Below are 60,948 nucleotides of genomic sequence, written 5' to 3'. Positions count from 1 at the left end.
AAATGGTCCTTTCTTTCTTCTGCGCCGTACTATCGTTCGTTATCTTTCTTGTTCATTTTAGGGACGTTAGCCAGTCGAGATACAACTCTCCCCTCCTCCTCCACGAGAAAACGCATACGGCTCTTTCATACAGGTACGTCAGGTAAACAGCTTCGCTGTAAAACTGCCAAGTCTGTCTAGCTAGTGAAAACAGCATTTACTAGCATTACAAGCCAATGGCTAGTGCAAAACAAAGAAGAAGGCCTATAATACGTAGTAATGTAGTAAACGCATGCCTTTGCTAGTTATTTGCTAATTTTATGTTTATGAGCCGGTTAGCCTGTTCGACCACCCGAGTGAAGCTCGCGCCCCTTTCGCCACTCACGACGGCATACGAACCAGCTGCGATTGGCTTCCTGCACGTAATTAATATAACGAAGGTGTCATTGCTTGAACAACAGAGCCAAGAACTAGACAACTGGCGTGATCGAGAGTGGCAACCTGAAGAGCACCATGTCGAGCACGGGCTTTATCGTCGATGCGGATCGTTTGGATTCGACGTGTGCTTTTCGCATCAATAGCGTCGAGCAAAACCAAGAACACTACTTTACACAATGCGTAATTGCACTTACTAATAATTTTAACCTGTATATGAGGAGGCGAGGCTGGATCGAAAGCGCCATTGGCCGCAGTGGCCAACGCATGCCCGCGAATTCAGGCAAAATTGCCGCGCGTCTGGTTGCTCGAGGCACTTTGCGTGTGTTCGCGGGCTTCTTTCACGCTCGTAAAAACACTTATGTAGCGCGTACTGAGCAACATAAGGCTGTATCGGGTGTTTTTCATGTTTCTCTACAATTTTCTCGATGACACTTTTAATCTAATTATAATATTGGAGAAGTTGATTAGTTCAGTAAGGCTAATTGTGTAATTAGGCCGGAATGCAAAAAAAAAAGAATAATCAATCTACAAGTGATGACAAACAAGTGCCTTTGTTATGTAGAGCAACGTGGCATTTGCATATCTTTAAATATTGTTGCCTGATAGTTGGGACACCGTGTATATATAGTATTTCTATTACAACGCCCAGTTTATGCGGTTCTATTTGGACTCAAGATATGAAACGTATTTTTGAAAGTTGGCGGAGGGCTGCTGCACCTGCTGCACCGCGGGTCAGCCCGCTATCTCCAGGGTCGGCCCATGCATTGCTGTACACGCGCCGTGATGCGGACGCAAGGCAGCCAAGGTAGCCGATTCTGGGAACGCATGCGGGGGACGCATACGAGCACTGGAGGTGAACATCTTCGCTGTAAAGGTATAAGTGGCTCAGTAGCACGTGCAATATACCATCGCTCTCTTTGGTATAAAATGTGCGATTACATTATTCAAGAGTTTGGTTCAAAGTTGCATGAAGCCTCCGGTATATGCTCTTCGTGAATGACGAGAAGGCGTTCGTTCGTGTAAGGAAGCCCCAGTACAGCTTGTAAGCCAGCAAGTCCATAGACTTGAGTAAATTTGGTTCACAATCTAACAGCGCAAGAAAATCTCCGCCAAGGCGAAGTCCCTCATTGCGCTTGCGTAGCCTGGTCACGTTTTCCTACCATGTTGTGCTAACCAATTCGCCCTCCTAACGACATTGAAGGTGTTTGCGCATGCTAAGGACGATGTCGCGGGACCGAATCCCAGCCGCGGCAGCCGCATCGCGATGGAGGCGAAACGAAAAGACGCCCGTGTCTCGCGCATTGGGGGCACGGTAAAGATCCCCAGGTGGTCAAAATTAATCCGGAGTCTCCCACTACGGCGTACGTCCTAATCAAATCGTGATTTTCACACCTAAAACCCCAAAATTCCGATCAGTTCACCACACCTTTCTGAGAAAACCAACGCGATCTTCCAACGCAATCTTCGTTCATGCATACATTTATTAAGGCGCTGCTATGGGTACACGCATAAATAGGACTGGACTGGACTTGATGGTCAGTGACCGAAGTGGATGACAGTTGTTTTAATCGCCCTCTTCGGAAGGAATAAAAAGCTTCACACTGTCGAGGTCTGCGCCTTCACATGCATCGTCGTCATCTGATAATGAAGAGGAGGCACTGGAAAGTGGACTGGGCAGGGGGGCCCTCGGGAGATGGCTTCGTCCACCCGTGTTTGCCGATGGCCCATCAGAGAGCCTGGGCGGGTGTGGGAGACTGGGATGAAGAGGGCCTCGATGAGATGGCCTGCAAACCATTGGAGGTGCTTCTGCTAGCGAAGCTGCGGGCCACGGTGTGGACAACCACCTAATGTGCGAGTACGGAAAGACAGGAGGCCAGGGAATCCACGGCGTGGATGGCGGTGCCCAGTTCGGCCAGATCACTGTCTGCATGATCGGGCTGCTCGGCGGGAAAATTGTGCCGGTGCTGGGGGTGTAAGTGGAGACTCGGAATGTGGCGGCATGTTCGTCGTACCTAGGAGTCGAGAGCAATGAGAGCAATAATTAGCGAACTGGTAACGATTGTGCTAGCAGAAATATTTTATTAAGGAAAGTTTCTCTCTTCTCCCGCTGCTGCTTTCCTTTACAAAAATACCTATCAACAGTCTATCGTTTCTAACAACTTACTAGTGAATTTCGTTACCTCCTATTTACATGTATACTCTTGTAACACTGCGACGTCACGTTCGTGGACGCCACCTCATACCGCAAGAGCCGAACCTTCGCGGTGGTCGCGGTCCCATCAATGCAGTGGACCGTCAACGGCGCCACGATCCTCACCCGAGACCCCGAGCCTTGGCCGTGCTCGACGGCAAACGGGAAGTGCTCTACAGCGATTCCAGACTGGTCATTAAAGCCTTCGAACATGGCGTCGTCTCCTACCAGGCATTACGCATTCTCCATAGTGGGGACCCGAGCACCGTCAAGCACCACACTCATCTGGTTCCCCGTCCATCTCGGTCGGGATGGACGGAAATCAAGGGTGTGCCAAATCAAGGCGATCCTTCGGAAGTAGCCCAGAAAATTTGCGCGGCCGTTGGGGAACCCATCGCTTCCACCGAAATTGATGTTTGTCACAGAATAGGAACTAAGCATCCCGATGTCAAGAATATAATTGTACGATTTGTTCACCGAGAAAAGCGAAATGCTATTTTCACTAAAGCCAAGAGAGCATGTCTTTTTGCTAACCAAATTGGCTTCCAGTCCACCGATCCTATAGTTGTCAATGAAAACCTAACTCACCTTGGGAAACAACTTCTGGGTGCTGCTATAGCTACGAAGCATGATATTGGATGGAAGTACGTATGGACAAACAATGACAAAGTTCTTGCCAGATAAACAGAATCATCGGAGATGCTGAGAATAGCTGAACACAATGATTTGGACAAAATGTGTCACTAGGTATCAAACTGGCACTTTTAAATGGCTCAGTCTGCTACGAAATGGCTTTATATGACAGTTGCCATTACTAAGATGCGGAGAGATTTAATAATGCGGCCAAACATATTGGAAAGCATTTCAGTGCTTTTCATCTAAAGCATGCGCCGTACTAAAACAATATTTCTGATCTCGGCACGTTCCTTGATTCCTTAACTATAAAATTTGATGTGATATTGCTTTCCGAAACATGGCTCACTCCGAATGACACTCCTTCACAATTAGACTATTACACATATAATGGTGTTACCAGGACTACCAATCGTGGTGGAGGATTAGCCTTGTATGTGAAAGATTGTCTTACTCATGATGTCATCGATGAGCTAACTTTTGTGACCACTAGCCTCGAATATATTACAATCCGATTTCCAAATATTACAGTTACTGCAGTGTATCGGCCACCCGCGAGAAGAAAGTCTGACTTTCTTGATACCTTTGAAAGCCTTATATGTAAGTTAAAGTTATTGCAAGTGCCTTTTTTTCTGATAGGTGACATATATATCAACATAAGCGATGACGCAGCCACTGCGCAGTTTGGAACTATTCTGTCCACCCATTATTGTTTGAACACTATTAGGCTGCCCAGCTGAATCACTGATCATAGCGCCACGCTGCTTGACGTTTGTATCAAAAATGCACCAAAAATAAGGTTGCTTCAGGCCTATTTTCACTTGACCTTAGTGATTACTTACCCGTTTTCGCTATTTTCTTCGCTACACCTAACAAACCTAATTACACCGACAACGCAACGTATCAAGTCATAAACCAGCTCACACTTGAGATATTTCGCTTGGAAGTAGTGCTTAGGAGTTGGTCTCGTTTATGCAGAACAGGATTCTGATCGCACGTATAGCGCTTTCTTTTGCTATCCCAAAACACGTTATGACAGGAAGTTTTCCATGGTATCGCACACATTAAAGAAAAAGAAAATGCCAAAGCCATGGATCAGCACGAGCGTTCACAAAACAATCAAAATAAAAAACAACATGTATCATAAGTTTGTTCGAACAAATGACCTAGGGGCTCTAAAGGATTTCAAAAAGTATCGTAATAAACTAAATGCGAACACACGAAAAGCGAAGAAGATTTATTATTATTGCCTATTAGCCAAGATTTAATGGTCCTCGCAAACTATGGAATGCAGTGAATAATCTGCGACAATTTGTGGAAAACAAAACGCGTTTCAACGTCAAAGCCCTCTCCCAAGACATGAGTGATGATGCAGCTATATCGGCTTTGAATGAATATTTTGCCCACTCTGGTGACTATTTGACGCCTTCAGAACAGAGTACGCGGGAAAGAATCTCCCGTAGAGTGAGACAGCCTAACACAATTAGCTTAGCCCCAGTGACACCTTTTGAGGTATTAAGCTTGATAAATAGACTACGTAACAATGTCGTAACAGCTTCTGATGAATTAAGAGCGGCGCCTATGACTCATGTTACGGGTCTCATCTCAGAGCCCATGGCTCATATCAGTAACTTCGTTTCTGGTCTTTTCCCGTCCGATCTCAAGCTTGCGCGTGTACGCCCTGCGCATAAAGGCGGTGCTCTAAATGACATTTCGAATTACAGACCAATCTGTCTTGCCTGTTCTATCGAAGGTGTTTGAATCTGCCATAAATTGCCGACTAATGAACTTTATTATTAAGTATGATATAATAAACATAACTCAGTACGCATTCCAGGATGGCAAGTCCACTGCATTAGCCCTATTAAACGTAAAAGAAGAAATACTGAACAATGTTGAAGAAAAAAAACACTGTATACAGTTGAATTCTTTCTTGATCTGAGAAAGGCTTTTGATAGTATAAAACGTGATATCCCAGAACAAAAGCTATTCGACTACGTTATACGCGCTCTTGCTCTTAAACTTATTAAAGATTACTTATCTGCCAGAAAACAATATGTTAAAGTTGGAAGCGTAACGTCAGCAGAAACTGAACTTAAGCAAGGTGTTCCACAAGGTTCAATCTTAGGACCTTATTATTTATAGCTTATATAACGATATATGTATTATACCTTACACGAAAAAACTAGTTATGTTTGCAGGTGATACGAATGCTTTTTTTAGTACTGAATCAATGAACATTCTCCAAGTTACTGTAACCAATTACTTAAGGCATTTGGAAGTGTGGCTGCATCAAAACAAACTTGCATTAAACGCAAGCAAAACAAAATGCGTTATTTTGAGGCCTACGAACAAACCATGTATGTATCTGAAATTCTCCTTTCAAGACACCACGTTAGAGTGCATTCGCATGGGAAAATTTCTAGGTGTTTGGTTCGAGAAACACATGTCACGGAATACCCACGTGTCAATGCTTGCTTCTGAATTAGGCAAAACTGTAGGCTGCCTGTACAGGTTATCAAATCTAGTACCATTATGGCTGAAAAAAAAGCTATATATTACGGTGACTTCTACTCTCGCTTGTCTTACTGCGCACTAGTATGGGCAATAACGTCTGCTGAAAACCTAAACAGACTCGAGGTGTTGCACAAAAAGGTTCTTAGAATATTTGAAAACTTTATGGGCAGCCTCGCGAACTACGTACTCCTCAGCTATTCATAAATCAGGATATTATTAGAGCAAGTGATATTTACACGTATAAATTACTACTTTATATATATACAAAGAAAAGCCAGCTTTATCAGCATTGATTTGATAGCTCCCCCAGATGATCTCTCCGAAATCAATCCATACCAGTTACTTTTTCCCGTACAAACCACGGAGAATGCCTTCTTCAATACCAGATACCAGCAATACTGAACAAATTCTTAATTTGTACCAATTTTGAACTGCCGGAATGTAAATTCAAGTAACTTGTTCGAGCTATGCTTTTAAACGTAGAAGAACCACTCGAACACCAACATTTCCTTTTGTTAGCTTGACACATATTACATTTTATGTATAAAATTATGTTTGTTGCCTTTGCACAAGTGTTTAGAACGATTGTGTGACATCTGTATTGTGTGAATTTTTTTTGTACACTATAAGGGTTACGTAGCGTGAATTATACTCTCACGTGGAGGGACGTATGAAGAACGCAGTAACAATACTGTGAAAGACGAAACTAACTTTTATTGGACGAACTTGGGCCAACAAAAACAGGCTACACTTAAAGAATGGCGACAACGGCGAATACAGTCGGCGATCGTCAAAATCTGATCAGCGGGTCAAGCGCGTCGGCTTTTATACATCACTCGTCAAATTTTCCAGAGTAATCACTGGGACCCGTGTGCCTCTCACAAAGTTCTATATTATTCGCGTCGCGCACACGTGCAACCAGATTACACAACGTTCGGTCGCAGACAGCGGATGGAACCATCGATAACATTCCAGAAACTTCCGATACATGCAGGCGCGTCTTGCGCTGTGCGATAACATTTGGTAGGCGGTGAACCATGGTCGCCTGATAAAGATAGGCAAGTACACGTGTCAATATTTCATGCCTACATTTCTTTTACAGTGTTTGAGAGGACTAGTTTTGCTACCTCCCGGCTGCTATTGAATGTGTCTTTGGGCACTGTCAAGATGTCTGTGACATCTTTTCGCCCAAGAATCTCCGACTAGGTGTTGTTGGAAATAAACTTGACTTGAGTTTACATGAAAAGACAGCCTAGTTACATTTTTCTCATGAACTTTCCTAAAAGGTGTGTTTATAAATTGCAGGTACTTTGTTAAAAAGACAATTTTTAATAGAGGGTCTTTAGAAATTAAAGTTACTTAGTATAGAGACAGTTATCACGTCAAGGAAGTTTGAAGTGACATTTTTATAAAGACAGTTTTCCCTACAGTCTCTTTATACATTGAAGCAAGGTTCTTATCGAAGCGATTTTTAGTGAAAAGCAAATAGTCACTATTTGTGCTTTTTTCTAAAGGCACATTGCAATAAAACCTGAGTAGGCATTAGTATAATTCTGCAAACGAGGTTTTGAATGGAACCCCATTCGACATTTGTTTCTCTATGCATGTTTCTAGGAAATACGGAGGTAATGCTGATATCACTTAGAACATAGTTGCTAAATCATTATCAGCTAATGTGGCATGCTGAAGAATTTTACGAATACGCAACTTCTCATACGTCTTCGTGTTGTTTCCAAACACGCTCCATGGATGTTCCACAATGATTTTCTTTGTACACATATAAATGTTGAATATCCAAGTCGGTTGCCAGTTGTTGACGGAGTGTTAATAACGGAGTAGTTTTGCGGTAGTGGAGTACAATGCAGGTCGCGCACTGCAGGCCGTGCTATTGCAAGGTCACCCACTAGATTTGTAACGAGATAATTAGGTGCGCACACTCCGCAATGCAAACCGTCTGCCCTAAGCTGGAACATGGCAGCACAGTAGCATCACGGTTTCTTAACAAGAAAGAAAAGGTCAAAATCCAGTGTGACACGGTGCTAGAAGGTTGTTGCTCAGGCATCCGACAGGCCGCAGAATACAGCTGCTGAGCAGTGAGAGCAAGTGCTGGCCTCACAAAGCGCACAAGTCGTGCACCAAACATTGCTAAACTGGTTGCTAGTGTCAACTTTCTAAGAAAATATTTTGTAACAAAACAACTGTAAGCAACGAACACGGCGCCGTCACCACCAGGCCCTGTATTCTCAGAAACCGAGGTACCTCGAAAACATTAAGGAGACAATCCCGCAAGCGGCGGGCTGCAGGCCTGCAGCCTCGCCGCCACCCTCGGTTCGACCCCCTTCACTGACCGCATCTTCCTCGGCCTCGAGCCCTCTACAACGCACTCTACAACCTCGGCTGTAGAGTGCGTTCCTCCCTCTAAGTACAGTCTCCCAAGAAGGGGATGGGCGCACGGAGGCCCGTCATACCTAGACGTCGAGAGGGAATGTATTGATGTCGCTAAGCCATCTCAAGCTGCAGGGGTGCGAATGGTTCGGCAGTGGTCAAGGCGAAGTTGTGGGACGCCTCTCGTGCGTGCGCAGACATTTGCAAGTGACTCGAAAGAATGATACCATCGACGTCACTTCCTTTGCCACGCCGGCACTGTGCGGTCGTGGTTTGCAGCAGCAATTGAGCTATTTTTGCTTCTGTTTATGCTTATGCTGTGTTGTGGCTGATTCATAGATAGAAGACTTTCCAGGCACACGTGGAAACAGACAACCAGCACCGTGCTTGCAAAGCCCACGCGTTTTCTTCGTCCCGTGATGTGAACCTTTCCGCAACTTCTCTGCCAACTACGAGACTGTAGTGGGAAGTGATAGTGACTTCATATTGGCACGGTCCGTGCTCAAACTGCACATTACACATGTAGCGAAAGGTTGTTTTCGAAGACAGCACTGCGCCGAAGTTCTGTCTCCGAAGTACAGTAAAAGGTGTGCTTTTCCACCATTTCTCACACATATATTATATTTGATTTCAGTTTCCTATGTCACATTTCGGCAGGTTGTTACAAGCGTGAAGTGTAACGACGTGAAATGTTTTAAAAACGACGTTCCTACATACTTGAACTACGTAGCGTCATGCGGTTTGCTTGAAGGGGCTATAAACACGAAACATACCAGCACTAGGTTTTGATAGTGGTCGAGATGACAATTTCCAGTAAATATGTACAATCATGAACTCATAATTTCCTGTTTCCTGCTCAGGTCGTACAGGTTGATATTTTGGGAAATTTTTATTTTATAGTTTAACGTCTGCGAGCTTAAATCAATGTTTTTTTGTCTTACCTTCTTGAAGCCCAGATTCGAGTAACGGATGGGGATGCTCAACTAACTGCTACTTACATCCCTTTTTCTTTCAGAATTAAACGGCTAGAATTTCACCGCAACGAGCTCACAAAAAGAAACATTCATTATAGCTCAGGTGCAACTGCAACTAACGCCCGGAATTCTGGACCAGCTTTGCTTAACTACAGTTTCATTTCTGCTTTTCCCAAGTTTAACTGATTGAATAATGCAATAAATGTCTGCTGCAATTTTCGCAACGTTTGCAGTTTGTCGCCCCTTTATATACGGTGGCTCCTTTCGCACCCAGTGGCTTCAGCTGCACAGCGCATAAGGTGCTTAGATAATTTATCAAAACTCCATCGGATAAACATATAATCAAGGTTTCCTTACGTTAACGAGGCCCAAAACAGTGAAATCGATAGTTGGGGCTTTGAATATTATAAAGTAGTATGTTGTTACACTGGCTCATGTAAAGTTCTAAATTTCCATGTTAGTATGAATTAAAAATTATAAATTAGGAAAAAACTCAGAGGCTTTGCACGCAGTGAGCGGCAGTCCGACGATGAAAAGTACAAATTGCTGTTCGATAAACTTGTTTTCAATAAAAAAATATATGCCATCGATGCTGCAACTCAGCAAGTTATTCCTCTTCTAGGACACGAGGCGGATGCTAGTTCAGACTGACGCAAGAAACATGGTGCAGATAAAAAAACTTTCATTCATCGCGTGTAATTTTCGGAGTTTGCTTGGCAAGCCAGACACCCTCAACGCACTCATTGAATTCTGTGAAGCGGATAGAGTGCTGGGAACTGAAATGTCGTTGCACCCTGATATCGACAATAGCGAACTTTGTTCGTTTCGTAACTTTTCTGTGTTTAGGAAAGACAGGTGCACCTCATGTGGTGGTGGTATTTTAATTGCTGTAAGAACTAATTTCCAAGCCACCTTGCTAGACAGCCCTTCATGTATTGAAATATTGTGGCTTGCATTGCGACTGCGGGATTTTATTACCTGCATCATCGGTGTTTGCTACCGTCCGCCGGATTCACCTGCTGAGTTTCTTAGGGACCTGAATGAATCACTGAGTTTATACATGACAAATAACCGACCTCAGAAACAATTCTTGCCGGCGACTTCAACTACCCAGGTATAAATTGGCGCACGTACACAGCCGAAGGCACTGCAAGGAAAAATGAATGTAAAGAATTCCTTTGTTTGATATCTCAGTTCAGTTTGTCACAGATTGCTTCTGCTCCGACACGTGGCGAGTCGGTCCTAGATCTTGTCTTGACAAGGCAAACTGGAAAAGTGACAGTGCACGTTTTGGAATGTGTCAGTGACCACAATGCTCTTCACTGCGAATACACATTAGAAAAAATGAAGCCGGAAATTACTAGGAAAGCTATTTACAATCACGCACGGGCGAATATTAAAGGATTGATTAGTGAACTGTCATCGTTCACTGAGTAGTTCTTGGAATGAATATCAAGCCGCTGTTCAAATGACAACTGGAATCTACTAAGCGCTGAACTGAGAATATTAAAAGAAAAACACATTCCAAAAATCACGCTCACAACGTCATCACAGAGCGTATGGTTCACTTCCAACGTTAAACGTTTTATCTGGAAGAAAAAGCGCTTTTATACTAAAGTAAAACGTTCGGCATCTGAGGACGATTGGAATAAGTACCGTGCGCAGTCGAGAATATGCCAAGCAGAAATTGAGAGATCCAAAGATAAATTTCTCATTCATGACATATCAACTTTACTTAAAACACTCAAAAGTTTGGAAAATAGTCATTCTTAAGCCTCCTTCATCTAGTCAGATAACAACAGTAAAACACGGTGATTTTATTCAGCCGTCTGAGGTTGCAACCGAATTGAATCTATTTTTTAGTTCCGTGTTTACTAACGAAACACCACTTCCCACAGGTTCGAATGCTGCCATCCTAATGATGACATCCTAATTACGCAGGAAGGCATTGAGCAAGCTATTGATCGTTTGCCGAGTAATTCAGCCCCCGGACCCTATGACATATGTCCCAAATTGCTCAAGTTAATGAAACCAGTGATAGCTCGCATACTCGTCCCACTTTTCAGCAATCTATTGATACAGGAATTGTGCCTGACGCTTGGAAAATCGCACGCATTATATCTACATTTAAATCTGAAGATTCTTCTGTCCTTTCAAATTGCAGGCATATCTTATTAACGAGTATACCTTGCAAAATTCTGGAACACATGTCATCAGCAATAATGAAGTACCTCAGTCAGCAGAACTTTTTTTTTGGGAACCAACACGGATTCTTGCGTGGCCGTTCCTGCGAGTCAGTTATTTGAACTCGTGGCCGACTTGCACGACGCTATACACCATTTAATGAGAATTGATGCCCTATTCATCGACTTTGCAAAAGCGTTCGGCAAAGATGCTCACAATCGTCTTATATTTAAACTTGGAAATCTAAGCATAAACAGCAATGTCTTGAACTGGATTGTTAACTTTTTAACTAACAGACAGCAGTTCGTGTGTGCCAATGAGTTTTGTTCCGCACTAACCCATGTAAAGTCTGGTGTGCCTCAAGGTTCGGTGTCCGGGCTGATCCTCTTCCTTATTTACATTAATGACATAAGCAGCAACCTCACTTCTACAATTAGGCTATTTGCGGACGACTGTTATTTACAGAGCGATTACTGACCATCATGACACTAACTCTTTGCAATCGGATCTCGACAAAATCGCTAAGTGGTGTGAACAATGGCATATGGAAATAAACGTTTCGAAAACGAAACTTGTAACATTTATGACGGCAAGAGTCACTGAACCCACCTTTTATTCTATCGGTAACGTGGCCATTGAAAAAGTTCCTGCAATCAAATACCTAGGTGTCCCCATTTCTTCCGATTCGACATGGCACAAACACATCGAATATATAACCACCAAAGCATCCAAAACCCTCGGTTTCATTAGGCGTAACTTGTACTTTGCAAATCAGGCGACCAAACTCTTAGCATACACAACTTTAGTCAGATCACAACTAGAATATGCCGGTTGCATCTGGAACTTGCATCAGGCTTATCTTGCCGATAAACTGGAATCACTTCAAAATAAGGCTTCTAGGTTTATCACAAGGAAATACGCTCGCTGCTCCAGCATCACAGATATTAAATCATCTCAAAATTTAAGCTCCCTTGAAAAGCGAAGACTTGTCACCCTGCTATGTCACTTTCACAAGCTCTATCACAATCCTTCACCGTTCACAGGATCTCATATCAAACAAGCACATCGTATTTGCCCCCGATAAGACCACTGCCTCAAAGTGCAACCCAAGATAGCTTACACCAAACTTATGCGTCATTCGCCATTGTTCCTTGCTATTTATCATTGGAATAAACTACCTGCAGAAATAGTTTCCGAAAATAATGACGACGCATTTGTGAACAAACTGAAGTGCTTACTCTGTGCTGGTCCTTAATAGATTGTTATCAGAAGTGTATTCTTTTTTACGTTGCCTTGAGCATTGTGGTCCACCTGTGTACGTGTTCTCAAACACTTCTTTTATCCAGATGTGTTTCCTGTTTTCTTGAGCGCATGTTTGTTTATGCTTTTCTGATTTTTCACTGTGTTGTGCAATATGATCACTTTATTGTTTCTTTTAACCCCCTATGTAATGCCCGTAAAGGGCCCTTAGGGTATGTGAATAAAAAACCATGTATTTATTCAAATACTGTGACCGATTGTGGACTATGTTTCTATAATAAGTAAAGGGGGAATTTTGGAAGTTCTTAAATAATTTACGGTCATGTTGAGGCCTAAAGAAGTGTTTGTAGAATGCTGGTAGCATGTTGACAAAGTGTAAAAGCGTGCTTTTATTCAATGCAGGTTGCTAATTGCTGGCACAATGTTACTATGGTGTAGAAAGCACTTGTGAATTGTTGATAGCACACTTACAGAAAACCTGTGAACATGTTTGAATATGAAGAATGTTAATTGCAGGTATTAATAATAATAATAATAATAATAATATATGGGGTTTTACGTGCCAAAACCACTTTCTGATTATGAGGCACGCCGTAGTGGGGGACTCCGGAAATTTTGACCACCTGGGGTTCTTTAACGTGCACCTAAATCTAAGTACACGGGTGTTTTCGCATTTCACCCCCATCGAAATGCGGCCGCCGTGGCCGGGATTCGATCTCGCGACCTCGTGCTCAGCAGCCTAACACCATAGCCACTGAGCAACCACGGCGGGTGTATCAAGAATAGTGTTTCTGGACAGTTAGTAGGTAGTTGACAGGCAGCCTAATAACACGTTTCAAATTATTGATGGACACCAATTGTTTCGAGCCCATTACTATGGAGTTATTAATTAAATTATGGGGTTTTACGTGCCAAAACCACTTTCTGATTATGAGGCACGCCGTAGTGGAAGACTCTGGAAATTTTGACCACCTGGGGTTCTTTAACGTGCACCTAAATCTAAGCACACGGGTGCTTTCGCATTACTAGGGAGTTATTAAAAAGCCTAAAGACCATTGGGAGAATATTAAACCACTTCTGGTAGGTTGTCTCCACAATAGTCTAAAGACGACCCAAAAATGTTGCTAGAAACTTTTGTAAGGCAGATGAAGATCTCGCCCATTATACAACTTGGGTCTCTGTACATATATTTGTAAATAATATACGCCACTAGGCAGGTGACCGAATAGACGAGCAGAACAATAAAGTGAAATCAGCTGCAGGAAAGCGAACTCGGCATCAATAGCAGCTGTGTGAACTAATAAATGAAGGTGCCAGGAATTGACCTAAGCGTGCAATAAACGAGCAGTGTTAAAGCAAAGCGAAGCACAGAAGGGAAGACAATTCATTAAACATTGAAGAAAGCTTCGATTATAGGAGAAATACACCGTGAGGTGTCCGGCTCGCGCGGGAAAATTGCAATAAAGCTGGTTGTTGTGTTATATTAGGCAATGCCGTGATTTAGCGTGCGTTGCCGCTGTATGAAGAACGTTTGCTCCTCCACAGCGCGCTCCCTGCAACAGGACGCATGCGCAGTCGGTGGAATAAGGTTCAAGTGCTCGCAGCAGTGGTTCGACAGTTGGGATAGCTTTAGTACGGGCAATAGAGCGTCGCAATATCCCTGGTAGCCAATGGAATGGAATGGAATGGAAAACTTTATTGTCTTTTAAGGTTTTAGCGGGTCGAGGCCGAAGTCTTCATTCTTGAAGCTTGGGTCCTCTTCAGCCATGGATGGGCCCCTAGTCCAGGGCTCCACTTAGCCGGGCCGCCTCGCACGCGTGCGCTATTAGAGCTCTTTGAGCCTCTAGCTCGCGGCTGGTGAGCCAGCTGTCCCATTGCTCCGCACTTGGTGTTTTGGTAGCCAAAGAAAAGTTCATGAACATATGCATAGTTGGCTTTATCTTTTCAAACTACATCATAAAAAAATGACGCAATGGCATGTAGAAAAAGAAGGTTCTGTTCTTGTTTTCTTTTAGTGGTGTCATTTTTTGTATGATATTGCTAAATTTGAACCGCTAACAGGTGGCTCTTTCGCTGTGGTGATGTTGGCTACGGACTGACGCGTTTTTCCAGGGCTGCGTGGTGGCGACGGAAACTCAAGTTTTCTGGGCATGCTTTGAGCTTGCTTCAGTTTTTGATTTGCTTATCTTTTGCGCCTTTAAATAACATTGCGTAGTTTTCTTTTTTTCGCTCTCTTTTTCGTGTGCGCGTTTGTTTCGTGTATATTTGGTTTTGCAGGATAGTCAGAGCGTCCTTTCGCCCCACGTGCTTCAACACGTGCGACCGTGTGGGCCGTCAAATCTTTACAGCCTTTTAAGATAGTAGTTTGGAAGTGGCAAGAGTAATAGCCATTAATGGTTTTACTGTGTGTGCATTGGTATCAGGGATATTGCTTTGGTCGGAAAGTGAGAGTGTGGCCGCGTGGCTGTACGCGCGCGAACACGTGTCATACCTCAAGTCTGTGCGGCATTGATGGCTTTTAAAACGTTGGTGAGAATTACTTTGCGGCATTTTAAGGATTTAGATCCTGTGCGTATCGGGCTTTGCTAGAAGGCACGTGCTCTGCATTATTATACTATTGTAGTATTCGAGTATTTGCATTAGAAAGAGGCATTCAATACATGACAAGAAAGCCGGGAAAGCATGTAGTGTGCGGAGGGTCCCTCAAGGCAGATGAGGGGACGGTTGAGAATGGAGAGGGAATCGAGTCAATTGGCACACACTGATGTCAATGCTAGGCTAAAAAGAAATGGAGCATTTCCAGCATGTGCTTGTGAAACACGTCGAATAGCTCAAAAATGAGCTAAATACGGAGAGTGATGAATGGAAGGCGGTGGAAAAAAAGGCTTCAAGCAGCCGAGGAAAAGCTGAACAAGGCCGCCATGAATGATCGTCACAAGAATGGTGGTGACAGTGCAATGAAGTCCGCCGACGTCACAGGAGAGGGAGGGTCAGCAAAGCGCGTGGAATGTGCGCCACATGGGGAGGGGATTGCTTGAAAGAGCTGCACCTACCTTGAGACCGGTACAAAGAAAAAGCAGGAACGCAAGGGTCAATGCCCCTTGCCAAGTCCAAATCACACAGAAAAGGATGACAAATGGAAGAAGGGAGGGGCCTCGGCCGCAGCAGAGAGTGAAAGGGTCATTATCACCGGCAACTCAAACCTGGCTAGGTGTTCAGCGGCAATTGTGGAGAGGACGACCGGTGACAAAATAGTGGAGGTAGGCAGATTTCTAGGACGGACATTGGGGGCGGTCATGGAGCGAGCAAAAGCAAAGCTTGCGGAAAATGTTCACAGACTCAAACTTGTTTAAGTAGCAGGTGGGTTAAATAACACCCTAAACAGGAAAGCGACAGGAGTAGCCCAGCGCTTGGCAAAGGAGGCAGACGAATTGCGCGAGCTATCCCCTCAGGTGCAGATCGTGGTGTGCACAGTACCGGAGGTGCCTGTACGTGAAAGCAACGTACAAAGAGCCGTAGTGGCACAATGAGCCTAGAGAAAGGTTTCGAGGTTGTCGAAGTAAACAGGAAAGGGAAACAGGGAAGTGAGAAGGTGTGGTGGTTTTGAACGAGGCGGGAAACACTTCAATTACAGGCTTGTACGAGAAGTAGGCTGGCAACTTGCGGGTCGCACGATTCCTTTGTTTAGGAGGCCGTGGAGCTCAGGACGCCATTCTAGGTAGTAATGAAGAAGGTCCCCTAGAGGAACCTCAGAACAGCATCGCGTTCAATAACAGAAAAAGGAGGAAAACAAGAACGAGAGGTCCCCATGCAATGGGCTAGATAAACATGCAGGGTGGCAAAAAAAAAAAAAAGGAAAAGTGGGCACAGGTGCACAGATGCCTAAGTGCCGATTTTAAGGGTTTTGTAAATGATGCCATAGTTATCTTATTAGGTGACATGAATGCCCATATAAAGGCTCTAGATGGCTATAGCGACAACAACGGGAAGTCAGTGCTAGATCGTTGGGCAGAACATAACCTTGTTATCGTGAATACAGGGCCTAAGTGTGACTGGCAGACAACCTGGGAAGTGGGAAAACGGCAATAGACCATTGATTTCTCTGTCTGGTGACAGAAGGAATTGATGATAAGTTCTGAAAAATGGTTATTGACGAGGAAGGGCATAGCAGGATAGGGATTGACCATAAACGCATCACTTTGAAAATGGGAAAGAGAGCAGGGAGCGCGAAATAGCCATTCGAAATTTGAAAACTGAAGAAATAACAATTATAGTCACAAGAGCTGATGAAATTGGCAAATGGTCATGCCAAGAGTGGCAATATAGTGAGCTTCTAAGTGTAATAACGACAAAAAACATGTTCGTCGGAAAGGAAAAAAAAAAAACGAAAAGCGGGTGGAACAGGGAGATACGAGAAGCAATCGCTGAACGATAGAAAGTATCCTGACAGCACAGGCAGGCAAAGAAGGCGTAGTTGTCGGAGGATGAAGTAGCATCTAAATGGGAAATATACCGGGAGAAAAAGTCTATGGTTCAACTACTGGTGCAAGCAAAGGTGAAAGTGAAAGCTGGTTGTCAGGAATAGGTGAGAAAAAGAAGGCCGCACGCAGAATATTTTGGAACCACACAAAAGTATTAGGCAGGAAGTCTGGAACAATACAACCACATATCCTAGACGAAGATGGAAACAAACTGGAAAGTAACCCGGCATTAAATTACATCCAAAAAATAACAGCCGAATCTTTGCAAGGCAATGACTAGGTTGTATTTGAAGAAAAAAGAGCATGAAAGAGAACCAGATGGGAAAGGAGCTGGTGCTGACAAATTTAAACTGGAAGAAAGGCGAAGAGAAAATTCCGAAGCGCACAGCCACAGGGCTAGACGAGGTTCCCGTTAGGTTGAATAATGAACTAGGTGTAAACAGAAGGGAAACTGTCTTGAAAGCAATAGATAAAAGTCTAAAAGATAGACGAATAGCAGATAGTTGGCGACAAAGTAGAATGAATTTAATTTATGAAGGTAAGGGGGAGAAAGAATTCACTCGTATAGACCGTTGACCATTGCATGGGTAATATGCAGGTTAGCAATGCAGGTACTTGATTAAATGTGCAAACATGGGCAGAGAGTAATGGAATTTCGCGAGAACTTCAGGATGGCTTTAAAATAGGTAGGCATATTGACGATACCGTATTTGTCCTTACTCAGTGTATTGAAATATCAAAAGCAGAAACGAGACAGTAATATGTGGCCTTTTTAGACTATAAAGGACGGTAGGACAACGTAGACCGCAACATTTTGTGAGGTATTCTGCAAAGGCAAAGCTTAGGAGACGGTCGTCGAGAGCTTTTGAGTGATATTTACCTGGAAAATACCATTTGCGTTGAACGGGAAGGAATTAGGAGCGAGGAGAAAGTTGATATCAAGAAGGAACTGAGGCAGGGGTGCCCTTTATCCCTACTGCTGTTTATGATCTACATGGTGAGGGTAGAGAGGGCGCTAGAAGGAAGTAATATCGGGTGTAATCTCTCATACAAACAGGTGGGTACAGTGGTAGAGCAGGAGCTTCCACGTTCGCTTTATGCCGACGACATTCTGTTGCTAGTTAACAAGGAAAGTGATAGGCAACGTCTGGCTAATATCTGGATAGGAAGGCGAAAAGGTAGGTCTGAAATATAGCGTTAAAAAGTCAGGTGTTATGGTATGCAGTGAAAATAGCGAACATACAGTGACAATACAGAGTCAGGAAATACCTCGGGTAAAAGAATATAAATACTTTGGTATATGGATACAAGAGTGCAACAGATATATGAAAACAGGAAAAACAATACCAGTAAAGGGGAAGACAAATCCAGCCAATTATGAAACACAGAGCTCTATGAGGATACAAACGGTACGAGGTGCTCCGGGGTATGTGGAAAGGTGTTGTGGTTCCAGGACTTACATTTGGAAATGCATGCGGTTTTTTCGTTTGAAATCAGGGCTATAATCAGGACTCGATGGCAACCAAAGGTCAGTGGGACACCTCGCATTGGGCGCTCACGGGAAGACTACAAATGAAGCTGTGCAGGGTGATATGGGCTGGGCAATTTTTAAAGTGAGGGAAGCTCACAGTAAAACTAATTATGCAGTACGACGGATGAATATGGAAGAAAGTATATGGGCTGGGAGAGTGTTCAGGTATTTCTACAGGAATAACATTGATTCACAGTGGAGGAATAGATCTCGGAAGCTGAGCACTAAGTATGCGGCCTTAATAGGGAGTAACATGGCAAAAAAGAACGTCACGCTGCAAAGGAGAGGCTGAGATAATCTCATGGGTGGCGGAAATGGAAAACAAACCTGCTGTGAGTGACTATACTTAAGAGGGAAAAATGAAATCAGGAAACAAACAATTTATGAGAACTCAAAGGGAAGCTCACTACTTTTCGAAGAGAAATCAGGGTGCCTTAGAATACGCACTTGTAAAGCGAGATATAAAACGGAAGAAGAAGCACGTGCTTGCCACGGTAAACCTAGGGAAACGATGGAGAATGTTTTATTAGAATGTGAAGATGTCTTCCCAGTGGTCGATTTTGGCACCACTGACCTCCTTGAAGCCCTTGGGTTCAACGAGAGAAGGGAAAAGTAAGCATGTCCGCAGTAGAGATTAGTGAGAGGCCATTGGAAGATTAGTGGAACAAAAGTAGGGAAACTACCAACGACGGAGGCGTAGAAAAACAAAGTTCACAATAAAGGTTTAGAAACTTTGGTTATTGAAATTGATCGTGGAAATTTTCCCTTTCTTTTTCTTTCTTTACATAGGTAGTACATTGGAAAATAAAATAACAGCTTGATGGTGCAACTCACCACCCGGTTCCAAAGGGGACGCTCATAACATCCATCCATCCATCCTTCCGCTGCCATTCTGCTCATGCCGCTCGCTGCAGAAGTGCACCGCTTTGCTGTCTACTGCGCGCGACAGAATTAGGTTTCAGTACCGGCCAGCGTGGCGGCAACGTGGGGAACAGAGAAGGCCACAAAGCGTATTGCCCGGCAGTGCGGTGCGCCAACGCGGGAAGAGAGCATAGCCGCTTTGTTCCGCTTCGCACAGAACGAAAAATAAACACGCTTTTTACAGCGAAGCTGTACGCATCTACCCCGCCATAGTTTCTTTCGTGTCGTAGAGAGGAAACCCAATGCCGCGGAGTAAAGCGAAAAGATTACATCTGCTTTGAAATGACGTATGCAGTATTCCCTACAGTGGTCGCTCGGTATAGTGAAAATAAGCATAAAAAATAAGTATCAAAACCGTATGATGTGTGATAAGGCGTATGGAAACAATGCAAAGCATGTAACCTGCGCTTCCTCGTAAAGATAAGGGTACCGTAAGCCGCTCCGATTGGGAACGTACCAGTAGCAGAAGTGACGTCACCACACTTGCAGGACCCAGCAGCTGCTGCCAGAAAAAACAAGTGCGAGCCCACCGAGAGGACTAACCCCCGTATTCACAAACTCACCACGACTCGACCCTCCACTCGAAATGCTCCTTGAGGGCGGTTTTTCGTTTCACAAATCACCCTCCACTCGAAACGCGCCTTGAGTGAAGGGACGCTCGAGCGTTTTACTCGAGAATGTCAAGGTAGCCTCGCAGCTACTTTGAATCGCTCCTTGAGTGAAGTTATTGCGTAAATATGGCGGCCTTGTTATCTGTCGCTCGCCTCTTCAGCTTTTTCGGATGGACGCCAGCTGCCCCCGTACCTTTTCTTCAGTTAACGATGCTCCGCATTTGCAAAGGCTTCGTTTTTGGGACCGGTGCAATCCTCTGGAGCGCTTCGGCAACGGAATTATTCCACTGCGGCGCCAAGACAGATCGGCCGTCCTGTCAAGAAGACTGCGAACTAGTGCAGCGACTGTCGTATTACTTCTTGCATGAGCCAGTTGTTGACTGGCATACAGGTATTGCTCGCGCGAGTTCTCCGAAACTGCTATTGGCGCGAGATCATTTACGTGTTTCTCGCGGCTGATCGTACACAGCCGCAGCAGTTCAAGCACGGCGCGATACATAACTGCGGTGGACTTCAAACCTATGAAAAGAAAACAACGACGAAGATTCCTGCGATTAGTGCGTGTATTGCCTGTGTGCGTGTATTGCATGTGCAAGCACCGGCAGTCACCCGCATTCGCGTGGTTTGCACTTGGGTAGATCATCACTGACTGCGCTGATCCAAGGACGGCGAAGCACACCGCAGCAAGGCGATCATCTCTATAAACGAGCAGGTGCGTTCACTTTTTTACAATTTTCTTTAATTCCATGCAGCTAGTTGCGCTAGGGAGAACAAAATGTACTGCAATTTAGCGTGAACCGTGTGCAGTTGGTGGAATTTAAAATCGTAACTGTTAATTACGTGAGCCTTGCTTCAAAATATTCAGTTTAATTAGCTTATCATGCCTATGAACATCCGAGCCCAATGAGGAAGTGACTAATGAAACGGCATTCCCAAATATACATGCACGTATACACATGTGAATGGAATGTTTCATTTGAGTAAAAAACACAATAACAAAACAAGAGTATACTTCTTGCACATCACATTATTTCTTATTGGCATAAAAAAAGCTGTAGCAGTGCAGTGATAGCTCCTAGTACAGACATTGCTAGACATTGCGCATGTATTTTCTGAATAGCGCTCCTCTCAGTCAAGTTAATTTTTACAAGTATCTCGGCCTTTACATCACTCACGATCTATCATGGCACAAGCATGTTGAATTTATAACTTCTAACGCTAATCGCACGCTAGGCTACCTACGCAGAAACTTTTACGCCGTTCCTGCATCTTTAAAACTGACGCTTTACAAAACACTCGTTCGATCAAAATTAGAGTATGCCTCGGCCATCTGGGATCCCCCTCAAATATCACTAACCCTCTCCCTCGAAGCCATTCAGAACCGCGCGTGCCGCTTTATTCTATCTAATTACTCTCGTCATGCTAGCGTAACACTCATGAAGCAAACCCTTAATATACCGGAACTTTCAGTACGTCGTGCGTACAGTCGCCTCTGCCTTTTCCACAAGATTTACCACAACCCGGTATTAAAAGCAAAACTTCTTACTCGTCCTTCCTACTTTTCATCCCGCAGCGATCACCTTCATAAAGTTTTCGTGCCATCTTGTCGCACGAACGCGTACTTTCACTCTTTTTTACCTCGCACCTGCAATGACTGGAACCACCTCCCCGCATCGGTCGCTACTATTGTAGACTCATCGGGGTTCAAGACTGCTGTTTTCCATGCCATCTAACAAATGTTTTATTCATTCATCTGCATTCTTTTTTCTATGTATATGTACCACTCCTTTCTGTAGCGCCTACGGGCCTTGAAAGTATTTAAAATAAATAAATAAATAAATAAAGCAAGTAGTAGCAGATGTATCTCGCATATCCTTGTTGTGAACATTCCAGCTCTCTAGACGGTTCATTATGTAAGTGTTAGACCGCTGTATGTCGGTCTGGCTGCGCAAGCACCAAACCAGCTGAAAAATGTTTCTTTGCAAATATAAATAAAAAAAGTATGAGTTTATGCAAGTAAAAAAAAATCGCGCCCTAGAACATAAAGGTCTTGAACGAATTTATTCAGTACGAAAAGTAAACGAAAGAAAACGAAAACGGTACCTAAGCTTCTTTTCATGCGCCTTAGCATCGTTGTATATTTATCACCAACCCCTTGTCCTATGCAGGAACCAGGCTGCCAACACAAGCACGCAGAGCAACTGCCTTTCCAAGTGTGCTGTGTGTGATGCGCTTGCATTTTTGTGCAAGTGAAGAGCTCCAGTTAATGTGTCCTGCTGCCCTACAATAGTTGTCACAATATTCTGGCTAAGATGTATATCCTACCGCATCTGACATCCTATCAGCTAAAACATCACTAAAAGCAGTTTGACTGCATGCATTCGTCTTCATAGACACGGTGTAGCTGAAGTGGTAGTATTTTTTATCCAGGTTCTTTTTCTTCAGCCGTATTTATTAAAATAGCATGTACCCATTAATTTCTGGTCAATCCAAGTGCCATTATTTTTTTCTAAAACAACTTAACATTATGCTCGTCTTTTTGCACTTTGGTAGTATGCAAATACAGCGTGAACTCTGATCTTGCAAACAGAAGCAGTAGTATTGCTTACAAATATATTCTAGACTAACATTCCACCTGTATTCTAGACAGTAGCCTGTCGGGTGTAGGCACCCGACCGCGTGTAATCGTAAACCCTTGCAGAGTATGTGCTGTTTCTGCTCTGGTTCTAGGTTCAGCTTAGGATGAATGATGAGGGTCGCAACAATGAATTTCTTCCATTGGATAGGGATGACAGCTGGTTTCCATGGGGCTTGCAGAACTTCTCCAATTGACCGAGGAACAAAACGCAGGGTAGCAGCGTGTCTTGTAGGATTCCAAATTAGGCCAAATGATGATGCAGAATATCAATGATGATCCTGAAAAATACAGTATAGAGTGCATCACTACCGTTACTTCAGGCAAGCCGCGATTAACCATAAAATTATGGAATATTTCTTAATGTACACTTGCTCATGCTACGAAACTGCTGCAGTAAAAAAAAGCTCACATCGTAATCGCAACGCATCATGGTAAACTGATGACTTCGCACATCATAATCATGAATATATGGTCTCCAAAACAAGTTTATATGACAGTTGAACAGGAAAAAAGTATGCATTTCATTTCATTATGATATGGCTATTTCATGTTTGTGGTTCGAAATAACAGTGTCCATTTCGCCATTTTGTCAATGCAGGGAAACGTAACATCAATATTATTACAAAGTTGATGAAAATAAGCAGAGACTAATTACCAGGTAGGTTAGTCAAGTACTTCTTGAGCACGTAGGTTCTTTCAGGGAAGCGGGCTGGTGCAATTCCAACAGGGCAGGCACCATACCTATCGATGCTTTCAGAACTGCCACAAGCCTTGCTGTGCAGCACAGGCATTGGTTTTTTTCATCAACTGGTCCTTCCAAAGCCCACATCCTGCATAGGAACGCCAAAAATATTATGTACACTGGGCGTTCACGCGCCAAGTAAAATCTGTGTACCTAAGCAACGGGAATGAAAAGACATAGCACAACTAAAAAAATGTGGCCACAGCGTGAACTTAAAGTGCAGCTTATAGAACATGCATCAGATTCTACCACACAGCCCAGTGAAAAAGGTAAGGAGAAAAAAAAAACTAATACTGGTGATTAACTACTCACAAGTGAATTTTCAGAAGATTAAAACATTTCGTAGCGTGTATGTCAAGTGAGGAAGCACTGAAAATGCAGGCACCAGTGCTGATTCATTGACTACGTGTCTGACAATTTGAACAAACCGACTAACCATCATGGTTTCTAAAATAAAGCACAGGACTCAAAAACGCTTTTCTTCAGCCTGCTGGTGCTACGCACACAACCATATGCATTCTGCCACACCCATACTATAATGGCTTCTCCTCAATACTGAAAGCTTTCATACGCGATACTGGAATGATCGTTGAACATACGCGCCGATAGGTACATTCTGCATTTTTGTTAAAAAAAGCGGAACCAATAACAGACTTTCGTGCCGAATCTTCCACAAGCTCCGATTTAAAAAAAAAATGTTTTGCGCAAGCTTATGCTGCCTCAAAGAAGCTTCAGGTGCTAATGCTCGTAACATGAACAGTCATGCTTGAGCACATTGGAAACGTTTTATCGACAGCACCGCAGCAACCTCGCGAAAACCTCATCAACTTAATGTGCTTCTATGCAAAAATGGTTCACTCACCCGTATTTTCTGTCTTGTTGTTTTCAGCAAACTTTCAGCATCAATCGGTCTTGAATCTTGAAAGTAAACAAAGCTTCCCATCGGCCGTTCCATCTGTGGCCTCCTTCGAATTCAATCCGGCTCGGTCACCATACACACAAGGACAAAATCACCCATAATAACCGCGATTAACAACTGCAACGTGAACCACCAATGAAGCACTAGGAAACTAAGAGCAGCGGACAAATGCCGGCACAAATTTTCTTGGTTTTCAGCCATGCACCATGCTCTCAGCTGTTGGGGTGCGATTGCTGCCAGACCTCAAACACAGCTCCCGCTTGATCTATCAGCCGAATGTTCACAGTGGCAGCGGTACCGAGCTAAAGTTGTGCATTGCGCCATGTAGTTATTTGATTATGTAGACAAATTAACGGAAACACAAATTTCTCCTAAATATTTGTAATTTTGTTAAGCACATTTAGGAATAGTCTCGATATCAGACGCTTTTCTCGGTCGGTGCACTTCACTCGAGTCAAGGGCGCATTTTCAAGGCGTTCCTTCTCGGAGGAAAGGTGGAGTACTGTTCATGAAACGCAACGGCGCCTTGAGTGAAGGAAGCCCCGTCGCCTCGACTTGGCCGAGTCGAGGAGAAGCTTCAAGTGAAGGCGTATTTAAGAATACGGGGGTAAGAGTTCCGTCAAGCAGGGAACACTGCCGAACGACTCAAGTACCAGAAAAACATGTTTAAAAATTTAACCGAGCGAATGCGAAATGGTTCGGCGCATTTCATTTGCCTCTAGTCTACGCTTCGGAGGTCTATGGAGTAGCGGCGCAAGGAAAGTCGCAGGCCGTGTAACGTTTTTGGCTAACAATTAGGCAAGTACATGTCACGTGGTAGTGACGTGTAAAGAACACCGTAGCAATACTGTGGAAAACGAAACTAACTTTTATTGGGCGAACCTGTGCCCACAAAAACATTCTACAGCGTACATAAAGAAGGGCTGTCCCCGTTCTTTATGTACGGGGACAGCCGCTGTCCCCGTACTTAAAGAACGGGGACAGCGGCTGTCACTGTCGGCGAACGTCAAACTCTGATCAGCGGGTCAAGCGCGTCGGCTTTTATACACCAGTGGTCGAATGTTCCGGAGTAATCGCGGGGACCCGCGTGTCTTCCACAAAGTTCTAGACCATTCGCGCCGCGCATACATGCAATCAGATTACACAAGGTTCGGTGACAGACAGCGGATGGGACCATCGATTTTTGCCAGCTCTCCCTTTTTCACCTTGTATCCTGTGGTGAAAATAAAAATCTTGATGATGATAATGATAACATTCCAGAAACTTCCTATCATGCAGGCGCGTCCGGCACAGTGCGATAACATTTGTTAGGTGGTGAAACGTAGTCACCCGATAAACAAGTACACGCGTCAATCTGATGTCAACATGTAAAAATTTTCAGCCACGTCGCCATGAATAATATTTCCAGGTGTTTACAGCTTCGCTGTCCAACCAGCTTCACAGCATGGATTGGTTTCGTAAACATTTTGTGCAGTTGTGAAGCCAGTCGCCGCTATAACCTTATTAAAACAGCTATGGGACGAAAGAAATGGTCTTCCGTACGTGGTAGTGTGTAATTTTGTATTGTGTAAAGACACTGAAGCTGCCTAGTTACAGTCGCTCCTGAATGCGGCTGACCAATTGACGAATATTCTGGGCTGTTACATCTCGTCCACTGCTCTTTATTTTCTTGAGGAACAGAGAACGAAGAATGTGTCTTTGCGGAGGAAGTTGGAATGCGTGTTGCACAGGCGAGTTGGTTTGGTTGGAGAGCATTGCGCTGGCCTGTTCGCACCGAGACGATTCAACCCGCCGGGCGCTTCGTGAGGTGCGGAAACCGACTGAGCGCATTGCCCAAGCGCGAAAAGCAGAGCAAGCGCTGTCAATTCTTCGCGTTGTCTGCCATGGCGCCATGTGACGTTACGAAACGAAATATTTCTGTGCACCAAGAAATTGCCTGCTTCTCTGATCTATCAGATGTTAATCTGCGATATTCGTAGTTGTCAACTAAGCAGATTTCGCTGAGAACGAGCGAATTTACCATCGAAGAATGTAACGCGGCCGTGCTCTCCGCGCAGTGCTCTGCAAAGACGCAGGCCTCAGCGCTATAGCGTTTCGCTTCGAGCAATTGGCACTGGGTTTTTTTTTGACACTACACATCACGAATTCTGTGCAGTAAGAAATGCTCGCGCACAGCTTTCCAGCTGGTTTTCCCTATCAGGCATTCTGCAACATTCGGAAGATAAGAATGGAAGGTTGAACAAACTCATCCATCAGTGTCACAGAGTAGGAAAGTGAATGACACTTAGTGGATCAATTTATCTACAAGAAAGTGATCAGAAAGATGGTAATTCAGCAGTTTAAAACAACTGAATTACCGAACCTGTGACTTCAACATAATACCAGTTCACTTTAGAGCTGGCCTTGTTAAACATTTGTGCCATACTTTATAGGGGCATTACTCAAGTTCGCGCGTGCGCACCTGACCCTTCTCTAGATCGCACAGCACCGGCAGAGCGGCAGTCGCTCGCTAGCACTTTCGCAGCAGCCCTAACAGTCAGAGCTTTGACCCCTAACTCACGGTTCGTAGCGAGTTGCGAGACACGGTGGGCCAGGGGGACACCGCCGCACGCCGTCCCCCTGCTGTGCTCGGCCATCGTGAGCGACTGACCGCCCCACGGCCCGAGCGCGGATCCACTCTGGGTGAGCTGAACTCTTGTCAGCCTCTTTTGTGGTTTCCAACATTCTGCGGTTTCTGTCGCCTGAGACGTGCGGAACGCTCCGCCGCTGTGGTTTTGTATTTGTATTTGTGGTTGCTGTTGGTGCTTGTTAGCACTTGTATCTTAAGGTGAATAAACACCTTAAGTCGAGACTCACCCTGTCCCCTTGGCCTGAACCCGCCGTGGTCGCAACTCACTGCGAACCGCAGGTTTGGGGTCACAGCTCTGACTGTTCGGGCTAATGCGAAAGTGCTAGCGAGCGACGGCCGCTCCGCCGGCGCTGTGCGATCCATAGAAGGGTCAGGTGCGCACGCGCGAACTTAAGTAATACTCCCATAACCTTTCGCATTAACCCCGCAACAAATATAATCAGGCCAATTCGATGGAATGAAGTCACTGCTTTGCGAAACAGTGCTGACATTTTTTGCGAGCAATAGTGTTGTGCGCGAGCGTATAACTTATTACCTGATTTTTTCGAGACTAGAGCCCCAGTGAAGATGACTCCAACACCCCTGAATCACCGTCTCGTCTGTCAGGTTGTAAGAAATGCGCTGTGTTCATACTTTCCACCGGCCTTGCTTATCGATAATCTATTTTCGTTAGTCTTCACAAATACCTGCGGCGAGAAAACTTTTGCGCTAGTAGAATGGTCCAACGCAAAGCAATAGGACAGAACTTTCGCTAATGAGAAATTGTAAAGAGGTTTATCATGTACTTGTACGCCTATACAATGTTCAATTGCTATTGTATGCGCGAGATGCTAAGCACGGGTATTTGGTTTTGTGCGTTCATTCTCTGCCTTCGCAAGATTGCCAATAAAAATATGAAATAATGCACATTTATATGCCTCTTATCATGACATGTTGTCATGGCAGTAAAACAGTTCGCACGGCGACACGCTCGATACTTTATTTAGTTATTGATTGAGAAAATTGGCCTAGCAGGCACCAGGGGAAATTGCTGCTCGTAGCGCAATTTTCAATTACCTATGGAGTATAATGGGGCAGGTTCCCTAACCGCTGCCAAGTAGGCTTCGCCTGTTCTTAGTGTCCACACATACTGCCGAATATATTTCAAACCTACGCAGTGTGTTGGAAACTTCGCGTGACTTCAAATTGCATCCTAACTACCACTGCGCATCTGAGCATCGTGAGACGTTGCAGAGGGTCGACAAGAAACGACGGAGGGACACTGATCCGCTCCTCATATGGTGACAACGGCGTCACATGCGCAGAGATCACCGTGATGGCTAACGTCTGTTATTTCATGCGTGTCAGCAAGGCAGTGATTTCGGTTGCTGATACTGTGGCCTCAGCGCGAGATGCGAAGATGCGCGAGACACTAAGCGAAGGCCGACTATAATAAAATGTGTTGCCACAACGGTGAGAATTACAATCGAATTAGGTAGCTTGGGCTCGGCCATGTTCCTAAGCCGTGTCGGTAAACAAGCCGGCAAACAGCTGCAGCCTGGCTACTTCGTGCGCATGCACAGTCCTATGAGGTGGTAGGGGGGGGGGGGGGAGGAGTGGGCGGTGACGCCATGCTAAAGACCCCGGCGTCACGCAACGCTTTTCCAGAGGAAGTCGCGTCACACACGATACATGGCGCTACTCGCCGTTGCCTTGGCGATCGGGCAAATCAGCCGCCTGTCGAATTGGGTGCAGTTTACGAAGTGCCGGCTCGTCCACTGTTGACGCACGAGCGCGTGTCCACGCTTTGCAGAGCGACGGGGCTACAAGCACGGCCGTGCATGGACGCCCAGGAGCATGCACGGTTTAATGCCGTCCGCTATACATGGGTGTGCGAGATCTACGTTTCGGTGAAGAAGGGACATTCCTGTCTGCGAGGTCGTGTGTGCAAAGGCCGACGTCGCATGTAAGCGACCTGCGAATTGCTCACCCTGTTCCGAATGAACTGCTTCAGAACCGCAAACTGTTCTCTCTCGAAGGGCAAGGATGTTGCTTTCTTTCATTGCTGGCTACAACGAGAAGCTGTTTTTACAAGACGTAAGTATCTACTGGTAGTGGCGAATTTCAGGGGGCTCGGGTTGGTGAAACCACTCGCCTTTAACGCACGGTACGGAAGGGCAAGGTTTGTTTCCCCGCGACGGCGATATGCTACTGAAAGCGAAGTCCACGGAAATCTCATGGACGGTACCGCAGGTTAGACGCGCCCGAACAGTGTAGCAGCCGGCACGAAGCCATGCGTCACTGCGCTTGCGTAGATTTGGTTCGATACGCGGCAGCATCCTGCAAGTACCATGGCCTAAACATAAATCGCGTGCTAAATGCCATAACAAGCTCGATCCAGATAGGTCTCGAAGCTTCGGGGGAAAAGCGGTTCAAAATAAATTGTCACCGACATCAGCAAGGGTGGTTATGCGAGCAGCTATTGAAGCGCGACTATGTTTGGAGGGTACACACATCACGAATCAACAAAAAAAAACGTTTTTAATTAAAGCGAGACACATTTAGATTCATTCAACGAAAACAAAATTCCTTGACAATTTTATATATATCCGCGACGAGTAAAGAAAAGACAACCCTATTTTATTCTTATCAATAAATTTCTTTTTTGAACATCCACGGTAATGACGCCGCTATGGCGCTATCCCTTGCAATGCAGCTCCTGAACTGTGCAGGAAGGCGCGTTCGTAAACTACACCTGTTACAATTACCCTTCACACGTTTTGCTTGTCGACGTTTGTCTGAACTTGGTGACGCGGGTAGCTTCATTGTTTTTTAACCTGTTCAGTCAAAAGTAGTGATTTACGACCACCAGATAATTGCTTACTTGTTTTCGTGTGATTGCGCTGGTCACACGGGCTTGGCGTCGGACGATAGGGCCAGCACACTACACCTAAATGTTTCGTCGGCCTCCAAAGAAAGCATGTTCAGTGCAGGGGTAATATTTCGACACGCCTTTTCCTGCATCACTTTCCGCGCTGAAAGCTAGAAACGCCCATCAAGTCGAATGGCGGGGCATTTGAATATAGAGTTCTAATGGCAAGCCACCAAAACAAATTTCGCGCCTTCGAAAAGAAAATGACATCACTTTTGGTTTTATCGGATATAGCGTCACGTTATCTTTTCTTCCGCCAGAAGTGCTCCCTCGTCACACAGATGGCGCTAAGCTCCATGAACCGCCATGTTTGGAACGTATGGGCTTTCATGGAAGCAACACTACCAGATATATTTTACCTTGGCCATAAATGCAGAGATGCACGCCCGCATCGCCTTTCACGCCATTCCCTGCCAATGTCAATCGTGCACACAGTGCGTGAAAAGGAAGGGCGAGGAGTGCGGCAGTCGACTTACCAGACCAACGGTTCACTTCCTCGTGACATTTGAATCGTTGTCAAGTGACCGCAGCTGGTCGACGGAAGCTCCGCAGAGTTAAGTTGGTCCGTCGGCTCGGACATCCTGGCAGGTGCACGGTTGTCAGTGGGCGCTGCGGAATGCTGCTACCGATAGAGGTGAGAAAACTAGCGTGTCCGGACTGGCACCAGCAGCGAGAAAGTCGACGTTGACGCAGTCGCTTGCTGCAGATTGAGACCCCGAACTTGGCAACCGAAAAATGCGGTCTGTGACGTGAAGCCTGCGTGAGCAGTTGAATCTTGTGCGCTGCTTCGATGCGTCATTCTTGCAGCGGCAACCGCGACTGACCTGAAATCCTGGCAACCCGCTGCCTTTCTTATCTCCAGACTTGGCAACGGGGGGCGTGCCGAGGAGGTATTCCGCAAAGACGCCTCGAAGCCAAGAGTGCACTTCCGGAAACGGACAACTTAAAGGCTGAGAAAAAAAAGAAAAGGAAACTGCATGGACTGCACATCTTCCTGCGCACTGTAAATCCTGCTCTTGTCAACTGGCATTTTGTATTGTGATTATCGTTGGCAATAGCAAAGACAAAATGACGTATTAGCTTTTGGAAGAATTTCACTTAAAAAAAAGGTAATAAATGTGTGAGCCAGATTGCGCTTGTATTGCATCACGCGGATAATAGTTTTTTTAATGCTTCAACTGATATTACCTGCTTTACTAAATGCCATTTAGTCTGTCCGTTGTGTCTGATGTGACTGCGCATTGGAAAACATAACTATAGCTTATTTTACTCCCTTTTGAATAAATTTGTTATGAACACCTCCTGACGTGTATCTGTGTTTTTTGTTTCTGTCCTTGTGATAGATTATGAGATTGACCCTACAACGCCCAGCCACCCCTCCACATCAACGAAAGCTAAAACAACTTGGCATTTATTTCATGCCTATCGGTACCGAGAAAACACTGAAGTTATACTTGAGCAAAATTATTTAGTCGACTGAAAACTTAATTAGTAATTATTTTCCAATTATCCTTCGTTAAAAACTTCCTCCAGCAGATCCAAATCGCTAGTGTGGGCTGTACTGTCGGTTTACAGTGCTTCAATTACACTTTTCAAGCATCGCATGCAGATACGTTGGGCTTTGCGGGGTTAAGTGAGAAGCAACTATCCCAACGACCTGGAAAGAGTGGTGCATGCGCGGGAGAGTCTGCCTTCGTGTGGAGTCTTGCTCGCCCTTTTCTCAGACCACGACGTCATGTGACTGTCCCAATCCTTGCGTCCCAGTGTCGAACGCCCCTGTCCAAGCCAAATCCACCTCTTAACTGAACTACTCTGTTATAAGGGGCGAAAGAGCACACATGGAATGGTAGGTGGATGTTGTAGAAAGTGACTATTCGCCGCATTCCCACTATGCTCTAGGATTTCTCTCCTTTTAAGACTGCATGAATATACGATGACATGACACTCATCCATCTTCATATAGATGTACAAAGCAAAGCTAACGAACCCACTAAGCTCATGGTGGGTGCTAAATTAAATTTGAGGACAGAATAAAAAAAAGATTTGGGCAGAACACATCTGACGATGACTGTGGATGGTAATGCGTCAGCACTGAATCAACAGAGCGCCACAACATATTGCTATCGTCAAAACAAGTTATGTATGAGGTGTGTACTGCACCACCGAAGCCGCGCAGCCTGCGGGTGCTCTCCGAAATGCATGGCGCGGCGGTTCGTGCAAAAGCGGAGAAACGCGTCACGTGGCAGCCGGGCTCTGCCCTCGCGCTTAGTTCTGGACACGCTGTGCGTTCTGGTGGCGCCGTCGATAAGTCCACGCCTGGCCTCCGAGACGAGAAGCGCGGCGCGCCAGTGGCGGCGAACGCTTGTTCCCTCGCTTGCCACACACTCACTGGCGCAGGCTCAGTGATTGAAGCTGGCAAGAGGTTCATTGACAATCGGTACCTACCGAGCGCATGCCAGATCGATAAAGTAGTTGACGTGAAAGGCTTCTTCGAAAAGCGACACGTACAGTCAACAGCGAAAGATTGCGGGATGCGCGAGCACGTGGCAAAGCGACCCTCCTCCCCTTCTAGCGGTGAACCCCTGGTGCCGAGACCGACGCCTGCACGCACGCGCGTCCCTCCGAGACTGCAAGCGTGCATGTTTCCGCGCTTCCTCTTTGCGCGCCGGCGATATGCGAATGTAGCCGCAAGGTAGCCCTCTTGCGATATGTGCCGTGGCGGCTTCTATGGGCAGAATTTCGTTTATACAACGGAAATCTATTGTCCATTTTCGTCTTGCCGGTCTCCTTTTATAGAGCGCGTCTTCTGCCACGCTCTTCTGCGGGAGAACGCACCGTTCGTAAAAAGAAAGAAACAACGAAGATTGGCCACGAGAAGGTGCAGCTCAGAAAAAAAGAAAAAGACTTGTTGCGTTCGCCACCGGGCCGGCCCCATGCGTCAGCGCTCGTGACTTGACAAAAAGCGGCCGCAGTGGCGCCCACAAGTTCACGCTTCTAAACACGTTTCACACAGTTTTGCCCGTCGAAGACGCCACAGCGCATAACGCAAGAGGGCTACCTCGCGGCTACATTCGGATATCGCCGGCGCGCAAGCAGGAAGCACGGAAACATGCACGCTTGCAGTCTTGGAGGGACGCGCATGCGTGCAGGCGTCGGTCTCGACACCAGGGGTCACCGCTAGAAGGGGAGGAGGGTTGTTCTGCCGCACGCTCGCGCATCCCGCAATCTTTTGCTGTTGACTGTACGTAGTGTATTTGTGGCGCGGCATGCTATTGCCTGGGGTTGGTGTCTTTGAGGAACACTTGTGACGTGGCTTCGATTCCGCTCAGCATCGGAGAAATGTAAGAGTTCTTTTTCGTGACCTAATTTGGCATCAAAGAGGCTATTTAAGACCAGCACAGACCAAGTGGTGCACACCCAGCTCTGCAAGTCAGCGTCAAAGTGTTTCTTCGAACAGCGTTATACCCCTGTTGCACGGGCACTTGCAACGGCCGTTAACGCAAACGGCAGTTGAACGCCGTAATGGCAGTGGGAACGGAACGGTGGGGGCAGCGCTCACACGGCACTTTCCATGCTCAGCCGGTTCATTTTCGTTTCGACCCCGGAGGAAGGAAACTAAGGAGAGGCCCTGACGTCACTCTTTGATAAGCTAAAGTGAAGCCGGAAGTTGGCGTTGCTCATGGCGTTGCTCCGCCTATCGGGCCAGATCTCCTCTCTTGTTTACATTTCTCACGAAACCACGCCGCGCTGCGCGCAACCATGCTGCTCGTACGCGCGCGCTCTGCAGCAATACTAAACTATCGTAAAGCACGTTAGCATGATTCAGCCAAAGAGGGCAAAATTTCCCGCGGATACTCCTTCGTCCGTTGTCGTTGCCGTGGCGCGGTACATTGCGTTCAGCGTTGCATGCACCATTCATTTCACGAACCATAGTTCCTCCTGTCCCACCTGGCGACAGCAACATCTGGTAGAGCACGGTCCAGATAACGCAGCGCAAAAAAAAAAGACCAACGGAAACCTGCCCGCACGGCGCCTTTGCCACGGTACGAAACCTACGGAGCAACAAGTGTGAGCGCACAGAACAATAACAAAGCCGCCATTGTGGCCCGAAAGGCGTGGCCGCTACAGCAAGAAAATAAAAAAAACAGCAAAAAAGAGGAGAACCCACTACGTCACTTCCTCCACACTTTTCTCCTAGCGCGCGAAGGGGGTAGGGCCTCTCCTCAGTTTCCTTCCTCCATGGTTTCACGATTTATCACGTGACTCTAGAACTTTTTACCTCGCCAACTCTAAAAAAATTTTTTTCTTCAATTATTTTCTGTGCTACATGCTGTACAGTGTGTTTGTTTTACTATTTGCAAAAGTTGTTTGCAAAACTAGCGGAGAAGCTCAGTTAGCCGATCCAATCCGATCCATGGCGTTGCAAAATGGCTGCGTTTGTTGTGGTTTCAATGTGGTGAAGCGTCCCATTTCACGTTCCATCGCTTGTACTAACCGCAGCACCACTGTGCATTTCCTTCTTTCTTTCGTACCGCGAGTGACCGTCTGCGCGATTCAGCAGGTGCAGTGTTGAACGTGGTGCGACTTTGCGACGCGCACCCGATAACAGCCGCGGAATGGTGGTTAGCCGGCTGCCTTATGAATGCGACCGTGATCATCCACCCGATTTGCTTCTCCTGGTTGCGCACTACGAGGCCTTATCGTCTGCAAAAAGGGCTGAACTGCTGTGCGCATTCAAAAAGCGTCAATCAAGAAGCGGAAGGCGGCCGAGAGGCGATGTCGCAGCCTCGCTGCACTCGCTGTGGTGATGTCTGCCAGGCAAAGGAGTGTGTGCACGCTTTCCAGACCACCGTCTTGGTATGACACCACCGTGCCGACGTTGTCGGATCAAGATTTCAAGGCCAACTTTCGCGTGAGCTGTTCCACAGTTGCCTACATCGTGAGCTCGTGTCCTTCACTAACACGGGAAGATACAAACATGCGAGCTGGCATACCCCTACACCCGCGTGTCGCTCTCTCGCTGTACAGACTCGCCCCATCGGTAGAGGAAAGGAATGTAGCGCATCTTTTCGGCGTGAGTCGGCCATCCGTGAACCTGACCTTCCGAGAGTTTTGTGACGTTGTCGAAGATGTTCTCGAGCCCCAAGTTGCGCGGTTTCCGTCACTGAACAATGTTAGAGACCACGTGCGACAGTTCGAAGCCTGCACAGGCTTTCCGCAAGGCTTTGGCGCGCTGGACGGTTGCCATATAAAAGTCTCGCCACCCAAAGAAGATCCGCAGGACTATTAGAACTATAAGGGCTGGTATAGCATAATTTTGCTTGCTGTTATAGACTTCAACTACAAGTTCATGTTTATTAATGTAGGGTCTCCAGGGCGCAATCATGATGCAGCAGTGTACAGAGGCTCGATATTACCGGACGTAGTAGGAACTGATCTCTTCACTCTACCAAGCCAAATTATTGACGGGATACCAATAGGAGCGGTCCTCCTCTTTGACCAGGCCTTTCCTTTGCAGCGTCACTTGATGAAGCCTTTCCCTCCCATGAGTGCAAGGAACCCAACAGTGCAAACGTTCAATTACACACTTTCAAAAGCGAGGCGTGTCGTTGAGAATGCCTTTGGGAGATTGAAGGCTAGTTCAGGGTCTTAAAGGGAATTGAGTGCCAAATCGAAAATGTCAACAGCATTGTGCGAGCCTGTTGCATCCTTCACAATGTATGCGAGCACATGCGTGATCAGTGCGACAAACAGTGGAGTGCTGAAGCAGCAGCCGGGGAGCTTCCGCATCCTGTTTGTGTGAGCAACGCAGTGAGCTCGTCAGGTGAAAGTGTCCGACGTGCTTTGGCCAAGCGCATCTTTTCATTGAAGCCATGACTACTTCGAAAAGCTTCGTTTTAGGCATGCAATTGTGAACAATGAACAGAACGTGAAAGACTGGGCAATTTTTTGAGCATTGGTGTACACGGGTCTTCATTCAGGGCTGTCTGGGCAGTCAGGTTGACGCTCCTGCCGGCTTTCAAAGTATTGGCGGATTATGGTGACCATTTCACTGTGTATGTCAATGGCCTCCTCCGGGAGACTGACCGTCTTTTTGGACAGCTTGTACTCCTTTTTAGCCATCTTTTCGGCACGATTTTCCTGCCTTTCTAGCAGCAGCACAACTTTATAGATGATGTCGGCTGTCGCCTTTTGCGCGTGTGACTTTTCTCGGCTGATGCAGCAAGTGTTGAAGCCTGGCTCGTCGATGCCTCGCTGGTCGAGGCCAGGCTGGTCGACGCCTCAACATTTACGGTGTCTGGACTGCTCGGCGCTTCTGATGGCGGTCTTGAGGCAACAATCTCCGCATCCTCTGGCAGCCGCTCCACCGTGTCCAGCTTAAGAAAAGAATGAGAACAGAAGGTTACTGAATGTTGCTTCTAAGTGATTATTACAGCGTTGCATGATGAGTGGAAGCGGTACACATAACGTGCAGAAACACTTCAACATACCAGAATTTTGTGCAATAGTTGCTGTTTTCTCTAAAAGAGCTTTGGTACACCCTAAAGCACATGGCCTACGCTGGTACCCTTTTGTAACATAACCAGCCTTACTTATCTCACCCTATTTTCATAACTCCAAGAAAAGTAAGAAGTATTGTGCCTTCCGGTATGTCGGCAATGTTAACCAATGATTTCGAAGCTACACGTACTGACGCTTATTAAAATTATCTGTGCATTTCAGTACTCTGGCACAACAATGCCTCGTGTTCATGTCATGTGCTTTAGTAACATGAAATTCTCTAAACTTTACTGCCAACTGTCTCCAGCGACAAACCTGACCGGCAAAAAAAAAAAAAACAATTTCGGTGTGTCAGTCCATTTCTAGTGTTTGCATACAACCAAAATAAACAAATGTTGCACCTGAATGCTCTCTTGTACCAGGCTTCTGTCATTCATAGGCAGGTTTCCCAGGAAGGTGTGAAGCCGTTTGTAGAATGGGCACTGAGTTGCAGCAGACCCAGTGCCAGCAGTGCTTGCCTTTCTGAAATAAAAAGTACAGCTAAGAGTCACTTCTTTATGTCATAAGGGATGAACACGATTTTTTTTCTGCACAAGTACAAACTGCCAAGCACAATGAACCTCCTTGTGCTGAAAGTTAAAACTGCAGGCAAAGTGGTAAATAACATGGAGAAAGCTGTTAAATTATGATGCGAGCTCAATAGGCTTCGATCAAAATCACCTGATAATCAAGATACAAGTTATTAGCCTACAGACACTGTCAAGACATAAGTTTGGGTGAGATTCTTGTTTAGGATATGCATTCAGAGCTTTCTGCTCCATTCAAGACGTAAAGTTCAATCACTTGGGCTGATGCCATATGCACGACATAGTGTGCTTTTTCATGCATTGCTATATGCACGACTTCGTCAGATAAGAACATTTCAAGTCTTTTAGCACACTGTGTTGATAGCTACCTAAAAGTACCACCCCACCCCAGCCTCTGAACATAGTGTGTAACTATACCAAATTGAGTGGTTGCGTTGAAAAGGCAGGTTCTTGATCATCACAATGGTGTTTTGTGTCGAAAACGACCTAGAACGTGCCACTCTACTCCAACTAAACAATAATGCATGGAATTAATTGTATCAGTATAGTGTTATTGTTTTGTGGCTAATGGAATCTGCAAACGAAACAACAAAGCAGTATTGGTTGCATTTAATGCGAACACTACTGCTTTCATAGTGCGACTTTAGCAATTGTTAGCTACACTGCATCGCGAGCTACAGGAAAGCTGCTGCACATGGGAAGATCTTATTTAGAGTAGCTGATCGAACAGACTTCTCGGTGCAAATACATTCTGTCAGGCTACGCCGGTCATGCCTAGATTACGGCAAACGGCTACATATCAAAATGAATTGTACAACGCGAAGATGTCATCGCTATTCCCACCTTGCTGCATGAGCGTTACGATGAGTCCAAACCGTCGAGAAAGTCACGTTCGAGTCCATTTCAAGCAAAATTCGACGTTGCCTATGGCATCGAAACACACGTCGGGCAGTGCGGGGTGCCAGAATTTATTGAACATGCCTGACAAGGCGTATATATGTCTGCTTAAAAATCACTAATAAATTCATGGCAACTTACTTGTGAGCCTAAGCCAAGTTTTCCATCTTGTGTTTGATCTGCTTGACTGTGATGCACACAGCGTGCCCACATTCCTCGCCTGCGAGCTGGTTAAACAGCGCCGTCATCCGTGCGTACATGGGCGCATTGTGTTTTTGCGCTCGCAGTTCGGCAATGTGATCCTGCGACAAGTTGATAAGCAAATGCGTCAGTGACGCTGTCCAAGCAAAGCGCTTTTGCGCCGGCGGGTCCACCTGCAGCGGGGACACGTTGCTGCTGGGGGCTGCCACCTTTTCTACTTTTTTAATATATTAGATGCTTATTTTTCTCCAGGTTATTATAAACAAGTAACAATCACTTGTCGGACCTGTAGCCGAAGGCTAGTTGAAGATCCGATAAAAAAAAATATAAAGGAAATCCTTGCATAGCAGGAATAAAAAGAAGAGCAACAGTAACTATATACAAAGGTGTTGGTTGTTGATTCACAAGTCAACTAAAAGGAAGTGAACACAGCAGAGTACCAAATAACAATGTAAGGGGCACAGTTCAAATACAGGAGAATACATATCGCAATGTAAAGATGTGTACTATGGTGTCAATTTCTTTTACGTATCCCACAAAAAATTGCATGCAATATCGATTAGTACTGAACTGGTTGGTAAAGCAGTTCAGTACTTCACGACGAAACGGACGGAAGCGGTGGCAGAACGGAGACCGGCGAGCTCCTTTGATGTCAATCGCCGTTGGATTTCCAACGGCGCTCGCGCTGCCGTGTAACTCCGCTTAACGGCCGTTAAGGCCAAATGCAGTTTTCCTTAACGGCCGTTAAAGTGCCCGTGTAACAGGGGTGTTACCTACCTATTCCCGCACCTTACAGTGGCCTATGTTCGCGTGGAAGAGGTTCGTCGAAGTGCAGCACTTTCGTGCAAATTGCCCCATACTCAGTGACCCAAGCTGGTCTGATGGTTGCTTTCAAACCCAGTCACCTCTACACAGCAGGGTGATGTGTTCCTATTTGATCACAAACTAGACAGTAACCAAGGTAAGCGGGAGAACGTTTACATAAGAACGTAGATAGAAACGGACATACATACATACATACATACATACATACATACATACATACATACATACATACATACATACATACATACATACATACATACATACATACATACATAGCCCCTGGAAAGTGCGTGAAGTGCACTAAGAATGCCAACGCATTAAAAATTGGAGGACGCTTAAGCATCGCCTTTAATAGGGGAGCGCGATAGCATTGAAAGATCCCAGCTTGCTTCTTGTGGTTACCGGTAAATGGAGTTTATGCCAAGGTAATGTTTACTCGGAAACACTAACGGCGAACGCTATGCACGAAGGCGAGCTTTCTGGTAGAAACGAGGCCTCTAGCATGGGCCGATCCCGGAAGTTGTGCACAGCCGCGGGAAAAAAAATTACGTAATTCTGAGGTTTCTCTTACTGGTTTCCCATGTTTATTATTTAAGCCTGAGAAGATTTAAAATAAAAGGCATGCGCTGTCACTGTCTCACGACACTTGTTTGAGGGCTGTCATTCTCGAAATTCCGAAGAAAAATGTAAGAGACGCTATGACCACTTTTAGTGATATAATGGAGTGGCAACATAACACCCATATACTGCATGCCATAGAGCAAGGCATGGCATATAAATATGCCCAGATATGTACGGAAATTTTCGGTCATGGACAACTTCGCCGACGCCGACACCGGATTTTCTGTGACAGGAGGCGCTTAACGCTACAGCGTTAGCCATGTTTGGGAAACATCGCAGCACAGGAGGTTAGGGCGTCATGTGCCTGGTTCAACTCGCGTAGTCTGTGCTGTGTAATCACAGCTGCAACCAATATTCATAATGTTGCTCCCTACGTATCCACCTGCTGCCGACGCTGTCTTTGACCGACGCTGACCCGTTGATCATTGACATTACAGGCGTTCATATTTCTGCGTACCATCAAATAATAAATCAGGTGATATTACTTGTACTTATACAGTTGGAAATTAAGTTGGAAACACACACTGATACTTGTGTGTCTGCTGAGGGCGCGGCGCTGTCAGACCGGCAAAACCACAGGTTACACATTGAGGGTTATCTAACCATAATAGCACACCGCGATGATAAGGCATCTGCGAAGGCGCGAGCGCACATCCCTCTGACGCAAGAAGCGGGACCGCCCCTCGCCAGGCCATCTGCTCATTCACGAGCTCCACCCCGTTCATAAACAACGCCACGGCGGCCGAGGCGCCCACTCCTGCTGACGGCCGAGCGACAATTCCGCCTGAAGCGAAATATTAATAAATAGAACATGTCGACATCAATATTGCGCGCATTGTGACAAGCAACGCCCACCACTAAAACATTGGAATAATGGGAAGATGACATCAGATGGCATTTCGTTTTGCAGAGAGGCAGCGACCATCGTTTGAGGTAGCTGACTTTCCTGGTGTTAGGAATGGCCGTACGGGGTGACAACGTGCCAGCTATTTCAGCCCGCTGCACGAGTTCCAATCCAACCAGGCGGGACGCACTTCAGAGAACTGCGGATAACCGGCAGCCACGTGGCGCGGGGTCAGCTCAGGAATGGTCTACTCGCCAGCGCCACCCTTGACGGAGCAGAGTTCTACGAAGCCCTCTTACGTCGGCTCCGGACCTTTACACCTGTGTGTGTGTGTGCGGCACTGAAACCTGTGCAACACGTGTTTGTGAGCCCTCCTCCAAAAGGGCGGGTCATCTACGGTGACGTCGAACGATGACTGGACGAACGTTTCCGTCCACTGGGAATCAAGGGGGGAACAAGTGCTTATAAGCAGCGTTTGCCGGCTGCTAGGGTGTGCTTGTCGTCATGAGCTGAGTGTGCTCGTTGCCGTGCTCGTCATAGTGAGCTGCGTGCTCGTTGTCATGCTAGAAATGTACTAGTGAGCTGCGTGCTCATTGTCATGCTCGAAATGTGCTCGTGAGCTGTGTGCTCGTAAGCTGTTTGCTGTATGTTAGTCTTGCGGGCTCCATTTGGGAGTCACGCTAGACTGCCAATGTATCTTGTTTTAAATGTAAATCCTGCAAATAAACCCTGCTCTCCTAAGTCCCGACGAAGACTCAAGTTCATCCCTACGACTACGACCGCTCCAATTCTTACAACTGAATGGCAGCGGTGAGATCGGCCTACGGCTCCTAGATCGGCCTACGGCTTCTAGATAGGCCTACGACTGGGAGACAGCAACGGCAGCTGACGGACGTTGGCACATGGTGACCGACCGGTATCCTGATCAAGTTAAAGGCGACTTGGGATTGACCACCTCTTGCAACTGACTGGGTACGGCGGAGAAGGACTGGTGATATGGTGCTACTTCAGTGGCTAAGCGTTTGGTTTTGGCTGTAAGATTTACCAGGCTTAAATGTCTCTGTGTTTTTGGATTTGATTCGCTGGGATCTTTTACTTGTATTTTGATTTGCGTGGGTATCGCAACAAGTATTGTGTGACAGCAGAGCCAAAGCTTAAAGTAGCCACCATGGTCCTAATGTGTTTGACGAGAGCTGACCTGTTGTGGTTGTGTGAGGAGATCGAGGTAGATGTAGAGGAGGACTTGAAGGAGTCAGAGATTCGTAAAACCATTCTAGAAAGTAAAAATGATTTGAAATTCACCGAACAAATGGGTAACCGAATTCTAAGCAAAAAACGGGGACAGGAAGCAATTAGGCAAGAACAGGAAAAAGCTAGGCAGGAACTAAAAAGGATTTCGCCGGAAGAAGGCCTAACAGAAGTAACGAGGCAGTACATTGAGGCATTGAACAAACAGATTAAAGGTTTTGAGCAGTTAATCGAGCAAAGTCAACAGCGGCTTGAAAAATCTGTAGGCTGGACGCAGCGAAAGTTGGAGAAAGTAGACAGCAGATTTCAGAGGAAAGCCGACAGAAGTAGTAGTACCTGTGAGAGTAGCAGCACGTTCACAGGTGAACTCGAAGTGCTAGCAGCTAACGATGCCTTAGTGGCAACAGAGGCCGTTAAAGGCCAGAGTGAGAGCGACGAGGTGCTGTGCCAACAGAGGACTGTAGAGACAGCTAGCGCAGCTGCGAACAAATTCGCACAGTTACCGCGCGTGTGCGTCGCATCTCATGGTATCGAGGTCGTTAGCGAGGTACAGGGTACTGTTGACCCGACAGACACGAGCACCCATGTCGAGCCAGATCTGCGTGCCGAAGAGAAGTGCCAGCTGGACGATGCAGTTGAGAGTAGTTCTCGGGATGGCGAGCTCCGTAGCTCACGAGAGAACAACTGCATTGTTCAGGGATCGGTGCTGCTCTCCGCAAGTCTAGGTAGGCAAGAGAGGAATGATTTAGTTAAGGATCATTCAGACTGTGCGGGTAAGAGACCGATCCGGGCCGACGAGATGTGTAACGGCCAGCACGAGGCGCGAGATGACGGCATGAAAGAGAGTTCGAGGAGAAAGCGCCGCAGAAAGAAGCTCCAAAAAGATCAGAATGCGGTGGTTAATGTAGCGAAGCCAAAGACGGCGACAGGCGCGTAAAGGCAGGGCGCGGAGAAAAGAAAGGTGCGGTCGTCATTGACGATGTTGACGCACCCAACACGTTCGAGCCACCGGTCAAAGGGGGACCGAGAAGCATGTTCTGCACGGACGCGGACAAAGGGCACAGGGCAGTTAAATTCATCGTTGTTCCGTCGTTCTTTTCGAAGCTCAGCGTGTAGTACAAAGAAGCGCAAGGTGGCAAGACGAGACCAGGTGGGGAGTAGCGACGTGGTCAATCGAGGTCGTGATGAAAACGGGGCGCCAGGACGCACATTGGCAGGGGACTATAACGTCTTGGGGGAGCTGATAGTGAGTCAGCCCTTTTGTTGTTCCTCGGTAGCCAGAGTAGCTTTCGGACCGCGACCACCTCGAGTACGGCTCAAAGTATGAGTCAGACGTAAACGTTTGGCACGGGAGGCCAAGAGAGCTTCCGATGAAGGAAAACGAGTTGGTTTTTTTTTGAGCATTTGAATATTTTCGCGAATTGAGACTAGTCTTTTTCAGTATGTAAGGTATGAGCTTTGTGTTTTGTTCGAGAAGCTCCGAGAGTTGAAAGCCGTGTTATAAGTAAACCTGTAGTCTCGCGAGATGTTCATTAATGAGTACATAGGCTTTGTGTGTGTGTGCGAGTAACCTGGGTGTCAAGGTTATCGTTGAGAGGCCTATGGTAACGCGCGTGTGTTTTAGTTAACCTTCTTTTTTTATGTGTTCTTTATTTTCTAAGGTTGAGCGCGTATATTTTCATTGAGTGCATCATTTGCACTGAGAAGAGCTCTTAGGACCATTAGCGCGTGTCCTGTGCGGACGGAGGGAAGCAGAAGATTTATGAGTGGGTTGCTCGTGAGTGTTGATGGCAGCCATATTACGATTTAGTTTGCGTGCGCAACAAATGCCTAATTATTCAGTAGCTCTCAGCCACCGTTATATGTTATGATAAACTGCAATTCCTTAAAAAAAACTGAGCACATAGCACTACAGTGAGTGAAACACCAAGAGCAAACATTTCACTACTATCACTGTACTAACCTCTAACGCATCAATGCACTATACCTGGCAAAAACAGAAGACAGCAGCCTGATGCTAAATTGGGAATCAATGGCCAACCTTGAGAAACAGTATGCTTTAGTTTACAAGGCATACTAAACAGCTGCAATATGTCCAAGCTTAGCAGGTAATGTAGCATTTCGGGCATTTGAACAAGGATTTAATCCTTTGCCACGACAAAGGGCTCATTTATTTCAAAATGCCATGGAGGCATACGTGGACAGACGAATTAAATTACAACATTGATCTTAAACGACAAATTTACAATCTCACCAAATAAAAGTAATCATACAGCATCGATGCCAATGGAAGAAAAGAAATATGCCTAAAAGCCAGATAAATTCAAAAGAGGCCATAATAAATAGCGTCAGTTAAATATCCCCGTGCTGCGTGCATAATAAGTACATTCCATAATGTATCAAAAGTGCTACTTCTTGGCCATCCTTTCACCGAATTTGTCAAAAGCCTGTTGTTTCGCCTCCTAAATGTTTCCGTTAGCACTGCCTCCATGTTTACGTCAAATTCTGCCAGCTCCAGTTAAAATCGTAAAGAACAGCACAACTGCTAAAAACTTGTAAAAATTTTATTCAATAAAAATATGCACACATCGCAGTAACCTTTAGCATGAGCACATATAGTGATCACAATGGACACTTCATTCTTATAAGCAGAGCATACAGTTTACAGCAGAACAAAAAGAGCCTGAGAATAGCTATACTGCATCTGTTGATGTTCTCTTGGAATGCACCACAAATGGCCTTGCCATCGGGGTATATCGCAAGCCCACACATGTGGATACACAATGGGCAGAACACATTGAAATAAGTTTAAGTAGATAAGTTTATTTTCCAGGTTCAACTGGAGTGTTTTCTGGCAAAACGCTGCCTACGCAGCTTGGCTGTGTCCAAAAAACCCCTGCAAGCACTTGAGGGGCCCATGAAATGTTCAACGGACATACATACCATAGTCACATACAATAAAGAGAAGCATTCACCATTTATGCATAGAGAGTCTGATATTCTATTCACAAAATTTGAACAATAAAATCGAAACGCTGAAATGGTCATACTTATGTTCAGAAATTATAATGGTAATAACCAAGCAAACATGCGGCATCTACAAGCGAAGACATAAAATCACATGTGAACAAATTATTTGCGCAGCTCAGCTTTTGTATATCCTTTCGTATGTTTATACGTGTTTAGAACATGAGGCAGGTTGTAAGATAACTTGTGTAATTTATAATTAGCGCGAAAACATGGTATATTTCCTGTATTAATGGGTCTTGTGTGTGTGTTACCACGACGCATGTCCAAAGATGCCTGAGTAGAATAAAAACCGGCAGTGGACGCCGTCGGAAAAAAAGAAATTTGTAACAACCTAAAGTTATACAAACGATTGACGCGGACAATGTTATGTGCTTCAAAAGCATACTTGGATAAAGTTGTATTATCAACATTGGCGATTATTTGAACAATTTTCTTTTCAATACCAGAGCCTTATTTATGTTTGTTTTGGTCATTGTGGCCCATACTAAGCTGCAGTAGTTAAAATGAGAATGTACATGGGTTCAATTTGCTGTAATTTGAGACAACTGTCTCCCAATAATGGGGTGGACTGCTGTGAACTTATAGCATAATGCCCTCCAATGTCAGAACTTCACATGAAATGTGCAGAATGTTTTTATTACACACGGATGAAATACAAGCTGTGATTCTATAGGGGAATTGCACTGAGCTACTGCCTACTAAACAATCTTCGTAAGTTTGAATGACAGCATGAATAAAATGACCACCCTGCTGCTTCGCAAGGAGTCACTCCATCTCAGTAACATCAAAAGCGGGTTGCGCGCATCAGAGGGACGAGACGAAGTTCCAAATAGGGGCCAGAATTATGGAGTATTCTTTATTGATCAAATAATGCCCACAATGTTTTGTCAAGTTAACAACGCCAACCAAAACAGCGGATGATAATGCCCGCCGGCAACTCAATGCTCTGACATACCACGTCTAGCGACTGCCTTTTAACACATGATCTTTACTTAATGCTCTACTTGCACTTTCCCTTTGCAGCAAGAAGTTAAAGTATTTGTAGTGGCTGCACGTCTACCGATAACCGACACGTGCGCTACTGCGACACGCCCATTTGATAAGGGCTTATATGCCGCTGCGCGGAGCGTAGCCCGCGCACTCCTTCCCAGCTTATCACAGACGGCGGCCCAGCTGTGCTGGCGCTCGCCAGTCACATTGTCCATGGAATAAAGAAATTCCTTTGCGTACTTTCCCTGCAACCGCCTGGTTCCTGCCTGCTTGGAAGAACACCACATAATGGCGAAGAGGATCAACGCATCGACAGCGGGACCCTGCAGCTAAGTTGGCATTCTCTCCTTCACTTCGGAACCGACAATACTGCGAGATGGCCTCGCAGCTGGGACAGATGGAACCTTTTGACGACTCGACCAGTGACTGGACGTCGTACGACGAGCGACTCTCATCGTACCTGAGGGCAAACAAGGTTCAAGCCGACTTTCAAGTCGACGTTTTCGTGAGTGTCATCGGTCCGAAAACCTACCAACTGTTAGTCTTGGACTGCTCCCCGTACGCCTACTTCGAAGTCGTTAAGCGCGTTAAGGGAAGTTTTGAGCAAACACCTGTCGCCAAAGCCATCCGTTATTGCCGAGAGAGCCAAGTTTTTCCGGGCCCTGCAGGGCGAAACGCAGACGGTAGCTCAGTTTGTAGAAGAGATACGCAGGCTGAACACCCGTGTACTTAGATTTAGGTGCACGTTAAAGAACCCCAGGTGGTAAAAATTTCCGGAGTCCTCCACTACGGCGTACCTCATAATCAGAAAGTGGTTTTGGCGCGTAAAACCCCATAATTTAATTTTTTTTACGCAGGCTGGCTCACACCTGCGATTTCGGTTCTTTTCTCGGCGATGCACTTCGCGACAAGTTTGTGTGTGGTATGCGGCAAACAGACATCCAGAGACAGCTGTTCGTCGTGGACAAGCACTTAACCTTCCAGAAGGCAGTTGACCGTGCTCTGGCGTCCGAGGCCGCAATGAACAATGCAGTGACAGCCCATGATTTACCAGATAGCGGTGGCTTAGTTCACCGAATGCAGAGCGGAAAGCAGAAGAATAAGTGCGCAAGTAAACGTGGCAAATCCCAGCAGTGCTATCGCCCCGCAGGGGCGTCTGCGTCAGCAGGCGTTTGGTGTGTTGCGACACCACGTACCCGAGCACACGAGGGTTGGACCTTCCCGCGTGTAGCCGTGCGCGGCTTAGCCGTGTCCGGGGAAAGGGGGATCCTGGGGGTTGAGCCGATGCCGGGTGTTTGGACCTTTAAGGCCCCCCGGCGGAGGCAACACACCTCTTTGGCCTCTGCTTCACGTAGACGGCACCCCCGGACTGACCCAACCGGGGGAAATCGGTAGTTGCCTTTTCCTGTCTCTCTCCCTCCCTCTAGCCTTCGTCTTTCTCTTACTTTCCACCTTTCCTGTCTACTCCTGGCTTCCTTTTACTTCCATTTTTTTCCGGGCAGCAAGGGTTAAGCTTGTGTGAATAGCCAACCTGGGTTATATCATATTTGGTTATAGTGATGACGTACAGCTGGCGTTTACAGGACCTGTTCTTACAGTCCCTGTAGCGTCCCCTTGTAGGACTCCACGGTGGGTGGCTGGAGTAATTGCCGAAAATTCACTCCTTTTATGGCAACCTCCTTCCTTCCGCTTTTTGATCGCCCTCAGAAAAGAGGGCGCACCGATGAAGTATTCCCGTTTTTTGGTCGGCAAAAAGAATCCTTCCCTCGTTTTCACGTGATACACTCTGAAAAACCAGCTAAACCAGTTCGAACAATCTCACCATTCCTTGTATCTAAGACATTGACTCAAGTCTTTGGTTCAGGTTATAAGGCGTCGAGGATGGAAAGTGGTGATCTCCTCTTGGAACTCTGCGATCAGAAACATTATGGGAATTTGACAAAACTAGTGTCATTTGGGGAAACCCAAGTAATTGTAACCCCGCACCGTACGATGAACACAAGCCGCGGTGTTGTCTCGAACGGTGACTTGCTGGAGCCCACTGAGGATGAACTCTTGGAGGGCTTCAGCGACCAGAATGTTATCAATGTTAAAAGAATTAAGATCAGGCGTGGCAGCAAAGAATTCAAGACCAAACACCTTATACTCACACTCGGCTCAAGTATTCTGCCCGAGTCTGTGGAGGCCGGGTGCATCAGGCTCCGTGTTAGGCCATATGTGCCAAATCCCCTCAGATGTTTCAAATGCCAACGTTTCGGTCACAGTTCGCAGAGCTGCCGAGGCCGTGAAACCTGTGCGAAGTGCAGTGCCCACGAACATACTTCTGAAGCTTGCGAGAACACTCTCCATTGTGTAAACTGTGAAGGTGAGCACGCCGCATACTCGCGGTCGTGCCCATCCTGGAAAAAGGAGAACGAAATTGTCCCAATCAAAGTAAAGGAAAACATAACTTTCAAGGAGACACGCAGGCGGGTATCCTACCGGCCCAAAAACACATTTGCCGAAGTGGCGCGTCAGGGGGCAGCGCCACAACGGTCTCCGGCGGCTGTCCGACCCACACCCAGTGAGGCGGCAGTGACGCCATCCCCCCCCCCCTCCCCCCTGGCGGATGCAGCTAGCGCTGCAACGCCAACCCAGGAGAAGGGGCCATCTACCTCCGGGCAGGTGACCTCGAAGGTCTCGTCCAACGTGCCGAGGCCTTCACGCCAAACAAAGCGCTCGGAAGAGCGCGTGTCCATTGCGAGGCTCTGGACACAACCACCAGCCAGACGGCGCCACCAGCGCCTAAGGAGCGGCGAGGCACTCTCGATCGCTCCAAAAGAGATAAAACTCCCGTCACGGTGCCTTCAAAGCACCCGTGAACTAATCTGTTTCTTAAACACACAGCACCAAATACATTTATGAAAATGGAAACACAAATACGACAGGGGAATGTACGAGGACTTCTACATAACCTCGACGACATTAGAGAAATAATACACAAGCATAATCCGAAGCTGTTGTGTGTTCAAGAGACACATCTCAAACCCACCAATACAAATTTTCTTCGAAACTACACCATCTTCGGCAAAGACCGTGAGGAGGCTAATGCCTCCGGCGGTGTAGCAATAATTGCCGACAAGGCGGTAGCTTGCCGGCCCGTCGCCCTTAACATGCCCCTTGAGGCAGTGTCAGTTCAGGCCATTCTTTTTAATAATATAGTAACTGTGTGCTCCATTTATATACCGCTGAACCAGCGTCTCGAAAAAAGAGACTTTTATAACCTCATTGATCAGTTCCCCGAGTTTTATATAATCGTGGGGGATTTTAACGCTCATAACACGATGTGGGGAGACTCGCGATGCGACGCGAGAGGTCGACTCATTGAAAATTTCCTTTTAACCACCAGTGCCTGTCTCTTTAATAAGAAAGAAGCAACGTATTATAATCCACATCATAACTCGTACTCATCAATAGACCTGGCGATCGGATCCGCTTCCATCTCTCCTGATTTAGAATGGCATGTAATTAAAAACTCATTCGGAAGACTTCCCAGTAACGCTGAAGTTCGTAAACAAACATGACTTGCATCCACATTTCCCTCGCTGGAAACTGGCCTCAGCTAACTGGGAACGTTTTAGGGAATCCACCCACATATCACGCAATTTTATAGATAATTTTACTATACATAATGCGCTTTCATACTTCACCGCTTTTATCATTGACGCCGCTGAAAAGTTCATTCCTCAAACAAGAGGCACTTCATCCAAAAGACGGGTCCCCTGGTGGAATGACGGTTGTAGAGAGGCGCGGAAGAGACAAAATAAAGCCTGGAACGAACTGCGTGAAAGTCCTACAGCGGCAAATCTTCTAGAATTTAAACAAGTTAAATCACAGGGAAGAAGGACGCGACGACTGGCAAAGAGGGCAAGCTGGCAGAGGTTTCTCTCCGGTATAAATTCATATACTCAAGAATCTAAAGTATGGGATGGGCTGAAAAGGCTTAAGGGGCAAGAAATTCATCCGTTACCCCTAATAAACGGTGAAGCAAACCACTTGGAAGACCAAGCTGACGCTCTTGGCGAACACTTCCAATACGTTTCCAGTTCTAGCCATTACTCCAAGGCGTTTCTAAAACACGAACAAGTAGCAGAACGCAAGGCTATCGACCGGAAAGGCAGACAGAACGAACCCTTCAACGCGCCTTTTAACATCATAAAGTTGAGAGCCTCCCTGACTGCATGTCAGAGCTCCGCACCTGGACCGGACAGGATCATGTAATACATGATTAAACACCTCCCCAGTGATACTCAAATTACTCTGCTAGCACTTTTCAACGCAATATGGGCTGCGGGATACCTTCCTACCGCATGGAAAGAAGCCCTTGTCGTTCCCATTCTTAAACAGGGCAAAGACCCCACATTAGTAACAAGTTACCGCCCTATTGCCCTCACGAGTTGTATATGCAAAATTTTTGAAAAAATGATAAACCCTCGACTTTTACACTTCCTTGAATTAAATAATTTTCTTGATCCATATCAGTGTGGTTTTAGAGTAGGACGATCTACAACCGACCATCTAGTGCGCATGGAAGCAAACATTCGCGACGCCTTCGTGCATAAACAGTTCTTCTTATCCTTGTTTCTCGACATGGAAAAGGCGTACGATACAACTTGGCGCTACGGTGTCCTGCGTGACCTATCGACGCTGGGCATCCGCGACACTATGTTAAACATCATAGAAAGCTACCTCCACAACCGTACATTCCGGGTGAAAATAGGTAATGCGCTGTCGCGTGCATTCATACAGGAAACTGGGGTTCCCCAGGGAGGCGTACTGAGCTGCACGCTCTTTGTAGTTAAAATGAACACGCTTCGTAAAACATTACCCCCATTTATCTTTTATTCCGTCTACGTAGACGACATACAGGTAGGTTTCAAATCCTGCAACCAAACAGTCTGTGAGAGGCAATTACAACAGTGCTTGAACAAAGTCTCCAAATGGGCAGACGAAAACGGGTTCAAAGTGAACCCCAACAAAAGTTATTGCGTTCTTTTCGCCAGGAAAAAAGGGCTTGCTGCAGATCCCACTGTTGAAATATATGGGCAACGAGTACCCGTAAACAAGGAACACAAATTCTTAGGTGTTATACTTGACTCCAGGCTTACATACGTCGCACACTTAAAATATCTTAAAGCAAAATGTCTTGAAACAATGAACCTACTTAAAATCCTATCCCACACAACATGGGGTAGCGACAGAAAATGTTTATTGAATCTTTACAGGAGCCTAGTTCGATCACGACTGGACTATGGTGCCGTGGTTTATCACTCTGCCGCCCCGAGTGCGCTAAAAATGTTAGACCCCGTCCACCACCTGGGTATCCGCCTGGCTACTGGCGCCTTTAGAACAAGCCCTGTCGAAAGCCTATACGCAGAATCAGATGAGTGGTCACTCCATTTTCAGAGAACATACATCAGCTTCACCTACTTTCTTAAATTGCGCTCTAATAAGGAACATCTGTGTTTCACGACAGTAAACGACTTGACGTGTGAAACACTTTTCCGTAACAGACCCTCTATGAGACTTCCTTTGTCACTGCGTGTTAGAGAACTTAGTGACGAAATGGATGTCCCGGTACTCGAACATCGCCTAATGGCTCCAGCTAATCTATTACCGCCCTGGGAGTGGCAGGGGATAGAATGTGACATATCCTTTGTAGAGGTTTCGAAGCACGCTCCTGAGCTTGAAATTGCTATGCATTTCCGTGAGCTTCAATCGAAGTACTCCTGCTACGAGTTTTACACAGACGCGTCCAAATCCCATGCTGCGGTATCCTACGCTGCTTTTGGTACCTCTCTTTCTGAATCTGACGTGTTGAACCCCCTAACAAGTATCTTCACTGCAGAAGCCTATGTAGTACTGTCTGCAGTAAAACACATAGAGACACTGAAACTTGACAGAGCAATCATATTCACAGACTCGTTAAGTCTTGTGAAAGCACTCATTTCTTTACAAAAGCATCCAAATCCTGTCTTCAATGAACTCTACACACGTTTATGTAACATCTACTTATCACATAGACATGTAGTAATATGCTGGGTTCCTGGCCATAGAGGAGTCGATGGAAATGTGCTTGCTGACGAGATGGCCAAATCAATGACATCGCAGGGTAATCGTTCTGCTGCAGTCCCTACCACAGACATGAAGCCTTTTCTCAGAAACAAACTGTGAAGCCACTGGCAACGCTTGTGGGACGCAGAAACGAGTAACAAGCTTCACGTAATTAAGCCGAAGTTAGGTTTCTGGCTCCCAACAACTAAAACACGAAGAACAGACGTCCTGTTCACTAGACTAAGAATAGGACCCACATTCGGCACTCATAACTTTCTCCGGACCGGTAACGACTCTCCAACCTGTGGTAGATGCGGCGACAGGCTTTCTGTCCTCCACGTCTTCCTGGAGTGCCGGGAAGCCGAAAAAGACAGGAGGAAACATTTTCCGTTTGCATACAGCCATCACGTCCCTCTGCATCCAGCCATGTTTCTCGGTGTAGAACCTTTTTTTAAGACCAAAGCAGTCCTCGCTTACTTGAAAGATGTTGTGCTACACGTAACACGCCCAATTATTTTGTAGTGCATCCTCTTTCCAGAGGATACATCTACGATAGTGTTCTTTTATAGCACATGCCTCTAGGTCCTTGGCTTTCAAGGGCTCTCATGAGGCAGAAGTGCTCCAGACATTTTTAGCATCTCACATATCTTATATATTGCATCATTCTTTCTCAATGCCTTGTAATGTTCATAGTACACGTCAATAGTAATTCCCATAATTTTATTACTCGTACATTTTATGGAATTTGCATCACCTTTTTTAGGCCCCTTTACAGCCACGGTACATTAAGATCACAGAAACCATCAGTCCACTGCGAACTCATTAACATTAGCATGGCGCTCTTTGGCCACACCTGGCCCTTGTGCCATTAAACATCAAATATGAATCTATCAATCAGCAGTGCTATTGCTGTAGTTCTTGCAGGCATGATGCGCACGCGTGTCCGCGCGTACGAGCTACTTGCTTCGAATGTAACCGGCAGGGGCACATACGAAGAATATGCAGAGCAAGAGTGGAACCGAAAAACCAGAAGCAGTACATGGGCACGCTTGAGTGCAAGACCCAGCACGACTTTACTAAGATCAACAGTGTCGACGTGTCACGGACGGCACCCATAATGGTAGGCGTAAATGTAGGAGGAAATACCGTACACATGGAGCTCGACACTGGAGCAGCAGTATCGGTCATGTCGCACCATCAGGCTAAAGTGTACTTTCCTGGTGTTTGTTTGCAACCAACAAAGATGCAACTGAAGACGTACACAGGGGAAACCGTAAAGCCTGCAGGAATAATGGATGTGCTGGTCCACCACAATAACCAAGGGGCACGATTGCCGGTTTACATTGTTCCGCAAGGTGGCACACCGCTATTAGATCGCACACCACTCTTAGGTCGCAACTGGCTACAGCATATCAGGCTAGACTGGGGTAGCATTCGAGGTCGTTGCAAGGTGTCCGCTGGGTCAGGCAGTCCACCCGCAGCACTGGAAACGCTGCTACGGAAAAACGAAGACCTGTTTAAGGATGTGTTAGGGACCATACAAGGAGAGCAGGCAAGCCTCCAGTTTAGGGATGATCAAGTGCCTCGTTTTCAAAAAGCACGGAGTGTGCCTTTCGCTCTTGTGAAAAGGGTAGAGGCTGAATTGGAAAAGCTCGAGAAGTTGAGAATCACTTCTCGCGTCGCCAGTAGCAAGCATGCTACGCCAATTGTTCCCGTAGTAAAGCGCGAGGGGTCAATTAGAATCTGTAGAGATTACAAACTCACGCTAAACTCGATCCTAGATGTCGAGACATAGCCGCTTCCAAAGCTGGATGAGCTTTTGGCAGCATTAGCGGGAGGTGAGAAATTCGCCAAAATTGATTTAGGTCGGGCTTATCAGCAAGTCGAGATGGACGAGGAATCCAAAGCATACCTGACCTTGAACACGCCCAGGGGCTTATATGTTGTTAACCGCTTGCCCTTTGGCATCGCCTCAGCGCCGGCGATCTTTCAGAAGATCATGTATAATATTCTGAAGGGCCTTGATGGAGTTACTTTTTACATCGACGGCATCATGGTCACCGGAAAGACTGAACAGGAGCACCTGAAAAATTTGGAGGCGGTATTGAGACGGTTATCAGACAGAGGTATCAGGGTAAAGAAAGAAAAAATTCTAGTTTTTCAAAGACAAGTTGCAGTAGCTGGGACATGTCATTAGCGCGCACGGAATTGAACGGGCAACTGACAAGCTAGAAGCCATCGCAAAGGCTCCGCGTCCCATGGACAAGCAGCAATTACGTTCACTGTTGGGCTTGATAAACTACTATGGCAAGTTTGTTCCTAACCTGTCAAGCGTAGTTTTACCCCTAAACAGATTGCTGCGGCTCGATGTTCCCTGGGCCTGGAGTGACGAGTGCGAAGCAGCCTTCTCGGATATCAAGCAGCTGCTGTAACAGCCACTGGTTCTCGCTCACTACGACCCCAGTGCGCCCCCGCAACTCTCATGTGATGCATCGGCATACGGTATAGGAGCTGTCATCTCTCAAGTGGAGCCAAATGGTCAGTGCCATGCGGTTGGGTACGCATCACGTACTTTATTTTCAGCGGAGGTCAATTATAGTCAGCTGGAAAAAGAGGCGCTTACTCTAGTTTTCATCGTCAAACACTTCTACTACTATCTTTTCGGGCGTCCATTTGTTCTCGTTACTGACCAGAAACCCTTGCAAACAATTTTCGGTCCCAAGACAGGAATACCAACTGTTACCGCAGCTAGAGTGCAACGCAGGGCTTTAGTTCTGTCTGCTTACAATTTTACATTGAAGTGTAAGCCATCGAGTCAAAACGCCGAAGCAGATTGCTTATCTTGATTGCCTCTACCAAGTGAAAGTGAAGAATGCTCGGATGACCAGTTCTAACTCCTACGCATGCAGTCCTTGCCAATCAACTGTCGTGATGTGGCACGCGAAACGGCCCGAGATCTGAGTCTAAAGATGGTCATGCAGCACGTAATGAACGGTTGGCCTGAGAACGTCGTGAGTGAAGAAATGAAGCCGTTTTTTCACAGACGCTGTGAACTTTCTGCGCAGCTAGGGTGTTTTCTTCTTGAAATGCGTGTCGTTATTCCTCCGAAACACCAGTCGCAGATGCTCGAAGAACTGCACCAGGGACATCCTGGAATTGTTCAGACGAAAGAACTAACACGCAGTTACGTGTGGTGGCCAGACCCAAGTGCGTTCGTGCAACCCCTGTTTAACTTAACGCTCAATGCCTTGCCCGGCTCCTTTGCACTCGTGGGCATGGCCAACGAGACCATGGGAACGTCTGCACATAGATTTTGCAGGACCTTTCAAGGGCACCATGTTCGTGGTTGTGGTCGACGCTCACTCCAAGTGGCCGGAGGTGTGCCGAATGCGAGACATGTCCGCGGAAAACACATTAAACCGTCCCCACGAAATCTTCTGCAGGTTTGGCTACCATGAAGTTGTGGTATCTGACAATGGGCCACAATTAATCTCGGCTGTGCTTTCAAACTACCTTAAAAGCATTGGCACGCGCCATGTAAGGACGTCAGCCTACCATCCGAGCAGTAATGGATAGGCTGAACGATTTGTCGAAAGTTTGAAAGCGGCACTGCGGAAAAGTACTGCCGCGAGCTTAAGCACAACGTTGGCAGAGTTTTTGTTGTCTTACAGGAACACTCCACATGCGACCACGGGCGAGGTGCCGGCCACTCTCCTGCTACAGCGTCGACTCCACACCCGTCTAGATGCAGTGAAGCCGTTGCTGCAGCAGAAGGTTTCGACGCGGCAGTTCGTCCAGACAGTGCGTCACAAGCAGTGCGCACGTGGATTCGCTGTGAGTGAAAGTGTTCTTGTGCGAAATTTCAGACGCGGGGCAAAGTGGTTGCCTGGGATTGTGTTAGGGCGGGCTGGACCTGTTGCGTACAGAGTTCGTGTGGAAACCGGTCGAGGTGTGTTTGCCTGGAAGCGCCACCAGAACCACATAATTCAAGCCAGGGATATGGACGTTCCGTACATCCCTGAACAGCGAGACGACCCCGAGCAGCCGCGACCCAGTGCAGCCAGCTTCGTCTTCTCTTCCTGCCACGGCAGAACGGCGTTATCCTGCAAGGCAGCGGCGCCCTCCAGACCGCAATGTGCCATGAACTACTTTTGTTTCAATGCATGCGCCCGAACTACAATAAGAACGGGGGAGTGTAGTGGCTGCACGTCTGCCGATAACCGACACGTGCGCTACTGCGACACGTCCCTTTGATAAGGGCTTGTATACCGCGGCGCCGAGCGTAGCCCGCAAACTCCTTCGCAGCTTAACACAGACGGTGGCCCAGCTGTGCTGGCGCTCGCCATTCACCTTGTCCATGGAATAAATAAATTCCATTGCATACTTTCCCTGCAACTGCCTGGTTCCTGCCTGCCTGGAAGAACACCACAGTATTCAAGTACTGCAATGCACTTGCAAAGCAGAATTAGTTCTCCGTAGTGGGATCAGGACCACATAATAAAAAGGACACCACATGTACAGCGTAGATGAGGTGTATTCTGCAGTACTGTATAAGTGCTGAAGTTTCCTTGTTGGTACTGCTGAGTGATTTTCATGCTACCTAGTATCTGTTTCGTAGTCTCACAAAGATGGTGGAATGATCAACACATTGCGCAAGAGTCGCTAAAGTTATGCATTCACTGGAACCGCTTTATTCGTTTAACCCTTTTATGACCGCACATATAAATACAAAACAAATTATTTTACATCTAAATGTGCAATAGACAACGAGAACAAGCATAATCAACGAAAAGAAAGAATATTTTGTATAAACTCCTTTAGTAATATGGGGGAATAAAACTGGAAGTTGGCTTCTCCCCGTGTCACATGTGGCGGCGTTTGGAATTTGTACGCAGAGGTCTTTGCATATGTGTACTATAGTTGTGCATTTCTTCGTATTGTGTGTCTGAGGTCACTACAGTAGGAGATCTCGCACCAGCCTGTCTCCTCTGACCGTGCTTTCAAAAGAAAGTGAGTTGCATATCTAGCTTTATTTTCTCATCCTTTATTCCTTCTCTAAACAAACAAATGACACTTGCTGCCAGTCATTCAGTGTTAGCTCAAGACATCTAACCAGAAACTTCTTACTCAATGCCAAAAATCAACAAGAAATATTTTTGGTATGCAGTATGCAGAACTCGTGAATAAAGGGTTAAAACAACTCAAGTGTCAGAGTAGCATAGCAACCCGCCTTTCACTACATCTTATTTATTTATTCAGGTTTCCTTACAGGTTCCGTCAGGAACAATGAGTAAGGGGGCGATTGAATCAAACATAAGTTTAACAGAAGCAACGCAGTATCAAATAATACAATGTGGTTACATAGCACAAATAAATAAAAAAAAGGTTAACATGACACAAGTAGACTGTAGTTACGACAACGCTATCGTTCGCAAAGGCGTGATAACGCAAGAATGTAAGATACACAAGAGGTGGAGACAGACTGTTTGGGCAGGCAATGAGCGCACGGCAACAACTAGTACGCAAAAAAAAAAAAAAGATGGCGACGAAACACTCCCTCGTAATCACAACGAAACTTAGTTACAGTATTTAAGATGCATAAGGTGGATACACTTGGTTGCGGAACGATGCGTGATCGGTTACTGAAACGATTTCGTTGGGAAGATCATTCCATAATGTTATTGCTCAAGACAGTGTCGATGAGTTGAATGCTTGCGTGTGGCCGTAGATGCGCATGAAAGAGTGATGACTGTTTAATCGATTGGACATGTGTATGGGGGATTCTAGGGGTAGAGGTGAAAGATAAGCGACGTTTTTATACTTGCGTAGGAAACAAACGATAGCGACAGAACGACGGGTGTCTGTGTCCAAGGATTCGAGAGCATTATCAGTTTTTATTTGAGTTATGCTGAGATGATGTCTGTATTTTTGAGAGATGAAACGAGAAGCACGGTTTTGTATCGCTTACATCATGGAAATTAGATATTTTTGATGAGACCAGATTGATGATGCGAAATCTAGCTGAGGATGGACGTATGTTAGGAAGGCGAGTTTACGGACATTGGTCGGGCAGTTTCGTTAATTACGACGTAAATAACCCAAAGTTCTGGGAGCCTTGGCTCAAATAGTGGTGATGTGCAAGGCCCAGGAAAGATCATGTGTTAGATGCACGCCTAGGTATTTATATGATGGAACTTGGGATACAAGTATAGTATCCAAGACATATCTAAAATTAGAATTATTGCGTTTGCGACTGAAGGTTATGAGCCTGCATTTGGATAGGTTAGGATCGGTTAAAATAGGATAGATGTTGCACCAATGGGAAATAATGTTAAGGTCATTATAGAGTGACGTGGTCTTTGACGCCCTGAATTGTATGATATATGATCCAATCATCCGCAAATAGGAGCATGCATGATGATATGTTAAGCGGTAGGTCATTATTATAGATTAAAAATAAAAGGGGGCCTGGAACACCTCCCTGTGGAACACCGGAAGATGCATGGCAATGGGGGAGAAGTTATTTATTTATTTATTTCATACATACTGCTAGCCTCCATTTTGAGGCTGTTGCAGGACATGGGAAGATACATTGCATCAAAATAAGAATGACAAACTTATACACTTGTTAGTATTGTGGTTTACAAGTAGACGTAGTTGAGTAATACAACAAAGGGTGTGACCTTCCTGAGTCAGTTTAAAGGTTAATGAACAGAACTACAGAAGCATAAGGTAAACAACAAAAAAGTACATCAAAACCAAAAAAATGCGGGGTCTGCAGGCGGTACTGGTAAATCAAGATGCGCATTCATAGACATATTTTTCCATCATAGGAAGGAAATCGTCAGGTGAGCAAATTATGATATCACTAGGCAATGAATTCCAGTCTCTGATTGTCTGGGGAAAGAAAGAATACCTGAATGTGTCTGTGTGGAACCTGTATTCAATTAAATGTTTATGATGTTTAGTTCTAGTGTTTCGCTGCTCAGTGAAAGATACATATGCACCACTGTTTAATTTGTAGGCCCCGTTAAGGAGGTGGAACAGAAACTTGAGACGTAAGTATTTCGCACGCTTGTAAATAGTCGGGAGACAAGCTTTATCGAGGAGTTCTGTCGGAGAATCGTTACGGTTGTACCTATTATAAATGAATCTGATGGCTTTTCTCTGTATTGTTTCTAGGCGTTTTATGCATTGTTTGGTATGTGGAGACCAGCAGGTAATACCATATTCTAGTATAGGACGAACGAATGAGGTGTAGGCTAGCATCTTAGTGTCTGGTGAGGCAGATTTTAAAGAGCGTTTAAGCGAACAAAGTGTTGTAAATGCCTTAGAAGATATGTGTGACACATGCTTGTCCCATTTCATATCGGATGATAGGACAATGCCCAAATATTTATAATCATCGACTATCTTTAATTTTTGCTGTTCGATCGTGTAGGTGAATTCTAGAGGGGTTCTTTTTCGGCTTACTCTCATAAAAACAGTCTTGTCTAAATTAATCTTCATTTGCCATGCCTGACACCAATTTGCTACTTGCGCAAGCTCGTGATTTAGTATTACTTGATCATTATGGTTCCTAATCTCCCTATATATAATGCAATCATCTGCAAACATGCGCATTGTTGATTTTATGTTATCTGCCATGTCGTTGATGTATAGTAAGAAAAGAATTGGTGCTAAGACTGTTCCTTGTGGTACTCCGGATGACACTTCTACCCAATCAGATTGCTGACTTTCAATTTCTACGTACTGTTGCCGACCTGCAAGATAAGCTTTTATCCAGTTTATTATGCTGCCAGATCCGAGAATGTGTTGTAGTTTGCCCAGGAGTTTAGGATGGGATACCCGGTCGAAGGCCTTCGATAGATCTAAGAATATTATGTCAGTCTGCCCGCGTTTATCAATTGTTAGAGCGAGATCATGCACAGTTTGTGTCAGTTGCGTAACAGTAGACAGACCTTTTCTGAAACCATGTTGGTTGATGCTAAGCAAGTTATTATCTTCCGCAAAGGTTACAATGTGTTTTAGTATGATGTGTTCGAGAATTTTGCAAGATGTGCAGGTTAGCGAAATCGGTCTATAATTTGATGGGCTTGTTGCGTCACCTGATTTGAGAATCGGGACAATCTTTGCTATTTTCCAGTCTTTGGGTACGTCAGATGATTCTAGAGATTTTTTAAAGATAAGTAAGAGGTATTTAGAGACCCATTCTGCGTATCTCTTGAGGAAAGTATTGGGGATCCCATCTTGGCCACAAGATTTTTTAATGTCGATGTTAAGCAGCAGTGAAAGTATACCTGATTCTGTTATCTCTATATCACCAAGTATGTCGCCGGTTCCCCTCGGCTGTTGGTTTAAATCTGGTGAAATTCCGTTGTCTTGTGTGAAAACGGATTTAAAAAAGTTATTAAACTGATTTGCTCTTTGGAAAGCATCCTTCTGCGGCAGATTGCTTTGCTTATGCACGTTCGCGTTGAAATATCTCCAAAATTTTTGAGGAGCCGTCTTGATGAAGTTGCTAAGTGTGACGTTCATGTACGTATGTTTTGCTTGGTTTATCGCTACTTTCAACTCATGTGCCAATTTTCTAATTTTGTCAGAGAAACAGGGATTTGATGTCTTACCCTTAAGTTTCCTCAGCCTTGACATTTTACGTTTCATATGTATTATATTCCTTGTGATCCAAGGGTTTCTTTTGTGCACTTTCTTTTTTTTCATGGGTACGAAGTTTGATAAACATTCGTGTACATAGGTCTTAAATTTCGCCCATAATTCATCTACTGTCACAGAATCATCATGGAAAAGACAAGAAAAATTGGGGTAGTGATAATCAAAAAAGTCAAGAACGCCGACATCATCTGCGTTTTTCCAATCATATATTCGTGTGATCAATTTTTCTGAGCGTGCTGACGACGGTAGTGATAGACAACATTTGGTTGCCTTGTGGTCCGAAATTCCGTCAATTATTTCCCATGATATGTCCTCTACAGGAATGTTTTCACTCACAAAAGTCAGATCAAGAATTGTGCTGCTCGACAAAGCGACACGTGTGGGTCGCTGAATGATTTGCCTTAAACCACTACTGAAGGCCATATCAAGTGTCGCCTCAGCGCTGTCCTTATCGATAACACCAGCATCGTACGAATCCCATCTTATACCTGGTA

At 45.8% G+C, this 60,948-nt stretch overlaps 1 long non-coding RNA gene across 1 annotated transcript; it reads right to left on the bottom strand.

Moving 5' to 3' along the window:
- Positions 1-1,941: 1,941 nt before the first annotated feature.
- On the bottom strand, positions 1,942-31,235 carry LOC126535532 (uncharacterized). The gene is made up of 2 exons (XR_011895913.1): positions 30,421-31,235; positions 1,942-2,429 (listed from the first exon to the last, which is right to left on the bottom strand). It is a non-coding gene; the product is annotated as an uncharacterized lncRNA (long non-coding RNA).
- Positions 31,236-60,948: the final 29,713 nt, after the last annotated feature.

This window comes from Dermacentor andersoni, chromosome 7 (assembly GCF_023375885.2).
Source record: "Dermacentor andersoni chromosome 7, qqDerAnde1_hic_scaffold, whole genome shotgun sequence".
In the NCBI taxonomy this organism is placed as follows: Eukaryota; Metazoa; Arthropoda; class Arachnida; order Ixodida; family Ixodidae; genus Dermacentor; species Dermacentor andersoni.
The sequence above is the reverse complement of the archived record's forward strand: the minus strand, read 5'-3'. Positions and strand labels throughout refer to the sequence as shown.